This window comes from Astatotilapia calliptera, chromosome 10, assembly GCF_964374335.1.
Source record: "Astatotilapia calliptera chromosome 10, fAstCal68.1, whole genome shotgun sequence".
In the NCBI taxonomy this organism is placed as follows: Eukaryota; Metazoa; Chordata; class Actinopteri; order Cichliformes; family Cichlidae; genus Astatotilapia; species Astatotilapia calliptera.
In genome coordinates, this window is record NC_137431.1 from 30,139,328 (window position 1) to 30,211,416 (window position 72,089).

At 40.9% G+C, this 72,089-nt stretch overlaps 3 protein-coding genes and 1 non-coding gene across 8 annotated transcripts in view; 3 read left to right on the plus strand and 1 right to left on the minus strand.

Annotated features, from left to right (window-relative positions):
* The window catches only part of klf8 (Kruppel like factor 8), an 88,749-nt gene extending 75,055 nt beyond the window's left edge, over window positions 1–13,694 (plus strand). For 4 of the 5 annotated variants that reach the window (XM_026182704.2, XM_026182703.2, XM_026182705.2 and 1 more), the window contains 3 exons: window positions 5,225–5,336; window positions 7,543–7,682; window positions 8,247–13,694. In XM_026182704.2, coding sequence (XP_026038489.1) covers window positions 5,225–5,336; window positions 7,543–7,682; window positions 8,247–8,428 — 434 coding nt within the window. In that variant the 3' untranslated portion in view covers window positions 8,429–13,694. The remainder of the gene's footprint in view (window positions 1–5,224; window positions 5,337–7,542; window positions 7,683–8,246) is intronic. The other variant, XR_013911783.1, reaches the window with a different exon arrangement.
* Window positions 13,695–18,464: 4,770 nt separating this feature from the next.
* On the plus strand, window positions 18,465–22,160 carry LOC145431471 (uncharacterized). Its single transcript, XM_080307328.1, has 3 exons — window positions 18,465–18,732; window positions 18,877–19,159; window positions 19,287–22,160. Exons 1-3 carry the CDS (start codon window positions 18,641–18,643, stop codon window positions 19,956–19,958), a joined length of 1,047 nt encoding a protein of 348 aa, XP_080163454.1. The 5' UTR covers window positions 18,465–18,640; the 3' UTR covers window positions 19,959–22,160.
* A 3,977-nt stretch (window positions 22,161–26,137) lies between these two features.
* On the plus strand, window positions 26,138–26,210 carry trnav-uac (transfer RNA valine (anticodon UAC)). The gene has a single exon. It is a non-coding gene; the product is annotated as a tRNA-Val (tRNA).
* A 3,158-nt stretch (window positions 26,211–29,368) lies between these two features.
* klf5l (Kruppel like factor 5 like) lies at window positions 29,369–54,928 on the minus strand. The gene is made up of 4 exons (XM_026182518.2): window positions 54,394–54,928; window positions 42,202–43,135; window positions 41,213–41,272; window positions 29,369–32,864 (listed from the first exon to the last, which is right to left on the minus strand). Exons 1-4 carry the CDS (start codon window positions 54,532–54,534, stop codon window positions 32,686–32,688), a joined length of 1,314 nt encoding a protein of 437 aa, XP_026038303.1. The 5' UTR covers window positions 54,535–54,928; the 3' UTR covers window positions 29,369–32,685.
* Between the last annotated feature and the right edge of the window lie 17,161 nt (window positions 54,929–72,089).

Below are 72,089 nucleotides of genomic sequence, written 5' to 3' on the forward strand. Positions count from 1 at the left end.
AGCAAACTTCAGAAACTCAGGATGTATCTATATTTGAAATTCCAGCCTGAGGGCTGTCATGTGTATGCTTACTGCTATTGAAGGTAACCGTTATAGTTGTTTTGGTTCTGATACTGACTCTCTCTACATCTGCCTTTATTCCTATTTTGAGCTAAATTCATTTGCCAAGAAGAGACAAGACGCACCTTACTGATAACATTTTTCTTTTTTTCTTTTTTTTTGGTTGGCTGTTTTTTTTCCAAAGAGTCTTTGTTTAAACTTCTTTTAAACGGGTACAGAAATTCTAATATTGTGACAGCCCCTCCAAAAATTAGATATAGGGTTAGCCTAAGGGGTTTGGGGTTGGAGAAGTATTATTTCAGTCCACCCCTGCTCCTTTATTACCTTTCTATTAGATCAAGTAGAACAGAATTCAGTGAAGTAATAACAAGCCCTTTTGTAATTTTTGCTGCCATTGTAACAAAGCTGCTGGTTTGGTGACAGCACAATATCTGATATCCTTTTTCTTTGATTTGTTGTCCTTTAAAAACTGCGATAACTGGGCACGTAAATCCTAACCTCTTGGAAAATGATGTAAATTCAGTGCACATGCCGCGTGCCAGTAGGTCAAACTAATTAGTCATCATGAAGGCCCTCTTTCTCTCCAAATAAACTGCCCACCTCTCCATAACTCATTGCCTATCTGTTTACAATTGGTATTCCTGTCAGTGAGTAATGTGCTGACATAACATCATGTTTCATGTTGACTTGCAGTCTTTCTGTATTGAAGATTAACTTTAGATCAGGCTTGTTTCTGCAGTGCTGCCCTGGTTGCCACACCTAACAGTGATGCTGCGGTGAAATTACTTAACCTGGTGATCTATATGTCTGTCTGGGGTCAGAGTTTTATTTTGTGATTTGATTGTACTTTTCATTTGACTTCAGTAAAGGAGCAAAAGCACTTTAACGACAGGTTAAGATGCAAGATACTGAGGCAACACTAAGGACTGTGTAATCCACACAATATGATGTACTTAAAACTAGAAATGATCGCAAATGTTGGTAGTATGAAATGTAGGGCGACCGTGGCTCAGGCAAGCGCATCTGTAACCGGAAGGTCGCCGGTTCGATCCCCAGGCTATCTGTCCTGGTTGTTGTGTCCTTGGGCAAGACACTTTACCCTACCGCCTACTGGTGTTGGTCAGAGGGGCCGATGGCGCGATATGGCAGCCTCGCTTCTGTCAGTCTGCCCCAGGGCAGCTGTGGCTACAACCGTAGCTGCCTCCACCAGTGTGTGAATGTGAGAGTGAATGAATAGAGATTGACAGACCACGTGACTTTCGCGCATTGCATGCCGGGAACTCGTGGCAAAACAATCCAAGTACCGCATCAAATGCAAGCATTTGCAGCACCGCAAAACGTTCATTCTTCGGTTCCAATAAATTCTTGCTTTTTCTTTGCCCCCCAAAAAAGGAATGTACAAAACGAAGGAGAACAATGCCGGTCCGTACAAAGACAGACTTGATGAAAAGTCAAAGAAAAGATACGAGGAAAAAAATCAAAGGAGTGAAAGGGTCAGACCCTTACGAGCACACAGAGTGGACAAAATACGTTGGCGTGCTGCCCAACTTTCACCACGCTCATGTTTATAATTATGCGGTTCTTGGAGTGAGCGCATACACTCATGAAGTTTAGTAACTTCAGGTCACTGCAACAAGCCCAGGTACAGTTTACCGACGGATGGGTACAGGACCTTGAAATGCACAGAGTAGAACGAAAGACCATCGTACGTATCATAAGTTTACCAGTCTCACAAATCGTCGTCATAAATACACATTCGTTAACCGTTTATTAATAGGACCTTTGAGCTCAACGATAATTAATTAGTAGTGGAAATAATTTCTGGTTCGCATTACAGAAATGTAGCAGTGACAATAATACTGTATGCTGTAATCGTACTGGGCAATTAGTGATACAAAACAACTGTTTTACCCTGTGAATAAAAGTATATGTTTTTGTCAATGTACCATAATAACAGAAGCGAAACGCAATGTTGTGTCAGGACAATCCATTATTTATGCACAATAAACAAAGGAGCATAGCGCGACAATTTCTGTTCAGCACCAGACTTGCTTGTAACCTATATCACCAATTATGTTATGAAAAATGACGTATTAACTACAACAGCAGACTGACCTTTGTGTAAATGCTTGGAGCAGACTAACCTGTGAGCTGGAGTGTTCTGGGATGTTATATTTGGTCTTTGAATGGCTGCAATCCAGGCCATCCGTCGGCTCTTTGTTACTTCGGAAACACGGCTCGAACAATTTCTCTCCAACGACGTAATCCGATAACAACCGATCTCTTTACCCGTCGGCTTCCCGTGGCTGTCATGCGACCGGCTATTGCAGTTAATAATACAACAGCTTCTTGCCATTTTTTTGTGTTTCTTTTTATCGCTGTGTGACTGATTTCAATTGAAAGCCTGCGTGCGCTAGTACCTCTTGCCACAAGTTCCCAGAATTCTTTGCGGTTTTACCCCTGAATGACGTCACATTTTCAATCTCTATAGTGGAATTGTAAAGTGCTTTGGGTGCCATGAAAAGCGCTATATAAATGCAATCCATTATTATTATTATTAGAGATATTTGTGGTTGGTCTGTTAATTCTTTGGTGTAACAATGCTTCTTGACAATAAATCTTGTCAAGAATTCATATCTGTTTTAATGGTGTCACATTCAAAATGGGTTGAGCAGCAAAGTTGAGTATGTGAGTTACGCTCATACATCCTTTTCTTCAACTAGCATTGCCACAAGTCAGCCAGTGTGGTTGTGTTGGCAGCAGAATAAGACGATTGGCAAGGGCAGAGAAGATTTGGCTAGTTTTTCATGGATGCAGCGCACATACTCTCAACTCTGCTGCTCAACCCACAAATACATGTTCTTTAGAAATAAACAAGCTTTTCAATGGTATAAGATTCATTGCCAAAAAACATTGTTACAGCAAGGTAAAGACCCTACAATAATACAGAGAAAAGCCAACAATCACATGACCCCCCTATGAGCAAGCATAGTGCTTGTACAAATGCAGAGTGGTGTATAAACAGATGGTGAGTGAAAAAGGTTAGTGGAGAAGGAACACTCAATGCCTTCTATGCCTATTGCAGTGTAACTAACGCAGGATTCGGCGTTACCTGATCCAGCCCTAACTACAACAGCCGTAACAGAGGAGGGGCCTGGAAGTTGAAGGCTCTGCCTCCCATTATACTTTTCCTAGGAACTACAAGTAAACCTGCAGTCTGAGAACAAAGTGCTCTATTAGGGCGATATGGTCCTATGGGGTCTTTCAGACAAGCCTGATTATTCAGGACCTTATATGTGAGTAGAAGGAGATATGTGTAAATTGGACTCTGGATTAAACAGGGAGCTGATGAAAAGAAGCCAATATGGGGCAAAAAAAGCTCTCTCTCTCATTCTAATCCCTGCTTTGATGGTGTTGATGGAGCAGTTTCCAGTTAACAGTTTGTTCACTGCTCAAAACATCCTCTAAACAATCTAAAGTCATCAATCAAGTGAGCGAGTGAGTGGATAACTGAAGTCGTAGTTATCCTGTAAACCTGTTTTCTGTGTACGTTTCACATCCCTGCGCTGAGAGGAAACAAAGAGCGTAGTTGTGAGCACGACGAGGGGAGCGAGCAGACAACACGGAAACTTGGATTTCTTTTTTTTTCTTCTTCCATGCGAAGCGAACGAGCAGCAGACAGCTGACATTGGCAGCTCACGCGCCGAGTCGTCGAGTGGGAGGAAAAGGAGAAGGAGGCTAGATAGGTGGGCGCACAGCGAAGGCAGCGAGGTGAGGCGGAGAGGTGGTGGTAGCGGGGAGGGGGGGCGGTCGGGTGAGGAAGCACGAGGAGGGTCAAAAGGAGAGGAGATGGGTCGTTCTGCCTTTGAAAGAGGAAGGCAGCAGAGGAGGGTGGGGGTGGCTTTATTGTCTCCAGAGACAAAGAGCACCACTTTTTTTTTTTTCCTTTTTTGGTGCATGACCCTCCCCACACCACCACTGCCCCACACACACACACACACACACACACACATTCATACAGATATATATACACACTCCACCCAAATTCCTTGCGTCACCCTTCCAACCACCCCACCCCTTCTTGCTCTCTCCGGGCTGGGTGGACTTTGAACAGTGTGGCTGCCACATTCCTGCACAAAGAGGAGGAGGAGGAGGAGGAGAAGGGGGGGGGCACTTTGAGATCTAACAATTAATCGACCCAGCCTGATTTCATTGAAGGTGCATTAAAAATCAAAATCATACATATATAAAGTTCTCTGTGTCCAGTCTGGTGGCGTTTAGGTAGCATCTGGTCTCTTGTAAAGCTTTGTTTTTCTTTTTAGGCCATGAAACTAACACATCAGATAACAAGAAACTGCAATAATCTCCTTTTATACAATGACTTTTCTGATGTGGCGGTGTGACGAGGCCATCCTCCCTTTACATATTAGCTGATGAGGACATGAATTTACACTTCCAGAGCCAAACGAGCAGCTGGAAATGTCTTGAGAGTGGTTAACTCTCCGTAATCAAGAATTCAAAAGCAGGACCTTCGGTTTAAAATCTAAACGTCTTCCTTCCTTTTGTGAGAATTTCGAACAGCTTGCCAATCCTCGAGGACGCGCGCCGAAGCTTTCCGATAGCTCTGGGAAATTTGTCTTTCACTTAATTGCTAATTAGCATTGTCTGTGAGTTCAGCTTTTTTTTCTTCCCATTAACAGCTGTTCACATCATCTTCCTCCTGCTGTGACATTGTAAAAGGTTGTTGAAACTGAAAGTAAAAGACAACCACTGGAAGATGCTTCTTTTAATAGAAACTGGAGGCTAAAACAGGCATTTTGAGAAAGATGGAGAAAACAAGCAGACATGCAGAGGAATCCAGCGTGGGGTTTGGCCTCAGATTTGATCCATTTTGCAGCCATGCAGACCACACCTAATCCTACACACACACTTGGAGCAAGCCTTTGTCTTGCTAAGTTGCTGGAAACCAGACATTGCTGTTAAGAAGTTATTAACCCCCTGCTGTTCTATTCTCTCCGTTTCCACCCCCTACCCCCAACTTCTTTTTTTTCCTCCTCCCTCTCAATTCCATGGCCCCACAATTTTCCTTCATCTGTTTCTACCACTCTATGTCCTTCTATTCACTCTTTACACCCATCTTCCTTTCATCCTTTCCTCCCCGCAGTTCGGATCAAGCCAGGTTCAACATCTCCAGTGGAATATCAAAGTGAAAGCGATGCAGAGAGCGGTACAGAGTCTGGATCGGCTTCCATCAGCGCCCAGAGCCTTGATGCGGGGTGAGTCTTCGATGCAGATGGACGCATCAAGCACAATGTATTTAGCCACACCTGTAAAATCTTACGTGCAATCAATAAATATAAAAAAAATGAAAGATGCATTCATGAAATGTTGAATGCAGGTCTTCAGACACAGTCACCCTGGTGCCCCATTATTTGGAAATGCTCAGAGCCCAGTATGAACGATTATATTTTCTAGATCTAAGGTTTCAAAAGCTGATAACCACAACAATGAACAATTAAGGATACAAAACTAGATATCAGCAGCAATTAAAATGTGATGCATTGACAGGAAAGTGGAGATAGCTCAGGGATCCTGACAGTACGCTTAAGAGTGCAGCCAACATTTTGTCTTTAACAATAAGCCAGTCAAAGCCCTGAGTTCTCCTCTAGCGAGTGGAGAGCTTGTACTTGAGAAAGGAAGTAGAGCATATTGAAACGTTATTGAATGGCCATAGTCTCAGTTCAGAACAGGAAATGGTTATCTCGCATGTTAAAGTCCAGTGGGTTTCTTTTTTTGACCCCTCCGTCCACCCCAACCTCCTTCCTGCACGGTCTCTTCGCCTCTTCATCACGTTGCTTGTGCAAGTTATAAGTTGCATAATAAATAAGGTTTATTGTGGTTTCACACCTTTATCAAGTGACAGAAAACCTGGTATGCAGACTGTTGCAGACCCAGTTCTTTATTGTGAAGTGCCACTAGGGGGCAGTGTCAGATGTTTGGTACAAGGATAAGTATTTTAGATTTGTGCTCTCGATGGTTCTTTTCTGTAGCCTGACGCTGCGATGAAAGTAGAAGTCATAACAGACAAAGAAGTTCTTTGTAGTGAATTGTGAAGCTAGATTGTTGGCTCCGTGCAGGTGACTCTCCATAGCCTCTCTTTGCATAGACATAGGGTTCCTCAAATGGGCAGCAACATAGATCTTTAAAACCTGCATAAGTCTTGATCTCCTGGTGGCAAGTTGAAGTACTGCAGCAGAAAAAAATTGTGACAGAAAAGCACTTTTTGGAGACGCCAACTGTAAATCAGATGTCTGCAAAACTGTCGGAAAGGCATAAATCCATGTGTAATGACTGCTGATAATAGGACTCGGCAGGGTCAGCAAGAGGGACTCTAATGCACAGCAGGGTTTATGGGAAATTCTTTCTCTGTGTGGGGGTCACCTCCCTCGCCTGCAGGCTCCTGACTAATTACATTACTGCAGCACTGCCATGACTGGATGCTTATATAACCTTATATAACCCTCTGTACAGCAGAACACACTGGAGACGCCCAGACTGTAACACAGGAAGACAAGTGGGCGCATGTGTGCGTCGCGAGCGCTCTATAGACATAAATTAGGACATTTAGCCCTCCAGAGGAAAGCGCGGACATGTGAAAGATTGTTTTATATCGCAGGGTAAAGGGTGGTGTGCCGCTGGAGACTGTGTTTATTAGAGAATCAGGACGTAGCTCCGGCCACACCCAGTGGGCGAGGCTGCCTGACTAACTGAAATTCAGGGTGTGGGCGTTGACAGTTTGCTCAGCGCCCTTATCTAGTGTGTGTGTGTGTGTGTGTGTGTGTGTGAGAGAGTGTGTGTGGGTGTGAGAGAGAGAAAGTGTGTTTCAGAGTACAAAAGTAAGTCTTTTGTGGATTTTGTGTCTTTTAAAGTGGTTTAAGGAAGATTATTTGTGATTTTCTGTGTGTGTGTGTGTGTGTGTGTGTGTGTGTGTGTGTTGCAGGGCAGGGCTGTCCCAGAGCAGGGGCATAAACAAGCTTATGTAATGCAGTTCACCGTCACACCTCCTTGTAAAGAGGGACATCAGCGGTGTTATTTTTTTAGTCTTTTTGTTTCCAATCAAATGTATTTAAAGTTTGACTGCCTGTAAATATGAATATGATAATTCACACAGCTGATTCTTGGAAAACTGAAGCATCATTTAAGAGGAAGAAGTCAAAGGTAGAAAAAGGGCGACAAAGAGGAGTGCTGATGGGTTAATTTTGAGTTTATCTCATGTGTTTAAGGAAAGAAGGGAGTAAAAAATAAGTTTAAAGGTGAAACGATTCAAGACAAATAGAGGGAAGGGGAGGAATATCGAAATGGAGCTGTGTGACTTTCTGATGCCCCCTGGTGGCTAAATTGGTGTTAAGTTCTCCTGAACATGATGAGAGAAGAAGAAGCGTTTCTCAACAGAATCGTCCTTTTCCTCTTTCGGTGTCTCAGGTCGGTTATGGACTTGGAGCCCGTCGATCCAGATTCGCCAGACATCAAGAGGCGACGGATCCACATGTGCGACTACGAAGGCTGCAAAAAAGTTTACACCAAGAGCTCCCACCTCAAAGCCCACAGGAGGATACACACAGGTGAGCTCGGCCCTAGAAACGCATCACAACAACGCCACAAATAAATCAGTGCAGTCCAGGTGTTCTTTGAAAGGAGCAGTTCATCTCCAGGTGAAGACCAGAATCATTATTTACAGATTACTGCAGGGTGATCTTTAAGGATTAAAATGGCCCCTTTACAGAATTTAATGTAACCTCCGGTGGCTCAACATTTGTCAGTGCACAGTTCACGTCTTATCTGCTCTCAGCAGACAGTAGTTTTTCCCTAATCTGAAGGAGATTAGGGAAAAAGTGCCCAATGGTATTTTTTTTCAGACAGGTTTCCTGAGGTAAGACACTGTTAAGGTGTGTGTAGGAATGGTAAGCAGGATTTGGCTGTTTGAAGCTCCTGTGTTGAATATTATCTTAATTTTATTCTACAATCATACAGTGATTGACATGATTAGGTAGAGTAATTGTAGTAAATAACCTGTAGTAAATAAATTGTTTGCTCAATTTCGTCCACCATCGTCCTGACCCTCCTCTTCCTTCTTTAACCTCCTTCCCTGCCTCCTTCCTGCTAACTCCTCTCCTCGTCTCTTCCAGGAGAGAAGCCCTACCACTGTACCTGGGAAGGCTGCACCTGGCGCTTCGCCCGCTCCGACGAGCTGACCCGACACTTTCGCAAGCACACCGGAATCAAACCCTTCCGCTGCACCGAATGCGACCGCTCCTTCTCCCGGTCTGACCACCTCTCCCTGCACCGCCGCCGCCACGTGATGATGTGAACTCTGACTTCCTTCCTTCCTCCCCCCTGATGCCCCCAGCTCCCTATCAAACTGACCTCTGACCCTTTGATTTCTCAAAAACAGCACATCTTGTACCAGTGCCCCCACACCTCACACTATACTTCCTGTTTCCTCTCTGCTCTCCTGCGGGATTTTAAACCCACCTTGCAAATAGAAAAAAAAAGGACTTTACCTTCTCCTCCTCTTCCTCCTCATCTTCATCTCACAGTCATAGGACAATTGTGTCTGTGTGTTTGTTCGGTGGTGGCAGCAGGATGTTTTTTGCTGCGTGTGTGTGTGTCTGTCATCATTACCGTCCAGCCCAAAGCAGTCCTCTCTACCATCCTCCGACTCAGTCACACAAGATGTTGCCTCCTCAGAAAGAGAAAGGATGGACTGAAGGACATCCAGCAGCAGGGACTTTCATGCTTCCATCCATCCATTACATGCATCAGTCCATCCAAAAGGCAAAGAGGAAGAGGAGGGCTCACACAGATGTCACTTCAGCTGCTCTTTTCTTGATTTACAGTTTTTATTTTGTTCATATCCTGAGTTTGGAATCTACGTGACTCCAAAATTTATTTTCTTGGAAGCTAAAGAGACTTCCGAGGACGCCGCTTCCCGCCACTGCTTTTCCAGGAAAAGTTGTTTTTGAGAACTTTGAGTTTCGTTCCACCCCAGTTATATTTGCCTGAGGCAAATGTGATCTTACTGAATGACCTTTTGATCAAATAACAGGTACATAAATATAAAATACAGCATTACGCAAAAATGCTCCAGGTATCATTATAGCTCCTTAAATATTAAGTAGCTGCGACTTGGATGACAGTAAACTGCTTACAATTGCTGAATATTTGGACTGTCTTCGGATTTCAAAGTGGAGCGTAGAGAAGTGCAGTTCCTGGAGTTCTTTAGTTCCTGGTTCTGTTTGTAAAAGTAAAAGAACCAAAACTCATTTATCATAAATTCAGATGAGGTATTTACTTAACTGTGCATATCGGTGTGTGTGTGTGTGTGTGTGTGTGTGTGTGTGTGTGTGTGTGTGTGTGCGCTTATTTCATTGACAGCAGCTGAAGTGACGTCAGATGCATCAGCATGTCTGAGGCTAAAACACTGCGCCCCACCCTCCCATCGCCATTCGCCTCCTTCTGCCCTAAACCCCCGCCACCTCCCCCGGTACAGGGAGCTACAAGACTGTGAATTTAATAAAACTTCATTTGTTTTCATTGTATCGATCTATCGATCACGTGGTTGTTATCGCCCCGCCCCCTCCCCCGCCGCACACACCTTTCCGATTCCTCTTGAATAACAGTATTTGCTTTGTTTGCGCCGTAGTCGCTGTTGTTTTATCAGAAAAACACAAAAAAAGGCCTTTAGTCCTGTCTACATTTTTTCTTTTCTTTTTTGGTGTTCTAAACAAAATGTTGTTCTTTTGTTTTTTATTTAAAAAGAAAAAAAACTTTCAGATCTTTTTTTTTTGTCGTTGTTTTCTGAGGCTGTGAAAAAGACAGAGGAAAGGACACAAATAGATTGAGAATACAAGTAAAACTCTCATGCAGGGAATAGGGGAGCTTTTCTGAGTGTGCGTGTGTGCGTGTCCGTGAGTTAGTGTGCATGTTTTGAGACAAACACATAATCAAGAATTTAAGATTTTTATGAGTGCGTTGTTCCGGGCACTTGTTGTTCTTTTACCTCTTGCCCGTCGAGCCTTAATAACCGAAGTCAATCTGTAAGGGCAAAACTAGAACCGCCGACAGACGACGACTGGCCACAGCGTTCGCTTTAGTTCAGTTGTTTAGTTTTTGAAGTTTAAAAACAGGAAATTAAAGGTGTTATGTGTGGAATTTGTTTCCGTATTTGGTGAGAAAAGTTTTTTTGGCTGAAAAAAACATGCTTGCTGATTTTCAAGCCTTTTAAAATAGAAATTTTAACATTTATTTTAACAGTGTCACCAAAGTGAGTTGAACCTAAAGCATTTCAAAGTCTTAACAAATCAGATGGTTTGAGAATTTCCAGCTTTTGCTCATCAGACTCTTTCGAGACTGTTCTTTTTTAATATAATTAAATGGTTTTGTAACCTTGCATCGTTATGAGAGCAAGAAGACTGATAACGGAGTGGTGAAGGTCGTCTATCGGTGGTTCTGGGAGAAATCGGGCGTCTCGTAGGGCTGTCGGGGTCCAGGCGCCTGGGGTTTAAACCACGGGGAAACTTAAGCGCTCTCCTCACTAGCATTTCTACCAGGGTGGGGGTCAATTCACTCCGGTTTGTTTTTAATGGCAATAGAATCTCAGTTAAAAGCCTCGAGTAGATACTAACAGATGAATCGTGTCTCGAATTGGGTTCTTTTGGAGCAGAATCGACCCCCGCCTCACCCTGGTTCCTTACCCACAGTGTCCATGTCTTAAGTGGGCTGGTTTTCAGCTCCCGATCCGGGCTGAACTTGATTATGCAACATAACGCAGACGCAGCTCCAAGCGCTGTTCTGATCTCAGTCCTAGAGCACTAGCTGGTAGTTGGGTTCCTGATAAGCAGCTCACGTAGGGTTGTTGCAGGAACCTTAAGAGGAAGGTCAGGTTTGTGTAGAGGCCTGCGCTGTTGATCACTACTCTGTGTTGGTATATAAGACTTAAGGTGTGGAAACACATCCATAATTTCAAACAGACTTGGTAATGAGCGAGTGGGGAGCTGGGGTTGTGATGGACGGAGCAGGCTTTTCTCATCCTGGCTCGTCTCTTTTCAAGCAACAACCCCCCCCAATAAAAAACGGCTACACACATTTTGCTTTGAATTCGTTCTCGCCATTTACAGTCGTCTTTGTCATCATTTCAGAAGCTAGTAAGTGAGAGCAAAATGTTTTACATCTTGACTTTTCACATTGCGATAAATGAGATGGACATGCAGGCTTGCTGTGAGCTGAGCGCATGCCGTGAAGAGGGCAGATTTGTTGCGTGGTCTCCGCGCTGCGAAACCGAAGAGAATCCGTCTTAGCCGAGTCACTGAATATGTTTTAAAAATGAGGGAATCTGTTCCTGTCTTTCCATTTCCCATCAGGGGAAGCATTACTTAGAATTCAGTCACTCGCTTGGAAGGATTTTAGTGGTTTATTTGTTATGTTTTTGCAGCGCAGAGCAATGCAATGTTCCCATTTCTCTTAACATCCCCTGCTTCAAGTAAAAAAACAAAAAAAGAAGTTACTAAGCACATCTTTCTAGGAGAGTATATGCATTTGATTGCAATTTTCTTTCTTTTGTAAACTGTTGATAAAGACATTAAGGACAATGACAAATAATTAAGAGAAATCCGTGTACATAAATGTATATAATCAAAGTGCAGAGTAAATGTAACGGGTGAATTTCTATTTTTAACACTGACTAGATAATGTGAAAAATCTTTTTTTTTCTCTCTTCTTCCTCTGTTGGTTTGATGAAATGTGTTTTTCATCACGTGTATTTTTTTTTCCAATCTAATACATTTGTTTCGTAGTTTCTTAAAAAAAGAACAATTATATGGTCCCACTTGTGTTGTGCACATTTGTGTTGCATGGAGAGTAGCCTTCTTGTTTTCTTATAGTGACGTTGGTGAGCATGTCAAGTGCGTGTGAGACCGTTGAGATGCCCCAGCAGGGGTGGGGGTGGGAAACGACCCCCTACTCAACTAACTAGGGATTCATTATAACAACCGAGCTTAATGTCCCAGTACTGGACCTGGTTTTAAATGTCAAGTTAAATGTGAGATTCAGTTGGTTTGGGTCAGACCCATTTTTTCCTCCTTCAGCTTCAGGTGTGTTCTGCTCAGATAAGTTAACAGGAAGTAAGAGGAAGTCCCCAGATTTACAGTAGCCAGTTTAAATGTGTTGATATGTTTCTCCTTTTTAAAATCGATGTTGAAATCCAAGCAGCAAAAACATTATTCATGTTAGATCAGTCAAGTGCTGCACTAACTAAAAGGTTCTTTTAAAGATACCTAATTGAAGTACAAAAACAAAACACAGAGCCACTGATTCACTTGTTATCGGACCAGATGTCGTATACCTTATCTGTTTCTGGGGCTTCCTGGCTCCACGTCGTTACAGTTGAGGTGCGTGGACGTTTCTTTGTGGTGCTAACAGGAAATGGGGTTCTGGTTTTTCCAGCACATTCAGTTTTATCTCTCCATCGGCCTCGTGTCTGTTTCGGAGATTGCTTTCGATTTTTTTGTTGTATGTGAATGGAATCGTTGATCTTTCCTCGACCACACACACTAACTGCTCGGCACTGACCTCGTTTATCGTTTAAATGTCATCTTTATGACTAATTAGTGGACGAGGTCAGGAATGAATGAACGTTTAGCAGAAATCCAGCGAAATCTCAAGACCTCCAAATACAGCTTCTTGTCTCCTTTTAGCACCACGAATGAAACCTTCCCTCTCACATATCTCAAATATATCGTAACAGAGGCAGAAGTCCCAAAGATTAATGCATTAAAAAGTACCCCTGAATGCTAAGCCCCTTTATTTCTGGGAATGTTAACCCCACAGAGCACATGTGCTCTGTGTCATTTAGTATCTGCTATTGGCCCTTTTGCTTTACAAGCACACTGATCAGCTCAGTTGGTATATTTGCACACCGAGACAAACTCACACACGCACTGAAACCTCTGGAGACACACCGACGATGGTCGGTTAAACATCCGAGCCTGTTGACGACACCCTGGGCAGGATATTTTCGCTGGTGTCGGAGCTTTGGCAGGGAGACTGATGCATGTGTACATTTATCTCCTGCTTCTTGTTGGTTTGTGCAAGCTTGTTTTTCCTCAGTATTCCTCTTTTTTCACGTTTCCTCCCCTTTTTGTTCTTGTATAAAAGCAGGATTGTGAAAAAAAGAACCATAAAGACAGAGTTTTATCCCTGCTGAAACCGTAACGGGATCGAGTTCGTGTCTGAGGGTGACGTCACGTCTGTGCGCGAGTGCCTCAACTCACCACGAATCACATCTTCTGCAAATCTGGAACTTTTAGGTATTTTCTATTGAATGCAGTAACTTATGGGCCAGTACTATATTTACTCAGTGCAATGCAGTTATCATTATAATAATACAATTATTAATAATATTTTTCTTTTTGTATTTGTACAGAACAAATGTGTAAAGATCAGTGAGGAAAACGTGAGCTTTTTGATACTGTGACTCATGGTGTTTAAAAGTCAGTTTCTCCCTGTACAGTTGTGATTATTTTCCCCTCCCTTTCTTCTTCTTTTATAGAATAAAACATGTTTTTGGTGCAATTTAATACCCTGTGTCTGTGTTGTTTCTTATACTTTGGTTCTTAAGTGTCATTTGCTATTAAATCGAAATGTAAGCAGTGTGTTTGTAAATTGCTGTGGCAATGAAATCAGAAAAATGGCAGAAAAGGTCGTATTTGTAACTGGCATTTTCAGAAAAAAGATTTCCCACATTTATATTCCAGACCTGCTGCTTTTACCAATATCTATAGTATATGTACGTCAGACACTTTCTTAAGTACACCTTGCTAGGGTTGCTCTGTCTTTTGCCTCGAGAAGTTCTCTGTGGCACAGATTCAATGATGCCCTGGAAACTGTCCTCTGGGATTTTGGTCCATATTGCACATCCATAATGTGAATCTTCCATTCCACTACATCATGGATGTGCTCTATTTGATTAAGATCTTGAGACTGTGGAGGCCTTTGAGTAGAGTGAACTTATTATGTCCAAGAGGATAACACACTTTGGTCATAAAGGGATGGACATGGTGAGCAACAACACTCAGGTAGATTCCGGTTATTAAATGATGCTCAATTGGTACTAAAGGGCCTACAGTGTGCCAGTAATATATCCCCCACATATTTACATCACCAGCTGTAGCTCAAACCATTGGTACAAGGCTGGATGGATCTATACTTACATGTTTATGCCAAATTATAAAACCACCATGTAAAAGTCTAAGGAGAAATCCAGAATGTTCAGACCAGGCAATTTTCTGTTGTCCAGTTTTGGTGAAGTTGTGTGAATTTTAGCCTCTAACACTAGTGGGATGAAAATTTTGAACAATTTCAGGCAAGTCACAAAGTCAAGCTCAGCCATTATCTGCAGATTCATATCAGCTACAAATCTCGTATAGCGAGCTCTATCCAAGGGGTCTTTAGATTGAGGGGAGAAAAAGCTTGCATGGGTGTTACATGTGCAAAAGTGTAACTCGATTTTTGTTTTGCAATATGTGACTATCTGAAACACGCCAGACATAATAGAAGGAAATGATAAGCTTGCATACGATTCCAAATCGGCAATGTAGATCTGATTCTCAGTCTTCATCCGAGCTGTGCTCCTAATAACAGTGATAACAATGGCACAGAATTCTTCATAAACCCATATAAAGTCTGCCATATTATATTTTGTGATTTTTATTTTACAGTCAGTCTCTCTTGAGATATTACATTTTAGGTAATGAAGCATCTTTTCTGTCCATGAGTGAAAACAGTGTGAACCCCGGTGATGTTGCAGGCTATCACACAGATGATCATTGACCGTCTCATCACACCTAGAGCCAATTTAGAACCACCAATCATCATCACCCTCAGCTGGATATGTGGTTAAGAGTGTTTGAGAGAGAAAAAAATAGCATGCAAACTTTTTATTGAATGCAAATTAGATAACGACACTAAATGCTGGCAGCTCATGACGATACGTCCACCTGACAGGTGGAACAGAGCACCAGCTCGAACACGTCTCCACAGCCTGCACGTTTTCTTCCAGTTTTAACTGATTAATTTGTATGCAGTGCATAGATCCACACCCACTCACACACTAATTAAGGACATTTCAACCAGCATTTGAATAGAGAGTTAAACATGAGATGTGAGGATGCACCAGTGGGACCTAGAGCTCACGGTTGTTCCAAAACTGGTTCCACTGGGAATTCTGTGTGTAAAGAAAATGTGATAACGGCTACATTATAGAAACACAGGTAATGCTTTGCTTTACATAAACTGGACAGTGACAGTGAAAATACGGTGAGGTTAATGCTACCGCTTACAAAGACATGATACACTCACTGAGAAGGAAGATTAATCTCAGCTGATACACTTGCAAATTGATGTGTGCACCACAAGGGGGCGTAGTGAAACAGCGAATAAACTCAGGCGCACCTAGTGTCTCAATTACATCTGCACTTGTAAATGTTAGCCGACCTCATCTCAAACCAAGTTATCAACTTGGAATAACAGACCAGAGAACGACACTGAGCTAGAACTAGGTTAATAAGTAAAAACTTCCCAGCATGAAGTGCATGTACTAAGTCATAAAAACCTCCTTGTGTGTGTGTGTGTGCGTTGTGAATAAAACTTTTGCGTCTTTGCCGTATGGTCTAAATGGGTTTATGGGCCTCATGCAGTCATGATCAGGCCAATCATTAACACACACCATGTCAGTCGTTGGATTCATACAGGTGGAGAGTGAGACTGACACACACCATATAAGAGCAATAAAAGAACAAAAACCTTGCTGCTTAGAGGTTTATCCGCATGCATACCGTTGTCAGATCCGCATTATGAATCATTCCACTTCCACGCTTTCATCATAACTGCCTGCATCTCTTCGGTCACCAAACCAGTCGGGATAGTTTAGAGGTGAAAGGTTTTCGCCTCCCATACAGAAGATTACTGGTTTTCAATTTGGTCTTTGTGTACAGTTTAATAGCACATTTGACATGATTCCAAGACCCAGTTCATTGCTTGTGGGTACACAGTCACCGAACAGAAGACGCTGCTGTTTCTGCTATAATTGCACTTATGCAATCCCGAACGACAACTCAGAACAAGCCACAAGCCCTGCATGTGTGTATGTGACTCAGTCTACTTTCAGAAATTAGTGCCCTATAGTGCCTCAGACTACATTTAAATCACCTCTGGATTAAGTTATGAAACCGTTTCGCCCAAAACTGAGCGATCACGTTTAGAGAAATAAGCCTGCTGTCAGATGTTGAGCTATTCAGTCCACATTTATTTACCTTTTGGTATATTTAACCAATGAAAAATCGTTACCAAGTCAGCTACATTATATTTCCAAAAGGATCAGGATATTTCCATCAGACGCAGTGATGTAAAGCACGCTGCCACTGGGCTACACAGCAGTGGAGATGTTTGGGGATGGCCCCTTCCTGTTCCAACATGACTGAGATGAGCGAGATTGGTGTGGAAGAACTTGAATGGGATATCTGGGATGGAAGAGTGGGATGCCACTCAAGTTCACATGTGTGTGAAGGTAAACGAGCGAATACTTTTAGGTATAGTGTATAAGCTATACCTAAAAAATGCATATAAAACCTATTAGACATTTTCTTATTTCTGATAGGGTTGTTGAACAACCATGCACAAAATATCACCAGTAGTGCGATGGATCCAGCATTAGTGTTATGCACACACTGCTTTAGGTACAAATCTGCACATAAGCAGTAACGGTGTGGCTGAAATGCAGACGCAAATGATGTGTTGTTTTTCAGGGTTTAAAACGAGTAAAATATTGTCACATGTTTGGGTTGGCTAAATGGCATCTCCCAGCATGCCCTGGGACACTGTGTGTTTGTTTAATTGAGCTTAAGAGAACTGTCCAGTTTTGCTACATATCTTTTTTTCAGTGTATTGCTGGCTTAGTGTTACTTTTAATAGTTACAGTATTAAAACAGGCACAAAGTTACATGCAAAGTTACTAACCCTCTTGGAAGCTCAGTGTTTAGCGCTGTAAATCAGCACCGGTCTGCGGCTGAGTGGAGTTTATAACTCAGGTGTGGCAGTGAGGTGTTATATTGTTTGTTCAGTTTCTGTTGTTACTGTATTAAAACTCTTACTTATACTAAATAAATACTCGGTTTAAAGGTACTTTGTTACTATGCTCTTCTGGTCTTACTGACCACTGACAGCACTGTTAACACTCTTCCCCAGGTCCTGAATCTTGTCCAAAGACACTCTGACATACCACGTGGACAGTAGCGTCCTCAGCTGCAGGCTGTTGTGCCTGGTGAGCTTGTTAAGTTAAAGGTTTATGGTTTCTTTGTATGAACTATAAAGGTCTAGTTTTGGGGACTGAACCCAAGACCTTCTGTATGCAAAATAAATGCAGTAAACCCTACATAATGAAGCCACACAGGTGCCACCTTCCTCTACCTTGTTTTTATTTTCCTGCAAGGCAGATAACTACAGACCAGGAGCAGCAAAAAAATGTTTGATGAAAGGTTGTTGTGTTTTTGTAGAAACGAACATTTCAACAGTCTGAAGTGATATGCATCTGCCCTGTCGGAGATCTGTTTTCAGGTGACATGTTTTCCTTACACTTCTCAGAACAGAAATATGTGTGAATGTTGAGGGCCAAGCGGCCACCACAGACTAAAGTCTCTTGCCTGACTCCCTCGCACAGCAGGAAAAATGGACATGCACAAGGATTTGAGGGAGTTTGGGCCAAAATGATGGTAGATAAATGGGTCAGAGTGTTCATGCAGTATTCAGTATCTATCGAAAGCAGTCCAATGAACCAGTGGAGGTCGTGCCTCGTTGTGGTCATAATATTATATTACAGTTTTTCTCGATTGCTTAAACACTATAACCAGGCCTCTAAACTAAAATTTCAAAACCGTAACGCTATTGTTCAAAAAGCTCACCCATTTCCCTGAACTATAAACACTATTCCCTGCTTTGACACATGACTCAAATTTGGTGAACTGTTACTGCAAAACTCTACACACAAATCCCTACATTTTACAGTGCTTACACCATGTAGTCATTTAGAAAGTACTAGCATGCAATAATGTTAACTTAAGTCAGCATAGCTTGAGCTCAATTATCACACAATTAACCAGGTGGAAACACTAGGAGTCAAAATTTAGCACACACCAATCAGAACCTGCGATGGATAGATAAAAGGGCCAAAGTCAGCTCATTCAGGTTTGAAACAATGGATCCAAAGAGATGCAAAGGAAGAGGACGTGGTGGAGAAAGAGGACGTGGTGAAGGAGGAGGACGTGGTGGAGGAAGAGGAGGAGGTGGTCTAGGACAACAGGAAGGTGGTGGAGGAGGAGGGAGAGGTGGAGGAGGAGGAGGACGTGGTGAAGGAGGTGGAGGTGGAGGTGGAGAACGACGGCGACAAGGAAGGAGAAGAGCAAGGGCAAGAAGACAGTCAGTCTCGGATGAAATTCGAGCCACTTTAGTTGACCATGTCCTTGTCCATGGGATGACTATGAGGGAGGCTGGGCAACGAGTACAACCAAATTTGAGTCGCTTCACTGTTGCCTCCATCATCAGAACCTTCAGGGAGGAAAACAGGTAGGTGTACTTGCAGTAAGACTGCTTTGTACAGTAATGTTTAAGTTACTGAACTTATGTGTCTTGAGTTTCAGTATGTTTCCATTATTTGCCTGTAAAATGAATGTGTGACAGTTACAGTAATGAGTGCTTCTATTTTTGTAGGACACAGAGACGACCACCTGGTGGAGGCAGGTTAAGGCTTTTGTCGGAGGAGCAAGAGAGGGAACTTGTAAACATGGTAATTGCAAATAATGTAATCCGCCTGCAAGAGATTCAAAGGAGAGTGATTGAGGATGATCATCTTTTTCGAGGCATAAATGCCATCAGCCTCTCCACAATTGACCGCATCCTCCGAAAGAATCAATTCCGGATGAAACAGGCATACCGAGTCCCTTTCGAACGAAACTCTGACAGAGTGAAAAACCAACGTGTGGAATATGTTCAGGTATGAGTTTTGATACTGTATAAAGTATTGTGTACCATCACAGCATGGCAGTTTATGCTGCCATTTCAGCACTCTTGAACTGTGGTTCAGGGTACCGATTGACTCTACTGTGTTATGTGTTTTGCAGAGAATCTTTGAGATTGAAGGACGGCCTCTTCCCCATGAAATAATCTTTGTGGATGAGGCAGGTTTTAACCTGACCAAAAGAAGGAAAAGGGGGAGGAACATAATTGGCCATCGGGCTATTGTAAATGTCCCTGGTCAGCGTGGGGGGAATGTCACTATGTGCGCAGCCATCAGCCAACGAGGGGTACTCCACCGCCATGCCGTACTAGGACCCTATAACACTATGCTTCTCCTTGCTTTTCTTGATGGTTTAAGACAACATATGTTCCAGCTGGACTACAGGGAACCAGCACAGCCAGAGCAGCCTCACTACGTTGTTGTGTGGGATAACGTCAGCTTCCATCGCGCTGCTCTGGTTCGTGACTGGTTTACCAATAACCCAAGGTTTTCTAATATCTTTCTGCCTGCATACTCTCCCTTTCTAAACCCGATAGAGGAGTTATTTTCGGCATGGCGGTGGAAAGTGTATGACCGAGAACCTTATGTCCGTGTTCACCTCCTTCAGGCCATGGAAGAGGCCTGCCTAGACATATCAGTAGATGCATGCCAGGGGTGGATCAGGCATGCAAGAGGATTTTACCCCCGCTGCCTGGCTGGGGCCAATATAGCCTGTGATGTGGATGAGATTCTCTGGCCTGACCCAGACCAAAGACAAGATGCTGAGGTGGGATAATGTTTCTGGTGTGTGTTGTACTGTATAGTACATGAATGACAATGTGCCACTGTACATACATTGGTTGCGTCTTTTGTGTTTATCATGTGACAAGGGTTTTGAAGGGGAGAACCATAAGCAACCTATTTGTTTTGGAACTATTGTTTTGAATTAATTGTACCAGTGTGCAAAACTCTGTTGTAGTGTGTGTGTTTTTGAGGGCTTGTGTTTGATGTCTGTGGGCAAAGTTTGGTTTTTCAGCAGGAGTGAATAGTTTTGGGTGTAGAGCTTCATTTTGACCTGGAAATAGGATGTTTGGGAAATTGAGTGAGATGTTATGGATTTGTGTTTACTGTTGTGAGGATATGAGGCGTAGTTTCAAGAAATGTGTTTTAGCAATCGAGAAAAACTGTAATCATTATATATGTGAAACACAGGCTCCTTTTTGTATCTGCAGACAACTTTGAGCAGTTTGTCTATCAATGCTTCAGTGTCCAGGTTATTGTGGTTCCACTTTGGATTGAACCCAGAACCCTTTGTGTTTAAGGCAGGTATGCTGGCCGCTACGCCATGCAACAATATGGTATATCTCCAGACAGATTTCCAGAGGTAGATAAACTTAAGAAAAATGCATTTGCAGATGAACAACACGATGCAGAGGTTGGCTTAACAGTTTTCCCTCTGGCTGATGCAGTTAATGGGGAATCCTCTTAGGAGGGTTCACAGTTCTACCCGAAGAACAGGAACTACATCCTGTAATTTTTCAGTCACAAATTTGTTTTGCTGCACCGTTTCTGCACAATCGCTCTTGCAACACAGACATAGTGTAACAGGGTGACCACCCATTTAAATTATAATTAGGTTGTGTTTCACTGTCCCAGATTGTGGATTCGGGTGTGTCTTGTCCCAGAAAATTAACCCTAAAGTCAAAAAAGTTATAAAAAGAAAAGACAAGAAAAAAAAAGCCTCAGGTAACATGTTAGCTGTTAAAATTTCATGTTGTTTTTTGGAAGGGTTTCTGGGAGAAAGCCTCTTCCTGGCTCAGCATGGCTTAGGTTTGCAAAGCTACATCTTAACAAACCACTTCTGGAACAATGTCCTTGGGATATGTGAGACTAAAGTGGAGATGTTTGGCCATAAAACACAGCAACACATTTGGTGAAAACCTCCACAGCGGTGGAGGGGTGATGATTCGGGTTGTTTGGAGCAACAGAAACCGGACACCTTGAAGTCATTAAGCCAACCACGTGTTTCTCTGACTCTGTATACCATATACAGAGTCAGATGTCAAATGGCCCAAATTGGGTCACAGCAGCAAATCTACAGCAGAATAGCTGAGAAAGCCAAAAGCTTGGACACAAGTGAGGGCACGGATGTTTCTCATTATCTGGGACAATTTTAATAAAATAAAATAAAATGAAATATGATGCACATGTTACGTTCTAGGTCTAGGCGTGTCCTGAACGCAACAAAAACATTGGCCCACCACACTGGCTGCTGCAGTGAACAATATATACAAGGTTGAAAAAATACTCAATTGCTACTTTACAAATCTATTTACAGCTATTTACAAAACTAAGATACCAACACCACAGTGATCACAACCCATGACAAACCGAAACACAGGGCTTAAATACATAGAGGGAGCAATCAGGGAATGGACAACAGGAGGGAAACACGGCTGGGGCAAATCAGAACTGACGAGACAAGGAAGCGTAACCTGAACACACTGAGATAAGACAGACCTTCAAAGTAAAACAGGAAACACATAACAGTCACGCCTAACACAAAACACTGACAACATTGGATCGTAACACACATGTGTGCAAAATGAAGAGTGAGCACAAAGTTAATGTGCTACATCCCTATAAATATAAAGTAATTTAGAAGAAATTCATTACAGGACAAATCAGATTCATAGCACAACACCAGCCATGTTTGGTAGTGAGAAATTTCAAAGAGAATGACGTCTTTAAAGTTGCATTTATGATTTAGGTTTCCACTCACTGGCCTGTTAATGTAAGCTCGGGCCGAAACACATATTTGATAGACGGCACAATTTCCCGATTCAGCTCAGCTTACTGTAGATCGCTCATGTTGTTTTGTTGCTGTGATTATCGTTTTCATACAATCTGATAAGTACACCTCTGTGATCACATGTTTCCAAATTTTGTATTGTGCTTTCCTACATCTCAGTCATGGGTGCATAAGAAAAAATAAAGGAGAGTGACCAGAAAAGGGTTATTTTGTCTAAAGGTAAAACTCAAAATAACAACTAGTGCAACAAGTAATCACGTGAGCCTTTGTCTGACTCGCCCGTCGTGACTGTGCAGTTAAACTGCAGCCAGGGTCGGTAAGGACTGCCATAAATATCTCACTGTGCGGCCACAGGGACAAGTTGTTTTTACACCATAATCCAAAATATACTTGTGGGTATGAGAGAGCTTGTCAAAGCAGGTCCTCACCAAACCATGGAAGCCAGGTGAACAATACAGCTGATCCCTGCATATCTAAGTGACAACTCACAGTCTGCGGGCATTGTGGGTTGTTTTGACAGATCCGCTGGCTCGTTTTCCTTTTCCATCCTCTCACATGTTATCTGGGCATGGCACAGTGTGCTGCTTTTGTCTGCAGCACTGCAATAAATGCATGCGGTTATAGTAACGCCTATACGCGACAGCTGCCTGACAGATGATGCTGAAGCGGGTCACGTGGCCTTTCAAAAGGCTCTTCAAAAGATTATGAAGAGGATTCTGTGCATGTTCCAAGTAAAGACGGCCTTGCATATGGCTGACGTTCCAAGAAATGTCAAGTGACTTTTTTCCTGGCTTTTGTTGAAACAAGTCAGTCATTGCCGTACAACAGCCTCACCTTACTTTAATAGTTCCAAGAGGTGCACATTTTGCAGCGCAGAGATCTTTAATGACTGCTGATGAAAAGATACCAGACGACTTATCACTTAAAGATACATCTTGTTTGTTTTAAGATCGGACATGAAGTTATGCTGTTTTTGCAACCACAACCAAAACATTCCAGACCACAAATATATTTTTCACAAAACACACAGCTGGAGAAATCTCAGAACTTCAGCTTCACAACAAAGTTTTTTTTAGAGGTTTATGATTATGTAATTTTCATACAGTAAATCCACTACAAGCATCCCTACAAAATTAGTTACTGATGAAACAATATGAATTAATTGAGAGGAACCAATATTTAAATAAGAGTTATTTTATTGATTTGTATAGAAAGACGCAGCAAAGGAGTGGACCAGGGACAGCGATCTTCCTAAGAGGCAGTCTTAGATAACTGTTTAATGTGTGCGCTGAAGGACATATCGTGGTCAAAAATGACTTCGAGATTCCTCACAGTGGTGCTGGAGGCTGATGGCATCCAGACTATCTTCCTGGTTAGACAATATCTTTTCTTGGAAGAACACTTTAACAGAGCTGAAAATATTCCCACATGTTAAAACATGAACAAACACAATAAAATAAAAGGCAAAAGGAGATGACTGACCAAGACAAGACCATATATAATGCTCCAGTCAGACCAGCCGGCTCAGGCTCAGGGTCTGGATGGCAAGGAAGCTTCCCCACAGAGGGTTGACCTGGGCACGTTTTGGTGAAACACGCGAGGCGGGAAGTTATCTCTGTCTAGCCAGCCTGTCCTTATCTATCACCAGAGGTTACTCATCCAGCTGCTTGATTCATAAGTCAAAAAATGTGCACACCCACACAGAAGCTTTCAGTTAATGGTGATTAAAATCTGCTAAGTTACTTAAGGTCACCTCTCTCACTGCATTAATGAAGACAAGGGAAGTTCTTGAACAGGTGCAACGTCTGCGTTACACAGTGGGAAAGATGTTTATCATACACGAGCAAGTACAGCGGCACAGGCAGATGTGCAACATACAGCACTGTGTTGCAAGTAGTTTGAGGCATCAACTAAAATAGTAAAGAACAAAAAGTAGACTGACAAGAATAAATTGGACTGCAAATATTCAAACAGGTCCACCACTTTGGCCTGTGCTGAGCTACCACCAACTTGACCACTGGCATAAAAGACAATCAGAAACTGAATGCAGTAGGTTGGAAATCTTGTAAACCCAAATTTTATTCAGAACAAAACACAGGAAATACATCAAATGAAACTGAAATATTTTACTGTTTGGTGAGAATATTAGTTCATTAGCTTTCTAAGATGCTCTTTTTATACCCAGTCAAATTACTGACACGTTGCCAGCCAACCTAATTAGTTGCAGACTGTTCCTCCAGCTGTTTTTTTCAGTACTACGGATATTTCCAGCATTTTGTTGTCCCAACTTTTTGGAGAAGTGCCACTGCCTTCAACTTCAAAATAAGCTAATGATGTAGCTCATATATCATAGCTCAGTGTTTCCGAACCACTGTGCCGCGGCACATAGGTGTGTCGTGAGAAATGCTCAGGTATTCCAGATTATCTGTTTTCACTTGATTGGTGCTCCAAAGCGACTGGCGTGAGTAACGGCAGAACAATTACACCCTCTTCCACTAGAGGGCAGTGCAACTGCTTGCTCTAATTAAATGGGTTGCCAACAGCGAGTAAAACAGAAAAAGACGAAGAAGAAATTACATAGGCATGCTGTGAGTGAGACAACGCAGCGCATTACAATAGATAAATATTTGAAAAGAAAAAGTAGTAAAAAAAGTAAAAAAGGTATACTAGGGACAAACCGAGCTAATTCCGCTATACTTGGTGTGCAGGGAAAAATGATCAATCTGCTATTTGTGACATTTTTGTTTGGTGGTGTGCCGTGTGATTTTTCTAATGTGAAATATGTGCTGTGGCTCCAAAAGGTTGGGAAACACTGATATAGCTAATATCATTAGCGCAAAACGAGCCAATGATATCGCTCATATAGCTAATATCATTATCTCAAAATGAGCTAATGATGCAGCTTAATGCTGAAAAATAATCGGCATGCTGGCCAGAGGGGTATGAAGGAAGCTCAACCTCGCTAGGATTTCTTGGTTCAACAAAACCTAAACCCGCAGACAGAGATAACGGGTATCGTTAGCTCAAACACGTCTATATAGCTTATTTACGAATCTAATACCTCTCACATAAACAGCGTATTAATATCTACCAGTACTGTCAACGCATATGTAAAAGTATTGATTTTCCTGCAGCGAAGAACTGAATTAGGATGAGCTTACAAAAAGCAGCTTGCTGAGACAAATACTACATCGAGTGTTCAGTATAATCATTAGAAGAAATAGCTCAGGATGCAGGAAGAAATATTTTCAAATGTATTCACAATCCTCAGAGGTCTTCTATCTATCTCTACAGCTGTTCGTCTTAGAGCTGTTTTAACTCCTCAGAGAGAGGACTGCAGGCAGCATTGCAGAATCAGATCGACAAGTTTTGACAGGAGTTTTACTGCAGCAACTGTGGAATGAGCTGCGAGTCAAACAGCCAGCTTCACCAGGCCCCCGGGTGAATGCTCGGCAGGTCGAAGCCAAAGAAAATGTACCTGAGCATCAAATGGAAAAGGAACTGATTGTAGATAAACAGGTGAGTCATCTGGGTACCTGCAGGGAACAACCTGTAGCTGACTTTGTCCTTGTTAACATCTGGCAACTCTCAGTGAGGGAGATATTTAAAAGAATTCTTTTGACGCTTTTCTTTTAAGCGGCACACCGTGCACTCCTGTCATGTTTACATGCCACTATTGCATGTCATAGACTTTGTGCATTCTCCAGCCGTTAGTCTGTGCTTTGTCACGTATCCTTGACTTTTAGACATCCTGATACTGCAGGATTTAACGGGAGTTCTTTCTCCCAAGTGAGATTGTTGAGATTCACTCTTTAATATGGCATGAATCTTACCCTGCAATATAGTGAACCTTGGGATAACTGCTGTTGTGAACTGTCACTTAAAAATCAATTGACCTAAACAAGCAAAAAGTAATAAAAACTTTGTAAAAGTCCTGTGGTTAGTTAATTGTCTTTACAACTACTGTGAGGATTATAGGTTTGGGTGAACAGCTGTTATAGGCGTTCATCAGATAGTTACTGCACTGAGACAGACAACCATTCACGCCTATGACAGTTAACCCAACCAGTGCATGTCTTTGAACATGTGCAGTGGGCAGAACATGGAAACATGAAACTAACCAACACATGTGCTGTCAGTCAGCTCATCTTCCTCTGCATTGTGGTTCCATAGTGTAGTGGTTAGCATGTCTGCATTACACGCAGAAAGTCCTGAGTTCGATCCCCAGTGGAACCAGAAAATACTTATCAAATCATAGTGAGAAGTGTTTGAATAATAGAAACCTACTACCTCCATTTTTCTGTATTTAACACAAAAGCTAAACAGCACAGTCTACTAAGACAATGTGCTTAAACCAGTATATGTGATAATGTTGCACCCCTGAATCTGACATCTCAGTCAGAACTACAAAAGTAAACCTGCAGTGATTGGTCATTATCTGTCACTCACATTTAAAGTAAAACACCCCAAAACACAAGGTTTTCAGCAGTTATGGTCCCAAACTTAACTCTAACCTTAACTATGTTCTCAGGAAATCAGAATATGTCATTTTGCATGACTTAACCAGCGAGGCTGTGGCTCAGGAGGAGGTGGAGCAGGTTGTCTGCGGGTCAACCTTTTGATTAGTAGACAAGGCCGAGTGCTTAGGCATGGAAAAAAGTGCTTGTGTGAATAAGGCTTATGGAAAGAAAGTGGTCAATGGGAGAACTACTACTACTACTAATAATGATAATACATTTTTCTGTCACACATAAAAAACTATTTACATTCCCCCCCCCCCAAAAAAGTTTGTTTTGCTTGTCGCTACAGTGTGTAATGTTAAGATTATCACCCATGATGACATCACGCTCTGCCCAAAAAAGTTACATAACATAACTTCCAGTATTTGGAATATTGAGAATCCGTTTGAAATGGAAATCCTGAGTGGAGTCACAGTCAGGACTGAGAAAAAACTTGGCAGTGGAGATAAATTGCTTGTGGGGTTAAAGAGCTTTAGTAATTTGGGGGAAGACAGAAAGAGCTAAAATCATAGGCTGAGGTGCAGTCAGTGCCACTAAGAACTAAATTTTAACTGAGTCAGTGCACATTCACATGCAATCCCTACCAGCACACAATTCTTACTCATTCGTACTGTGCATAAGGAGGCTAACACCCTTGCATACACACCGTGCATTAAGGGCGTTGTCCCCAGATGATGAAGCAAATCTCTGAGGCTCCTGAATGAAAGCGTCTTGGCGCAAACATAATGATTACTTCTCCTGCCAGCGAACTCAGCGGTGACTCCACCCTTTCTGTCATTATACCCTTATTCTTCTTGCTTAATTGTTGACTTTCTTCTGTCAAAATATCAGGTTCTTTGTGTCACGCAGCCTCAGCAGAGCTGCTCGACAGCAGCGTTATCCTCCACCTGTCACATCACGCAATGACAAACAGGTATCGCCGACCTGCAAAGCCACAATAAAGTGGATGAGTTGATACAGGGCAATGAGTGACTGTGATTCCTCACTGTTTTTGTGAAGAGCTGGCAAATCTATTATCTCCTCATAGGTAGGATTCTTTTGTGGAAGTGAGATTTTTCCATGACGTCAACAACCTTGTATCTTTGCAATTCAGATATTTAAGGTTATCGCCAATTAATTTCATAACCATGCCCATCTATCTATCCTCATGCATAAATTGCACATATAGAAGCTACTTATCACTTATTTATTCCATATTATATATATTCCATAATTTATTCCAGCATCTTTGCAGACTCCACTATTGTATGAGAAATACGTTATGTACACTGAGAGCAAAGACAGAGCCATAGGCCAGTACACATACGTGGTCGCTACAGCCGATTCTGATTGGTTACTGGTCAAAGATCTATGCTGTGCGTCTTAGTAAGAGTTTTGCTTATGGGCAAATTAATAGTTATAATATTCTTATTGTAGCTATCAGATCAGTTCGGTTAGAAAAGCTACACAGTGAACAGCTAGAACAGTTAAATCAACTTTAGCAATGACCTGTGCAGGGTCAGCTATGACAGCCCAACAGCAGTTGCATCCAACACTGAATTGGACAAGCAGAAGAAAATGGATGGAAATAGTAATTAGGCGTGGGTTTTGATAATCGATTTATCGATTAAAATCGATTCTGGCTTGGATAACGTGATATCGATTCATTAAAATCCTGAATCGATTTTTAAATATAAATTTATTTTGCACGAAACGCCAGAATCTCAGGTTAAACCTCACAAAATTTCAACAACCACCAAACAGCTAAAACAGTAAATGAGAGCAGGAACACGGATTCTGCACAAAGATGTAAACACAAAGCGCGAACCCACCGACGCATCAGAATCAGCGAGATGTGACTTTATCACCCGACGGCACGGACACGGTCGGGGCTGAAAGCCGACAGCTCACTGATTCTGATGTTTCGGCGGGTCCGCGCTTTGTGTTTACGCCCTTTTTGCGCAGATTTGGAAGCTGCAGGTTTTTATCTCTCACCAAACAATATTGACCGAACCAGCAGCAAAAGAAGCAGCAAACTACGCTTCACATAAACATCGTCATGAATTCCCTCTTACTTTTCCCGTTTTGCTTCCACCACGATAAAAATCACACTTCATGCACAGCTCTCTCTCTCTCATCTAAAAATCTGTTTTCTGCATTATTCGCTTGCTAGTTACGCACAAGTCTACCGTTGTTTACAGCGCTGTCGGACGTTTTTTTCCTTTTACTTACTTCCGAAAAGAAAGCGTAATTTCTGATGTTCAATACTGAACAAATGTAAACTTTAAATTATGCAAAATTGCAAAACGCTTAGCTGTGTCTCTAATCAAACCTCTGTAGCTTTGCTTTGCTTCATGTCAGCAGCATCAGGTAATGTTCATATGTTGATTAATGGTTTTCTTTCGTTTTTGATGTACTGCAGAATATTTTTATAAAATCCCAGGCCAGGAAAATCACCTTCATGTTTTTCTGTTTTATCTTCAGCTACTTTGACACAAAGGCATCTGCTGTGATGCTTACACCTTTGATAAAGTCTGGCAAGGGTCAGTTTTCTTTTTTTATTGATATAAAAATATGGAAATGTACTGATGAATGATCTGAATTATAATATTTCTGACTGTCTGAGACAAAATTTCCCTGATTTGAATCGAATGGAATTGAATCATGAATCGAATCGATTCTAGAAATCAGTGACGACCCAGCCCTATTTCTGACCACTTGATGAATGTGGTATTTACTGGTTGCTGTGTGGCACTGAAGTGTTTGTCAGAGTGATTCTTCATTATAACAACTGTTTTTACAGCAGCGACACAAATAATCTAAAACGTGTCCACCAATTATTTCCTATATAAGAGTTTGGAAAGCTGGAAAAAATGTAAGAAACACCAGATAATCTATTATTTTATGAACATTTTTATTATTTTGTTGCAGCATCATTACTGCACAAACAAAAAGCAAAATAAACCATTGTTCTTATTAATTGGAACATAAACAATTTGATAATTTTCTTACACACATTAAGTATCAAAACAAAATTAAACAAACTCACATACGGCTGATCTAAAATCCCATTATTTTAAAAAAAGGAAAAAATATCAATATTATAATAGGAAGTAAAACAAATATTTACAAAATCTTTCGATGAAGCTAAAACTACAGTATGTACACAGTGGGTGGTCAGAGCTCCCTTCTTTAGAGAGACAGGAGAACTTGTTCCTTGGGATGAAAAATAAAATAAAACAATCAGATTTGAAATAACAGGATGCGTTTCCCCTGCAGGGATCTGGGCCGAACCTTCAGCCTCTCGATACAAACAGGGCCAAGCTAAAATGACAATAAGGACGATGCGACTGTTTAAATGTTCTGGCATCACGCACCCGTTACAGATAAGAAAACACCAGTACGGCTGAGTATTTGCTCACAAAGTTTGTTGTTTTAAAAGAACAAAGAGGCACAGTGCTAATGGTACGAGACACCTGGGAAAGCAACAGCAGCAGTAGGGATTACAACAGATGTTTTCCTTTTCAGCTGCTTCACTTTGAATGCTGCACGTTTCCACTGCAGACAGAGTCTTGCACTCTCTGGCTCCACTTTGACAGCAGTTGTATTTGTTTTATATTTTAACCCTCCTGTTTTTTTGTTTTTTTAAGGGCTCACGACAAGACCAAACAAAAAAAAAAAACATAGACAGCTCTTAATCATTTTCAGCTTTGACATGTCTGCAGACGGCAGTTGTTCTTATTACAGGATCCAAATTCTGGACCTCTGAAATGCTGCCACTGTTACGTTCTTGGATTATTTGTTTAAAGAGAGTGGGTGTGCACGCACCGTTCACTTAGAAAAACCTCTTTGGTTGCAAGATTGTCGTCTTCTGTTGTAATAATCAGTGTAGATTTTGTACTGTTTTTATATTAGAGTACAATTTGTCTTTAATGTGCACATTATACCAAAACTATGCTCACCAAGTATCAATCAATTCATTAATATCATTAATAACAGTCCCTCAAGGCGCTTTATATTGTAAGGCAAAGACCCTAAAATAATAATCTGAGAATGTAGTGGCCTCGCTTTAAATACGTTTAGATAAAAGGCTCAAGGAGAATCACAAAAGCCCACGAATTTCTTTACAGTTTACCCCAGTTGAAAGAAATCTGACAGGTAATGTAAACATACTATACAGTAGATTTTAGAAATCTCCATCTCACCTATGTCATATAAAAAGACCCAACAGACCCCAAGTCAATATCTTTAAGGGTGTGTCTCTGTGATGAAGTTGTGCTGAAACTCTGTGGGTGGTGGATCTGGTCTGTGGAGAAGCAGCATGCTTGAAAAAAAGTGATAAAAACAGCCTGTAGTGAACTCTGCAAAATAAGGTAGGTAAACGTAGTGGGTGTATGCCTGCTGGTTTATAACTGAGGCATGAAAAAGTTCACTGCCACTGCAGATCAAACATTTCACTGCCTCTGAATGGTGAAAAACAAAACAAACAAAAAACAGTATGAACTCCAGCAGCACTCCTGTTATTGATCAGCGTGCAAGATTTACTGGAAGACGTTTAAGTCTGTTCTGAAGAGAAGCCACACGAGGACACGACACAGCTGCTAATCCTTTTACCCTGAGAAGGTTTAGATCTCCACGAGGATCGTGTTTTCAGGAAGATGACTTTTAGTGCTGTTCACTTTACAGCATCCACTACTTGATAACATTTTTCCACGAATAGTGAAGGTTTCCCTTCTTTAGTGCTCAAGCATGTTGGAAGAGCACTGCTCAAAAACAGTGTGGGGGCGAAAAGCCTTCTATGCTTTCCAAATAAAAGTCAAAAAGATGCAACAGCCCCATCGATTAAATGCTAAGCATTCATGTGAATGTGCACTTCCTGTTCTTTCAGTTAATAGGGCCGCCTGTGAGAGCGTAATGTACCAGGCGCACGGCGTATTAACAAACCTGATTACATAATAGAGCTATCCACCCATCTCTATCTTTCTTGGGTTGAAGTGTTGAATAAATACAGGACAATTAAGCAAAAAGAGAGAAAAAAAAAAGAGGGTGAAAAACAGCGCTGAATGGAAAAGGCAAGCAAACACCAAACTGTTGTCATAGGAGCTCCGTTGCCACGGCAACAGGTAATGTCATGGATACAAACATTGGCAAATTGCGCTGCTCCGTGAGCTCAACAGGTATTACCTGTATAGAAAAACATGCAGAACTAGGAGATGATTAACTTTTCCGTGCAGTTTTCTGATTCCGACTGATCTTTTTTTCTCTTTTCTTTCTTTTTGTTTTTTAAAAGACCCTTGACCCTTCTACCACAAGGAAGTTTTGAAGTGGGATAAGACATTCGATAAGAAAAAAAAAAAAGTTGTCAAGTATAAATTTCAATACATTCGTCATATTATTAAACACACATACGCACACTTACAAACAAGTATGTACAGAGGACAGGCAAGTGTTTCCACCTCTTACTTACAGTTCATACCTCAATCGATAAAAGGCGGTGACAGAGGTGAAGATGATGATGATGTTGGCAGCAGATTTGTTTGAAACGTTCATGTTGTTGTTGCTGGTGGTTTTCTTTTTTTTCTTTACTCTTTTTAAAAATGCAGCAGAAGAAAGTTTTCCAGGATTTGATCAGAGTCCCAAGTCCTGATTGCAAAGTCTGCAGGGAGGGATTCGAATCGAGATTCACGAGCTGCTCGTGAGAGAGCATGTGATTTAGGACAAACTCCAAAATCACCACAGTGGTCGAATTTTTTTGCTAAACCGTCGGCTCTGGTGTGAGAGTTCAGCAAACTCTGCAGCGACTGACTGCAGACAGATTTCTATCTAACATGGAGCAGCTCCAAAAGTCTTGTTCTGTTATCATCTGCCTGGATCCCCTTTGCTGTTTGAACAACAAATGAAACTAACCGGGTGAGAGAGCAGCTAGTAACTGTAAGGCCTGTTCACCCGACATGTTGACAACAGATATGCAGGTCTGTTATTTATTTAAAAACTTGTTGGTGTAGCACCTACGCTGGAGTTTATCCACGGGTAAACTTCACGTGCGGTGCAACTTTTAATTTGATTTTTGGACAACTCATGAAATTAAACACCAGAGCACTTGGGGGTGGGGTGATTTTGGTTTTCTTTCTGACTCTTATAAAGCTGATTGGTTCAGGCGGCTGTCTCTTTATGCAACATGGAGTGTGTCTGTATATGCAGGTATATTTGGTTTAGTTCTGGTGACGCTTCATGTGCAGAGCCAAATGGTCCGAGCGTGAGAAGCAGCGGCTGCAGGCGATGCACTTGAAGGGTTTGGCCCCGGTGTGTTTCCGGTAGTGTCTGGTGAGCTCGTCGGATCGAGCGAAGCGCCAGTCGCAGTTGTCCCATGTGCATCGGTATGGCTTCTCGCCTGCAAAAAGAGAAGAGGAGAGCGCAGAGGCGTCAGCTACATACTTTAGGTTTTTTCTTAAATTTCTTAAAGCAAAGACAAGTTCGAGTACACATCAGTCAAAGGACCAACTTTACTTGAACACACCACAGAAAGCGATTCCACTTTCCCACACTCAGTCATTCAACATAAGTGCTAAAGAAAATTCCTTTAACATACCAGATCGTGTTTTCTATCAGATATAATTTTAGCTCATATATTTCTGAGTGTTTTGATGTTTGGCGGTTTGTTTCCTGCTGTTTGAAATATTACAGTGATGTCAGCACTCTAAAAATAACATCCCTTCACAATAAGACTTGTGTGCCTGTATGACGTCTGTGTGTAGTTGTATTTCTAAATGTGGGGGGGATTGTTTGAATGGCAGTTAGCATGCACTTTTGGTGTTTACTGCTTCCTTCTGTAAAAACTCCTGTCTGACTTCAGCGAAACTAAACCGAGATAAAAATCTCATGAAACAGTGTTTCAGACAATGGGTTCAACCATTGTGACGGTGGTGTGCATAAAAACAAGTGTCAAATTGTGAAAGGAAAGATTTGAGTTGGAAAAGTAAAAAAAACTTGTTTTCACATGAATTAACAGAAGAAAAATGAAAAAAGACACAAAGAATCAAAGAAATTTTGCAAGGACCTTGCAGCAGTGTGTGCGTGCGTGTCATCCCAGCTCACTTTATGGACATTTTCAGCTACAGTTTCAATTATCAGACTTGGTGCATACGAGGGAGAAAGTTAAGAAGGTTGCTTTTCCTTTTTTTTTTGTAAATATAACAGCAGCAAATCAAGTTTTTCTGCAGTAAAACTTGATGACTTCAAAGCATTAAAGATTAACGACCAATTTTCTGTGTGCTTGCATCATTCCTTTACTTCTGAATCCTAAAGAAACTCCACACAAACATCGCACCGAAACCATTGTCAGCACTGCAGTCTGTCTCCTCTCTGATAATATTTAACTGATGAGCGCCTGAATTGGATAACCAGAAGAAAATGGATGGATGGAGCTCGTTTTATTCTATCAGCTCAACTTTATGTCATTCTGTCAACTTTCTAATGTGATTATCATCAAAGTATTTTGCCTTCACAAGAATTAGACTTGTTTTAATATCCCATCACAAGCGAGTGAACATCAATAAGACAGTTTATCTGTAACCACTGAAAGCGGCCTTTGTGTCAGGAGTCTCGGAGCACAGCACGAGTCGTTGTTACAGGTGTGGCAGTGTTTGATTGTCACACTGCACATTAAGAAATGTAATTGTGAGATTGTACTTTTCCATTTTTTTGTTTTCGGAGGGGAGGTTATGGCTTTGTGCCATTTGCTGGAGACTGAAAACAAAATTGTTCAGAGGTGTGGATGTAAAAACGAGATTAGTGTTGTGTAACCCTATAGGCTCACAGCCTGCTTTGTTTTCATGTCATCAGTTGCTTTTTTTTTTTTTTTAAATCCATGTTTTAGAGAAAATTAAAAGGATTATTGGAGAAAGTACAACTTGAACTCTTGCAAAAGCACAATGTCCCTGAATTGTTGATTGTCTGGGACATAAATCATATTATGCTCCTGTAATTATAAGGTAACAGTAGTGGGTAGTAATGGGTAAGGAGGTATAATGACAGAGAACCTGTAGAATGGGAATTCAAAACACTGTGGAATAACGAGTTAAGTAAATCTAGCACGACAGTTATCTTACCCCACCCAAACATGGACATTTCTCTGCTGTGCCGCAACGTGCTCTTGCCAAACAGTGAGCTAATCATCAACAAAGAGAAAAAAAGGCGCAGTTGAAAGGGTTGGTATGCACATGACAAGAGAGAAAGAGGGGGAAAAAAGTCATCTTTCATAGCCAAGGTGGAAATTAATGTTCAGGAATCAATGCGAGGCCTGAGCACAAACATAAGTGAAAAGGAGATAAGCAAACAATAAAGGTCTGCTCAGGCCAGATTCCTTCAACTTTGAGTCGGTGCTTTCCAAAAGAAGAAAAAAAAAAAGTTCATGCCCTGATTAAAAGTTTAAATATGGCGTTTTCCTAAATCAAATGCCCCAGTTCCAGGAAAGTATCCAGACTAGATTTATTATTGGTTCCAATGCAGAATAAAAGTGATAGCTTTATACCTTGTACTGTTTGCTCACTGTCAATAGACTGTAGTGTTGTTGACATTCCAAATAAGCAATCCGGTAGATATTCAATGCCATAAAGTATAATTTCTAAGACTCTAAGTTCTGTCTGATAGGCTGAGGTAACCTATCAGGCAGTGTCGAGGGAGTGTGCCTCTCCTCGGCTGTGTGGGCCATCAAGTGCTCATTATTAGCATGGGCCCTGTTTGTGCTGATTAGATAGCTTCTGTTATTGACCATCAATCACCAGTGACAGCCATTAATGGAGTGAGTGGGTCCAAAGAGCAAAGGGCGGGCGGAGAATTTAGGTGACAGGAAGGAAGTATTTGTATGTATTATTAGTAATACAACATTTTGTGCGTCTTATCCTAAAAAAAAGTGTATTTGCAATTCACATTTCCAAATATTTTGTCCTCAGTTAGTCCAGCCACTCTTCTGGGCAGGTACAAGCTAAAAATAACAGGACCGCAAGTGTGCTAGCTCAGTGGATCATTGGGTTTCTCTACTATTTTCAAGCATCTTTACCTTAAAGTGCCTTGAGATTACTCATGTTCTTAACCGGCTCTAAATAAATAAAAATTAAATGATCATGAACACGTTAATGAATTTTAAACAATCCAACCAGCCCCGAAACCCCACATTACAGGCACTCCAGCCTCCTTTGAGGGCAATATCCTGTTTCTAGAGGTAACCGCACTTGATGTGTGTGAAGAGGTGGAGTGCAAATGTCTCCATATAAAAGGTTTAGGTTCTCAACCCACAGGTGTGTTTGGTTTTCCTCTATAGCTGCGCTGATGAGGTGAAAAGCACAGACGCCTCTCTCAGACTATTATCCCTGAAAGCTACAGCAAACATGACGGTGAAATACGACACACACACACACGCAGAACAAACAGACTTGACTGGTGCATATATAGACGGTGGATAAAAAGAAGAAAAAAAAAACTTGCATAGGATCCCTTCCTTTAGTCAAAGGGGGGAAAATGGGTTTGTGGGAGATTTACTACACATGCATGAGAAGGTAAAAACTGACACATCCATCATGTATTGGAACCTCATGCACTAGAAAAACTGAGCTTTGACAATACTGAGACATTTCACAAAGAATTTAACTTTTTTCTGGCTGTCAGCGCTGTTCAAGTGGAAACTGGAAATTTGCATGACTTCGCTGTCTATTTTTAAATCGCTTAACAGGGACGCTTCTTAAAAGGTACCAGTACTCAAAAGACTTCACAGGCATTTGTGTAGCTGTTTGATCAGGTGGCCGATTACAAACGGCAACGCCATTATCTCTCTCTTTCTCTAGAATGCACACATGGGATGCTGTAGCTCAGGTGGCAGAGCAGGTCAGCCACTAATCAGAAGGTCGGTGGTTCGATCCCAGGCTGCCTCCTGGCTGCATGCCAAATATCCTTGGGCATGTTGCCTACTGGTGGTGGTCAGAGGGCCCGGCAGCCTCGCCTCTGTCAGTGTGCCCCAGGGCAGCTGTGGCTACAATGTAGCTTGCTATCGCGAATGTGTGAATGACCGAATGTAGTGTAAAGCGCTTTGGGGTCCTTAGTGACTGAGTAAAGCGCTATACAGATGCAGGCCATTTACCATATATTAATGAATGCATGAAACACACACATTCAGAATCATGACGATCTGGGTCTTAACTTGTGCACAAAACTGATTTTTCCAAGTTGTTTTTGTCCATAAAAAAAACAACAGATTTTCTAACCTAATGCATTTCTATACCTTCTGCTTAATGTCATGGCAATGCACACTCAAGTAGAATATACCAGAAGTGTAATAATAACATTTTATAACCACCTCTACCTGGCTTTACTGAGTCAAAGAGCAAACATTTTCAGGCTCTTCAGGACGCCAATAAACTCTTTGTGGACCTCTTGGCTTTATCAGCTCACTCTGTGTTTGTAAAGAGGGCTGGAGGGTTCCCTAATCAAACTGATAGTATTTTACTCTTTAGACACACACATGTAAACACACACACACACACACAACTGCAAAAGCCAATGTGAAGAGCTGGAGTGGCTGCTGAGGCCACGGTCAAGGTTACGCCCACGAACCAGTGGGAGGTGCAGACTGTTATCACAGACGTGCCGATGAGCACAGATAGCGATGCACTTAAACAATATTCACATCAGATGCTCCCTCAGGGGGTTCATGCCGATTGCCTCCACAGAGGGCACCTGGGCTACGGCCGCTTAGCTGCTCTTCCTCTTCCTCATTCAAATGGGCGACCTGTATGTGCTCCATCTTGTTAAATGTTGATCACAGTAGTGGATTACATAGCCCGACCCTTCCTCTGTATAAAATTAAAAATGACACACTAAATGCACTTTAGAGGAAATATTTTGCTTATTTTCCATAAGGTGTAATCTATGAAAAGATTGTAATAACAATATATTTTAGGGCTTCCTCTTGGGATATGTAACAGTCACGTGTCCTGTGGGATTGACTCTAATATATTGTGACAGCATCAATATATCATGGCAGTGTCATATCTTAAGCTATTATACAATTTCCAAGTCTAATCTTCAACATAAGTAAGCCTAACGTTACATTAGTCATTACACTTTACTCCTAAATATTATTACTTCATGTCCTGGTTTAGTACATCAGCACTTTATACCTCAAGATTTACTAACTTCCATTATTTGAATAATTATATCACCAAAGCAGCTACTACATATCTGACTAATCAGTGGTTATGAATTTGGGTTTCTTTGTCCTTTTGGTAACACTTTCTTTTAAGATCTTTATATAAGTATGAGATTATAGGGAATAAGAAGCTTATACACACTTATAGCACAATATTATGGTATATATTGTTTAGCAGTCTTGTAGCTGCAAAAGAAAAAAGTTAACTATTAATTACACATTATTATATAACCTTAAGCAACTTTATGATGTAGAGGTTAATGCCTGTAAACTCACCAGGATTGAGACGTAATGGCTATTAGGAATAAGGAAGGAAGGAACAAAAGAAATAACATATAACGAACCAAAAATGTATATCTATGATTGAATTATAACCTCATTCGATGATGTTAATGGCCTTTATTATTTCCTATTATGCAAATGTGTTATTATTAGTCTTCAGTTTAGTTGTCTTATTATCTTTTTTGTAGTGGGTAACAAAGTAACTCTAAGTAACTATAGCTTATTAAAGTACCTTAAAGTTTTGTTGCAGAGGGATTGAAAAGTAACCAAAGATTTGGTCACATGTAAAAGTAAACTGGAGCCAAAAGGTCTGTGTACGAACATTAGACCATACTAGACAGACTAATACAGCAATTTCAAGTTTCCATTTCACTTAACATGCAAATCTTTAATCTGTGGGTGGGAATCTGAACATAAAGATCTTTACTTAAAGAGGATTTCAAGCTCAATGAGCCACCAGATTGTTGGACCCTATGTGTATATAGATTTAAACCCAAGCCCAGACCGGGGACCTGCAGTCTACAGCAAATGATTTGTTAGCAGTAAGTTGCAAAAGCACAAGTCTGTTAGCCTGGGAAAACATGACTAATGCTTTGTGAAAGACTTATAGAATATTGTATTGTACGTACACACACACACACACACACACACACACACACACACACACACCCAAAGGACTTCCTGATACTATTGCCTTAAGAAAAACAACTCCTGTCTCTCTGGCAGTGAACTGAAACAGACATAAATGAGGGATGATGTTTCACCACATTAAAGGTTCTGTGCCGGCAGACTGTTGATGCAACGTATGTGTTAATACCTCACAGGAAACCCTGTACGCACAGACTGACACCAGTCATGCAGGCGTACATTACTATGTAGTTGTTAATGAGCCATCCCAATTAAACACTTTTGGGTTAATCGGGATCAATAACAGCCAGTTTATCACCATTGAACACCGTGAGTAGCTGCTGGTTCGGTGGTATAAAACGGTGGGAGACACGACTCTCGGTAAATGTCTCACTTTTGATTTTGTGACTGGTTCATAGTTACACACCGAGTAAACAAACACTGCAATCCTATCAGTCCTATCTATCTATCGATCTACAGAATGTAAACATGGGTTTAAACTTGGCAGGTCCTGTTAAGATACTATGTGTAGATTAATAATAAAATAACGATAATCTCTCTAGAAAATAGATTATTTTCAATTTCTTTGATAAGAAAACTACATACAGCATTCTTTATGAGTTAAAGGTGTGGACTGCTTCAACTCAGGCAAACAGAACCAATTATAGAAAGGTTAATGCTGTAATGTAACTTTAAAAAGGTCAGTGTGAAGTCAGTGGCAACTTTATAGTGTTTGGTTTATATTTAAGGTCCAATATTATGCACCGATTCATGTGTGTGACTAAGTTCAGCAACCCAAATAAATCTGAGAATAAAAGGGGGGCCTAGAACGCAGCTGTGAGGCACTCCACAAGCACAGTATGCAGATGCCTAATCAATAGATAAGCCAAGCTATTTTTAAGGCCGATGTAAAACGACTATCCATCCAGCAAATCACATTTGTTACGGAAATACACATAAAATAACTAAACCTTGTGTCACATATACTGTATTGTGTCATGATATGCCTCAAATACTTGCATTAGCTTTGTAAATTTCTTTTGATTTGCCTTAAACATTTCCTGGAGTTCAGAACAGTCGGTGCAATGTTTCTTTTACATGCTCAACTTATGAGTCATCAACTGAATGCAAAACAAGACCAAACAAGCCTGGTTTGGCCAGACAGCAAGCGAAGCCTTGCGGTGGGAACCGTGGACTGACCAAAACAAGTAAACCAGGAATCCTTGGTCAGTGACATGTCTGCTGCTGTGGGATCTGCTAACCGTGACGCACTCTTTGAAATGAATGCCCATGACTCCATCACGCACTCAGCCTACGTCCAGTTGCGGTTTGCTAGTAAGACGCATTTAGTAGCCGCATCGACTTGCCAGATGATTATAAGGATGGGACGTGCACTGCGAGGTGTGTGTGGGCATGTGAACGTCTTTGTTCTGCTTTGTAAAGGTATCTGCACGTGCCAACTCATAAATTCACTGCAAGTCACACCTCATGACACAGATCTAACGCACGTGGGCAGAATATGAAATTCGACATTGTAGGTCATAATAAAAGTGTCCGAATTTTGTCTACATTTGGTCATGATATCGTAACAAACTGCAGGTTTGGAGCCACAACCAAAAATACTGCTTAGCCAGTGATACAGTAAATACTGTAAAGGTTACTTTGTTTTCTTTTCACAAACAACAGGCGCTGAAACATGCGGCTGAAGCCACTGAGGTCCACACTTGTCAGCGTACTCTTTAATTGCTCTTGTTTTGTTTACCATTCTCACTGCATGTTTCGAAGCCTGTTTGTCTTTTGTGCTGCTGCATCCTGCTGCTTCAACAGCCCAACTTCCCCACTGGGATCCATAAAATTTCATCTTATCTATTTATGACCGCAGAGAGATCTGTTTCTATTTGTCTGTTCATTCACGTGTTCACGCTTCGCTCTGTCAATATTTTCACACTGGAGGAGCTCTGCAGCTTTAATCGCATGAGTAAATCTTCAAAATCCAGGTCTGGGGCCTCTGGGAATTCACAGGTTTCATCTTACAGAAGGGAAATACATTGAAACCAGCCCCTCCGCCCCCCTGCTCCGTTCTCCGAACCCCCTACCTTCCTCCTCCTCCATCCTTCCTTTCAGGAACTGAAAAGCAGGAGTAACTGGTTTGGCCTTTATTTAACTGCGTGTCTTTCCTCTTTTTTTTTTTTTTTTTAACCCTTCTTTTCTTCGTCCTACCCTCCTCCCTCGGCCCTTTGTTCTCTTTCACTGGGGACGCTACGTAGACAGGTATGAACATGTATAAACACGGCGCAGAAAAAACAAAAACTCAAATATGTTGCTTCTGTGCCTTTTCTTTTCATTGCGTTTACCTTCTTCATCAACATCATCTCTATTATTGTTGCTGGGTGTATCGAAACTGGCGCCGACATAAAGCACAAATAAATAAGCTTAAAGCAACTGAACTTAGAGGATGACAAAGATGCATGACTGCAGCATGCTGCTGCTTCACCACCTACAGTGTAAAGTTAAAAAACTAACTTCCAACCTTTGAATGTTTGGTGAATCAATCCTAAATTAAAATTGGTATAAATTTGTAAATAACAGCAAAGACTGTATTTCAGCCCTCGGGGAGATTATTTTCTTACCTGTGTGTGTTCTTTGGTGTGCCTTCAGATGGGAGCTCTTTGTGTAAACTTTGGTGCAGCCTGTGAGGAAATAACAGAGGATCATAAGCCAGGAGGACAGCTGACAGGAGGACACAGCACAAAATCTGTCTTCAACATGAATCATTAGGTGTTTACTTACTCATAACATATTAAAAGTACACTGTTTGGATAACATAATGCAACATCTTGCTTCTAATTTAACTGCAAATTTAGTTGAATAGCAACAGGTTGTAGTCTTTACTGCAATGAACAGTTAAAGGAACAACGATAATATGTATTATTTATAAAACGAAGAGTAAAGTAACTGATGCAAAGTTTGCTTTCAGCCTGGTTTTTGCACATTTTCTCTCACAGTATTAATGACTGTGAGGATTTCGTTTGCAGGTCAGAGCCGTGCATTGCCGAAAGATTTGCATGTGTGTTGCTTTGGGTATAGAGTTTATTTACATTCAGTGACACTGGGAATTGGACTAGTTCATGTGTGCAGATATGGGATTGACTGAACCATGCTTTGTGTGTCCCATTGGTAATTTAGAAAAGATTGTAAGTGAAGCACCGACTGCCCTGAGCCGGCAAAGTGTACCACTTTTCGCGCTTTCAGGTGATGTCACCAGTAAGATCCCAGTACAGCGAGACAAAAGCTGCCCCTGACTGGGCTTTGGGGGCATGCGGTGAGGCACAAAAATCAATGTGTTGCGTACATCCTGGTAAGCTGCAAGGTTTGACTTGTTCATGTTGATTTTGGAAACTGTTTTGCCTTGAGCATCACAATGGTACATACCGGTCCAGACAATAGGACATGCAAATGAAAGTGAAGTCAGATAACGTAGTTTCATTTCACATCGGCTCATATTTTTATTTTCATTTCAGAGAATCGTTGTTAAAACCAGCTACGTGGGTTTACTTTCTAATGGAGAAACTTCAGTTGTAAACCATAGTTTATAGTGATATAAAAACAGACCACCCACCTGGGTAGTCGCAGAAGTGAATCCTCCTCTTCTCCAGCTCTGGGTTGTTTCGCCTATTGTATTTTGGACCTGTTAAGACACCCTGGCCGTGTGTCATCAGCATGGCATGATGAGACATCCCCGCTAGCTTTATTCCTCCCATACGCTGCTGGTAAGGGGGTGGACCCTGGGGTGCTAGGCTCAGCAGCTCTGCCTGGCCGTCTGGGCTTCCGGGCTGGGAATTTGGTGGCGAAGGCGGTAGGCTGTGTGGCGCTGTGTGCTGGGATGAGTTGTTTGGAGAGTGCTGGTAGTAGCTGGGATGATGATGTGGCAGTTGGTGCTCTGCCATCATGTAGTTGCCGTTGGTCGTCGGCAATGTGGCGTTGCTGAGGTTCAGCATGGTCCTGCCGCTGCTGGAGCTGTGCGGTGAGGGACTGTTGTGCGATAGGGTCATGGTGAGGTCGCCACTGCTCGCGATGGGCATGTGGTAGACCTGCGGCTGTGGAGGTGGAGGTCCGATGTGAAGCTCTGTGACCAAGTTTGGCTGCTGCTGCTGCTGAGATCCTGTGGTCACGTTCACCATTCCTCCAGCGCTCATGTCCGGTTTTATGAAAACGTTGTTGACTACAGGCGGCACGCTGAACACCGAGGTGAAGTCTGGAAGGGCCTGGCTGGTTGGGATGGAGCAGGGCACCTCCATCCCGGGTTCCGTCTTGATCTGCTGTGGTGTGAGGGTCTTGGTGTTGGGCCTGTAGAGGCCTGTGCGGAGGTGAGTGGTGCTGGGAAGGATGACGTTGATGTTGAGGCTGTATGGGGTGGCAGGTTTGTCCTCTGCGAAGTACTCGTCCACCACGGAGGCGCTCTCTCGTCTGTACTTCTTGTCGGTAGTGTCATTCGGGGTACTCAGTAGAGGACTGCTGTGCTGGGGAAGGTATTTGTCTAATTCGAGTTGAATCTGAAAAAGAAAAGAGACGCAAAGTTAACAGAAATACTTCAAATGTGTACTGAAACTAGGGGAAAAAACATTCACACAGTTATTTCACAAACATCCTACCACACCCTTTAAATAACAATACATCATAACCTGAGATTTGCACATGACTGTTGCTGTTAAAACTCACAGATCCCATCCATCTACGACAGACTTCCATGTTCACAGTTTTGGACTCTTTTCATGTGCTTTTGAGTCCTAATCTGATCAGCGCTTTAAGAGATTATTTGGTGAACGTGGATGCAGAAAGTTACACCCATTCCATGAAAAAGGAAACACAGCATGGTTGGAGGATGCTGTTTCTCCCAGCATCCTCCTTGCGTCATAGCTCACATTCCTGTTTCCTACTGAAGCTCAATGTCCTGACAAGCAGCCACAATTGACAGTTGGGGCAGATAGCTAAAAAGGGAATTCACCTACAAGTAAACCTTATAATACTGTAGCCTCCAGGCCTTTAGAGTGCATCACACCTGCTATGTGCTTGAATGATCATTCACTGACAATTATGCAGCTGCAGCAATAATCCTGGACACTGTCATATAAACATGCATACACTCTTACAGGTGATACACATTTAAAAACAAATGCTTCCCTGCTGAAAGCTGAAAGCCTTGCCCCTTTGCTTTCACTGCGCAGCAGGCTTTTGCCAGTAAAAATCCATTGGGACAAAGGAAGGGACGTGTTTTACATTTTCATTCCATTGGGATAAAGAGAAGAAGATGCAAACAGCCAACAGCGAGAGCAACGCAGGTAGAATTCCATAAAAAAATTGTAAGGAAAAAAAAAATGCAAATAGATTCAAACCTTCAGTTAAGTTTCATTTACACAGTGGCAGACCAAGCACATAAGTAATCTAGGGTCACTTTACATAGTCTGTTCAAGTCTTGTCATCTTAAAGAAGCAAATCTGACAACTTCCCCGTGACCGAGCACTAGACAGAGAAACGTCCAATAGAATCACATTTAGAGAGGGCGACCATCTGCTGCAACCGGTTGGGAGAGAGGGAAAAGCAAAAAAAAAAAATTATTGAGAAACAACAAACAATACCAACAATGGACAGGCTGGCGGGGCCTGTAATCGTAGACCTGATGTACAGAATGAAAGAAGACAGAGATGAAAAAGCCCAGGCTACTGAAAGAGAAGACAAAACTAATGACGTGCAACAGTGCCAGGCAAATACCTGGAAATTAAAAGGAAACAGAAGAGATGCACTGCATCATGGGAGGTCCCGATGGACGTATAGCAGCATAAATAAAGAGAAGGTTCCAGGCCATATAATCTAGTTCTAACTATAGGAGTAAAGAACTCTACTGGATCAAAAATGGTAAGATGAGAAGGCAGATCATTAATGGCTTTGCATGTAAGGAAGGTTTTATATTTGATAATTAGTTTGTTAATAACTCCCTATTATATAACTAGTAGCTAATTAGCTCTGTGTAAATAAGATGTGATTATCTGGTTCCGTGTAGTGACGGGATCCCCAGCTGCGCAGCGTTCTTGTTCCTAACAAGTTTCTTTTTCAAGGAACTTGTGATTTCTCAGATATCTCACAGTGATGCATATAGAAGGCATCCCACTTTAGCAATTCACTCACTAAAAGTTGCACAAGGAAGGTTATAAAACCCATTTTTCACCTTATACCTCATTAATTTTGATCCACAGTACTTACATCTCTATGACTGTATTTTTTATTTGTACTCCTCTCGCTAATTTAAAGATGGTGAGGTCTACATTAAAAAAAAAGGCTTGAAAGTTGGAGGAGGCCAAGAAAATTGTAAAAGTGAGACACTGTATGGGTGTCTGCTACACAGGTTTTCAATGCAACAGGTAGCATTTATCATTACAACTACCAGAATGTCTGCTGGAGCACAAAAGAACCATTTTCAGGTGACAGGATGAAACAGACAGAGTGAAGAAGAAAATAAACTGCAGATATTTTCTTCTGATTAAGTGGAAAACATTTGATTTTCATCCAAAGTGCACCTTGGCACCGTTTCTCATTTAAAGTCTACATGTGGACTATTGCTCCTTCAGAGGTGCACAAGCTGTCAAACAAAAAAAGGATCTAGACTGCAGAAGCCACACACTGTGTCTACGATCATAAATGCACAAAGCCGTTTAATGCAGGCTATTTATATGCTGTACATATGCATGCAGAATTTCATACTGTTCATGCACACCAACTTACTGACAAATTAAAGTTCACACGAGCATGCTAACACACACAAACAGGTAGAGAGTTGGCTCCATGGGTGTGGCCGACAGTCTGATGCACGAAGAAGAGGAGGAGGGAGAAAAAAAAAAGGGGAGAAAGCACTCACAGCTAAACCAAAACAAAGGCTGAAGGCATGAGAAAGGTGCAGTGAAACCTAAACACTGTCAGGTAAAAATAGACCTGCCAGACAAATCTGATCCGCACAGTGACGACAGATATACACCCAGGATGATGGGAGGGAGGAGCGACCAGGTTAAAAAGAGAGGTGGGGGTGGGGGGAATCAGGAAGAACAAAGGTCCGGAGAAGAGACGGAGAGAAAGCCACCTGAGCGGTAAAAGTGATGATTAATTCTGAAAGTGATAGTTATGTCTGAATGAGTGCAGCTAATCTAACGGGGACATCTGATTAGATTCAAAGAGATTGTTTGTAAAGATTTCCAAACTCCAGAATAAACTCACAAACTCAAACCAAATACTGCGCTCTGCCAGTCACTGAAACATAATGTTCACTGACCAAAAACGTGTTATTTCAGCACCAGTTATAGTGCTTTTTGGGGTGATTCGAGATTGGAAGACAAGAATTATTTTAACTGATCTCGACCCGATCGGTGGGAGAGTGAATTCCATGAACTACGCCCCTTCCGTGGGAGATCACAAATCCACAGCTCGCAGTAAAATCCCGCTCTGAAACGAGCCATTTGGGACAAATGACCTAATGAGGTGCTGATGCGTTGGAGGTCGTGTCCTGCAACCGAACAAAAGAGCAGAGCGGGCTTGTTTCAATGCGCTTATTCTGCAGCGCTGCTTCCAGTGCCAGCCCCATCATCACACCAACACACACACACTCTGCTAATAAGCTGTTGATGTATTTGCACACACAAACCTTGGGTGGTTATTGGTCTGTGTGCACTTGAACTTGAGGAATGTGTGTATGCTGCATGAAAATTTCTACTACGTGCAATTCAATTTACTTAAAAGGCGCATCCCTGTTTTTACTGATGGTGGGTAACAATTAACAACAGAAACAATAGGCAAATGCATGAATTAAAGAGGCACAATTAAGAAGGGAAAACTAAATCTATGATGAATTCAAAATGAGCAAAACTGATTTTACAGTGAAAACGAGTTTTGGCCAAATGCACCAGTCGCTGAAGTGACTATCAGCGACTGGTGAAATGCCTATCATGCATTCCAAACAGCCTCGATGCAGTGATTAGTACTATAAACATGACAAGAACATAAACCTGAGGGCGGGGAATAAATGGGAGTATTATTTGTGTCGTGTACGTGGGTTCTGATTTTCTGTTGGCTTATTCTTAACTTATTATTCATTGTGATTCTTTTCTAATCCTCGCCAAACAAACTCAAAAAAGTCATTGTATAACGAATAAGCATACTCCTTGTGTTTGAGAGGACGAAACAAAGTACTAAAGACTGGCGTGAGCGGCGTTCCGTGCCTTTTTTGCATATTGCTATATGCACATGTCTCTGTGTGTACATTTGTATGTGCGTATTACTGTTAGAGCGTGTTTCCTGCAGGGCTAGGATAGATGGCCGCCATTCATCGCCGGTAAACTGCCCTGTCATCAGTGGAATCTGAGCACCTGGTGAAACGAAAGTCTTGGGTATTTACTGAGGGGGAGAAAAAAAAGTGAAAACAAAAACAGACTCTCTGTTTCCTTCTGACTGAGAGCTCCTTTCACGATGGGACACAAACAGGTTCTGTAGTGCCGGGGTGCTGGCAGCTGTCACCTTTGGGTGCCCTTGGTCATGTCCCCTTACTGGACTGATGTTGATCTGTCTTCCTGTCAGCATCTGTACGCTGATACAAACACAAGCAAACTCTCCATATGCTCTTTTCATGAAGGCATGAAGAGAAAGGTTAGGGCTCTCATCAAAGAACATTTACAGAGAATACCAGCTACTTGGAAATGCACAGAATGTACATATTTTTAAGTTGACCAACTTTGAAAGAGCTTTAAAAATGCAATCGACTTAAAACGAGTCCCTGCCAAAAGCAAGAACTCTCCTGTCTCGACTCTCACCAGACTTCAGGAAAGGTTTAACGTTATCACTTCAGCCCCATAAACAGGGCTAAGGTTAAAACCCTCTCCTTTGCATAAGAGGACGTATTTCCTTCATTTGCCCTACAACTATTCTGGGTTTCTCTTTTGCCTTTAATTCATTAACAAGAGAAGCACGGTGATCTCAAAGGAGTCCAGTGGTTTACAGTTCAGAAAGTCTTTTGTTTTATGTGGTAAATGAGGAGAATATCTCTCGGCAAAGACTGAGTTGGTTAATAATTGGAGAACATGTATAACTGTTCTGCTATGAATCCTTCTGCCTGATAACAACAATCTCTTATCAGCTGTGTTCAGGTTTATGGGGCAGAGTGGGAGTTTCCACACTTCTGGCCAATTTCACGTCCATTCTTAAAGGCCCACTGTATCCTTTAAGGCCGACTAATACAATGAGCAAAAACTTTACACTACTCATCAGTAATAATGTTCACACATAGCAGCATATACTTGTCTTTGGACTTGTTGGTATTTTTCCCTTCACAGTCACTGCAACCTCAAGTTTCCATTCATTATGAAAATTAGCCTTCAGAATCAAGCTTGCGTGAGGCTCTAATACACTGAACATATCTGCAGTCATACTCAAGCTGGTATGATTTCAAAACATCCACATTCTTTGCTTCTTAGCTGTAAGGCATACCTCAATATAAATATTGTTATTCATCTCTAAAATATCTGTGAGATCCACCACACGCATGCCAGCATCATCGAGAATAGTGTCGTTTTCCGCCTGCACAGAGTAGCCGTGTGAATCCTGATTCAAACCCTGAAAACCTCCAAGCTGCAGGGTCAATCCCCCTCCTCCTGCTAATTGCAAAACAAATGGCTTCGTCTGCACGCCAGTTTTCTTTTATGGCTTTCAGGAATGCAATGGTCGTTCGCCTTTGGATCTCCATAAAAAACAGAGCTCTGCGTCAGGGCTCCCTGGCTGGGAATCAACAGAGCAGAAATCATGACAAGGTCATCAGGGCAACAACAAGACCTTTCATACCACGGTGATGTTTTATTGGCACGGATGATCACAGAGAAATAGAAGCGTGTTTGACTTCCCAAGAAAGTGACGAGCTTTCCAGGGTAAAAGTGGCAAAGTGAAACAAGCCAGCAGAATTTGCTTTGTTTTAAAAATGTACTGCCTCACTGCTTTAGTAACATCTGAAGATGAGTGAAGAGGGTGAGAAATCTTTCAATATTCACCCAAGTGCCTTCTTTAGTGTCTGATTTCCTTACCTGGATGTTTAAGCATGCGTTAACTATTGCATAGTTTTGTTACAACTACATAATCTGGAAAATTTGGGGGTATTTTATATGCCACTGATGATGTGGCATAGCTAATAAACTGTATATACAGACACACTACTATACTGTATATGCTACTGCACTGACACATAAAATTGCAAACAGTAATTTTGAATAAGGACTGTTTTTCTTGGTTTACAGTTCTGAGGTAAAAGAGGGCAAAACCGATGTTTAGGCAGAATCCTCAGGAACCCTTCTGTGGTCATTGTTATTTTATTTACATATCTTAATTTTAGCTCTGCTTCTAGCAATGACCTGCAGCATGAACTAGCACTTATAAGTCTCTGTCTTTGCTGTTAATCATTGTGTAAACCTACGCCGTTCTGAGGCAAAGTCTTTGGAAAGGAAATAACACTTTCCTTATATTCCTGTTACCACTTTGCCCAAACGGTGACCTTTTTCACACGTTATCCTATTTCTGTCTCTTATTTCTTATCGGTCTTTGTTCCCTGTTCTTCCAGAAAATGGTCTCTCAAGATTAGCCGGCAGTTGGGTTGAAGAAATTGAGGAAGTTCAGTATCTCACTGCGTGTTTAGAGATAACAGAGATTTTTTTTTGTCTCACCACAAAATGATTTCAGCTTTTGTTTTTCCCTCACAAAAGCAGTTTTGACTGTTTTTCCAGACGAGCGAGAGGGTAAACAGTGGTGGTCATTAAAGAGATTTTGCAGCTTCGGTAGATGAGTTTGCAGACAATAAGCATTAGGAAATGGCAGAATATGACTGTCTGCGGGCAGCATGTGTTGTCTGGTATGGTAACACAGCCGGGCATGATGGGGAGAGCTGACATCAGCAGACCAAACAAAGTGAACAGAGCAAAGCATGAGTCATGCTAGGAATTGTTCCTAGGTTTCTTGTTGCTCTCAGATGCAGTGTGATCAGACTGATTTATGGGTGTGAATACAATAAGGTTTATTAAAAAGAGACTTTTGAACCTACAATGTATTTTCCCATATGAATCAAAGGCGTTTGTCTTTAGACAACCTGTTTATTGATATGTGGCTACAAAACACACAATGGCAATCAACAGCAGTGACGGTTGAGTAAACAAAAAAAAACAAGACAAAACTGGCAGTTAGGTGAGCACAATAACACGCATGTTATAGATGAAAAAAAAAAAATCAATAAATATACGAGTAGAAGAAGAGTTCCTGGAGCTAGATAAATTTTAAGTTCACTTTAGATAGAGACAAAAGAAAATCGTCCTAGATTTCTCAATAACGCAAATAAAAGTGTTTCCCCACAGCAAACTTCCTTTCACCGATCACTGTAGGGATCCCTGCAAGTCGAAACTCGTAGTCAGCAGACACTTGCCCAGATGCAAATTCAGCTGCATGTGTTGTCCTGGAAGTCAAATCATTAGTCAAACCAAAACCATCTCAGACCTCAGCTGCATGTCAGCCGCGAGGGCCATATAAAGGAAGGGTTGTGCGACTATAAACTAATGGGGGAGACCGGGGTTCACAAAAGAAGGCAAGTCTGGTCAAAACCATGGCACAGGAAGGATACACCCAAACACACCACGCGTATCCCAGGAGGTACAACTAAAATATTTATAAAGCCGTATCTGAATATTGATCTTCAGGAAGCATTCAGCGTGACTGGCGACATGCTCTTGATCTATGCTCCATTAAGTTATTCTGTAACCTACCCTGTCGTCTGCGCGCAGTCATACAGGAAACCCACAGGTGATATAATGACAAAAGAATCTGGAAACAAGTTTCATATCGGTTACTTATTCCGGTATTAATACTTAAGAACATGAACAGATTTGTTCAAGTTTTTAAAAAAATGCAGTGTGTCAGAAGACTGACAAAGACACAAATGATGCCTCAACAATACCGTAATGAACAGTCAAACCTTAGCTGAAATGTTGATGCCTGTAAGGACTGGTTCTTTTCTAATAGTGACACATCATTTACAAGAGAAAAATGCACAGCTTTTCACCCTTCAAGCTTTTCAGATTTGTGGTTTTGCAACATAAATGAAGAATTCCTTTCAAACTCATCAAGCAGATTTATGTGCAGGCTGAATAAATGCCCGTGTAATCACAAGGAATGTATGGCTTTTAAAGAACTAGTCTCAATATGCTTAAAGTAAATAGAAGGAGAGGATACAGCACGATGACAACAGTAACAAAGGGATAATGTTAAACTATTAGTGTTTATTTGTAACACCAAACTCAAGAGTCCTGTGCTCACATGATAAGTTTCTGTATATAAAAAAAAAGTGTGCAATACATGAAATGGTGTCCAAAATATACGGGCACAAAAGAGGTGGGTGTTAATAGCCGAGACTAGTAAAGTTGTGGGCCATTTTCGAGGTAGTACGCAACTGTGCATGAAAGTGCACAATGACAGGGAGTTAAGTTCCGGAAATCAGCCATAAAGTGTCTACATAGGCCCACGTTAATGTTATGACGGCATTTCGCTGCAGAGTCGAGAGTCCAGAGAATAAAGTCCAGTTATCAGTTATGAGTCAGGCCAGAGAAAAAGAGCACGGATCTGCAAAGGAGTACGAGTATCCATGAATTATCCAGAGAGCTGGACTTTAAGGTTACAACGTGGCATTTACAGTGGTGGTCCTTAAAGTTATTAAACTGGTAGTTTTTAAATATAGAATTCTTTCACCAGCCTTGTCAAGCAACTACAGTTTAAGCAGAAAGCATGTGGTTAACCAATGATCTCGAATCCAAACCTCAAGTTAGCCACTAACTTCTGAAAACAAGTCAAGTTTTTGCTTTAGTTTACCAAAACCGAGCTAAAAAGATCAGCTGGACCCAGACTAGCTTTAATGAATTTTCTGTGACTTATTAAAGAAGACCAAGCTGCTGGATCTGCTTTGAAACATTTTCCAAACAGCACGTCTCAAGATCAGTGAGTTCATTCGCTAATTTTGTTTTATGGCTACAGAAAAGCAACACTATAAACAACAAAGGGGAGAATATTCCAGCCATTCAAAGTCCTGGAGTTCGACCATTCCCACTGAGTTTTCATTGCCACCGTGACTTTCTCACGAGGTCGACCTTTATCATCCTCTCTTTTGCCTCTGGGCGGCCTGTGGACATGCGAGCCCTGCTCAGACAGGTCGGGCAACGTACGTTTGTCACGACATCACTGGAGTTAAGCTCTCGTATAATTCCACAAAGACCACTGCATGTTACAGCAATGAGCACCAAACAAAACAGCAGCTGAATTCTGGCTGCACGAGCCAAACATTGACGCAACTGCCGAAACTGACACAAGTCACACTGTTGGAGAAAACAGTGGCAAAGTTGATATTAACAACTATACTTCTATGCTAACCTTCATAGTTGATCATATCTGGAACCTAACAAACAAGTCTCGCTTTTTTGTCTTGTGATCATCTCAGTGACTGACAGTTTAAAATCTACGCTTCTTTTTCTGGGTTCACGCTTTCAGACATTTTACATTTCAGTTCATGGAATTCTACAAGAACACAAACCAGTTTAGGTTGTAAAATACTTTAGTTTATGGCAGCCATTGTGCTCTAAATACATCTGCAGGAAGATAGGCAGACAAGGTAGACCGTGTTTTCCAAGTCGTACAGAAAACTGGATGAAAATCTAAAAAGATTACTAAAAATCAATCACCCACACTACCCACAGTTGCCTTATCCAGTACCTGAGCATGATGGCTTAACTCAGAATACCAATGTTCGTCCCAGCATCTCAAAACTTCTCTGCTCGTTCCTCCGCTCCCTTTCATGGACACACAATTGAAATGAGCCATCGCGGAGCACGACAGGGTTCATCATTTTAAGCTTTTTGCGGCTACACACAGTGCTCTCACATGTCTTAGAGGTTGATTACTTCACACAGTGATTTTCATTGAGACAGCTGTAATAGAGGAAACGCTGGTGTCCTGTGCTTCCTTGCCCAGTATTCTCCCTCTCAATTAAGTTCATGAAAATCTAGCTTTTCAGTTTTAGGGTAATCCTGTCTAAAAATATCTGCTTTAGCACTGCCTTGTTTCTGGAATAACTAACTACTAAGCAGGCGTAATAGGCGATGGTCATTGTTATATAGAATAAAGGTTTTTTTATGTATAGTTTTTGATCAGAATATATAAAATAGTTCCGTATAGAAGAGCCACAAAATATAAAGCATCACCACTGAAAGTTCAGTGATGGTGCTGGTCAGGCAAAAACTGAAGCAGCATAACCTGAAACAAATGATCTGCCATTAGAAAATATAATACAAATATTTTCCTCCATACCACAGCAGCACAATGAACTTCATTCAAGTTGTACAAACATGCAGATATCTAAATGGTTGATGGCTGTGGACAGATGTTTGCACCCGTCTAGTAGCAAAGCCCACTGAGCCTTTTCAAAAAAGCTTTTAATGTATGCTTTACTCCCATGTTTGCCGAAAGGCACAGCCTGAATCCAGCCCACTCTGCTAATGATGTTTCAGGCTGAACCTATTGCGTGCAGACACAGCCTGTGAGAAACGTGTATCATATCCGCATATATGAACCTATGGAATAAAAGCCAGGAACAGACCGCAAACATCTTTAACCTGTCAAATCCACTTTGGCTATGCTTTGTTGGTCACGTGCAGCTGGCAGAGTGGCTTTAGCCTTAGGTCTGTGGATCAGCTACTTGTTTACCAAATATGTGGCAGGAGACCAAACTCAGCACCATACAAAGGCGTTCGGTTTCTGTTTGTGCTCTGCTGCGATCACGCAGGAACAACACGTGCTTCACAGCCATTTAACTTTAATGCCGTCGTCATGTCTCTGCTGTGAATAGTGTACTGTTTTTGCATTTATGATTTTCTGAAAACAATTAGGCACCCCATGTATCTCGTGTATATATCTACATAAACCATGAGATGCTTGCTGGGAATTTCAGGAAGTATCCCCAGAAAGCCTTGCACAGTGAGCTCTCCAAAGCACTGCAGTGATTAATATAGAAGAAGCTGTTTTGCAGAGTTCTCTAAATTTCAACCTGATGCTATATCACGTGACCAAAACCCCAAGATAAAAAAATATACAGGTAGGGATGGTGAATAAAATTTGAGGAAACAAGGTGTAATGTGCACATGTACTCAGCTTCACTTGTTAATGTGAAAGATTATAAAAATAAACATAGCAAACATGTATGTAGCTTTTCATTTAACAGCATATAGAGAGCAAAAACAACTGCCAACAAGGGCAGGCTAGAACACCTGGTATTGCGTCCCCAAAAGTATATTAGCAGGAATGTGCATGGCTTTCCCCGCTGTATCCACATAAAACCTTATAGTATATGATGAAAAAACCGCATAGCGCATCAAGTTGCCACAAGTTTCTCCAAGCTGCAATTGTTTTTAACCCATCAGCTGCGCCTCTATGCAGGACTTCTACCTGTTGCCTGCCCGCCTTTACAGGTGAGCTGCTACATGTCACATGAAAAAGCAGCCTGATAAACACGACACACATTAGCCCCTCAGCCAGTTACATGACTATTACTGTTTGCTTATGCCAGAAACAACTACGTGTTGCCTAAAGCGGCACGTGGTTCCCATCCTCTGCGAAAAGCAGCGAACACCTTCAAACTCTCAGGTAGGCCGGATCTCCGGCTCTCCTGAAGCCCGGCCGCGCTCAGCGGGTTGGGGGAGATTCTTACCGCGGGCTTGACGTCCTCGAACACGGACGTGTCCTCGGCGCCCTCCGCTCCCGACATCCTCACCGGCTTCAGCTGCGTGAAAACTGCCCTTTCTTCAGTCGCGTGGGGCGGATTCATGGCCAATCCTACACTCGTTGCCATTAAAGTTTCTGCTTAAACAAGTTTATCTTTTTTTCAGAATTTGTTTTTTAAGTGCATATACAGTTACTAACGTTAATAACGCCCTACTGGAGCTGAATGCTATGGTGTAATCCACAGCCCTCCCTTTTCTTGTAGCTCGCAGGTAGACTTTACCTGAGCTCAACTAGACACAGCCAATCAGAGCAGACTTCCAGCCCACTCAAGGAGGCGGGACTCACCTGCAGGAAAACAACAGAGCATCAGGTGAAATGTTGCCCCTGCATAATAGGCCAAGCATATGAAATACACACATTTTAACCAAGGTTTCTTTCTATTTTTCTCTTTGCTTTGAATAAAAAAAAAAAAGCTGTTTAAATGATATTTTGTCACACGTGACTGAACCGCAGCGTCAAACACCCAGGGATAAGAATGTGTCATATACAGGGTGAAGTCATCCACATGTATCATCCACTCATCACAATGTGTGCAAAAAGTTAAATTTTATCAGTATCAGTTTTATCCAATAAGATCAAATTATGTTACTTCTGTTATTTTATTTATTTATTTTTTGCTGCAAAATGAGACTGTCAAGCATACCAACACACAAATGTTACCATAAGACAGTCAGCATGCTGTCGCTCTGAGATTGAATGGGGTCAAGTTTGGAAATTACATGCAATCTGTTTCTGACAATACATTAATTAACTGTGATAAATCATCGAAAATCACTTGATATGTAGCAGAAATTTACATTCACACATTAACATTTGTGCTCAGCAGCCGCCTTCTACAGGATTATAACCAGAGTACAAGCAGCTGGCAGCCAGTTGAGTCGAATCCCCTCAAGTTGAGATCATTGGCAAAGACACATTCAGACTGATGGCAACATGTCTGCATTTATAAATTATACAGCAATTATTTGCAAACCTTCATCAGTTTCTCAGAGAGTGATTGCCCTAACAAGCCTACCTGAATATATGTAGCCTAAAACTAGCCCTGGAAATTTCTCCAAAGCCACACCAAGAGAACAGATTTTCATATTTGAACACGTTTTCCACAAAAAGTATGAAATGCAATAGCTCAGTTTCCTAATTTGAGCTTAAGAAGCTGACTGGATGTGTGACCAGGGCGAAGCTAGTGTAGAATAAGTCTGGTGCGAGTGACTTTTTCCACACTGAGTAGTTAAAATGTGGGTAATGAGTCAGTGAAGCTCATTGCTTAAACCTTGTGTTTTCTTAGAGTAGAGCAATAAGATTTGCTCACCCTTTGAATGCGCTCTGTTTATTTAGCTTCACCCAAACATTAATCTTAATTTTCACTGTCTTTGCCACAAGATTTAAATTGTTTGTATATCATATTAATTGATAATTAAAAATGCTGTGTAACTTAAAATTCATATTGTTTTCAGCCACAAAACGTGCATGTAGACAAGGCACTTTCAATCCTGGCAGCTTAAAACACCAGCACACGTATCATTGTTAATTGTGATGAAATTTGACTCCACTGTGTTTATAGCAAGTAGTTATGGATTGTTAAACAGGCAACTCTGTTGGCATGTTTAAGCAGGCTCAACAATATTTTGTTGAGGGTGGTTTTCTTCAATATAACCAGCAGGCACAAACCGTTGTGACTTAGAGCAGTATCATGAAACAAGCACTAATGAACACAGTGCGGGGTATTAATAGTTATTAATACCCCGCACTCGTGGCTCAAGAGTTGGGAGTTCGCCTTGTAATCGGAAGGTTGCCAGTTCGAGCCCCGGCTTGGACAGTCTCGGTCGTTGTGTCCTTGGGCAAGACACTTCACCCGTTGCCTACTGGTGGTGGTCAGAGGGCCCGGTGTCCGGCAGCCTCGCCTCTGTCAGTGCGCCCCAGGGTGGCTGTGGCTACAATGTAGCTGCCATCACCAGTGTGTGAATGGGTGGATGACTGGATATGTAAAGCGCTTTGGGGTCCTTAGGGACTAGTAGAGCGCTATATAAATACAGGCCATTTACCATTTTACCACTTATCAACTATCTTGTGTCATATATAAAATCTCAAATGTTTCATTCAAATCTAAAGAGACAAAAATCTGTTTAGTGTATCTATATATAATTTATTAGCTGATTGAACACAGTTGTTGCTGAAAGCAAACTAAACAAAAAGTGGAAGTAAAACCAAATGGCAAACACTCAACACTACTATAAAATAAAAAAAAGGAAATACCTAACCAGAGTTGTCACAATTAACACCAAAGAACATGTGCGTGTCTTATCAGTGCTGTATCTGACAATATTTCACACCGCAGAACTAAACCTTTCCCCTCTTGTAGCAGCAGTTTTTCCAGTGCATTTGCAGTCAGACACGAAAACTACTAGGGTGTCCAATACAGCTTTGACCATATGATGTCTGCATAACAACGAAGGTTGGGTTGATGTAAATCACACGACTGTTAACTTAGAGACTGTGCTTCACGTATCATTTGGCAATTGTCTTTTTTCATGAAGTGTGACTGAGTTTATTTATGCACATAACTAGCGAGAACATGGTTGAGCTGTTCGTGATGCACGTGTCAAAAGATGTCAGAAAAGAGTAACAACGTATCATTAGGCTTTTATTGTCCAATTGCGTCAGTTTGCTGATGTCAGACTTAAGGTCTGAATGTGCTGAGAATCTGTGGGAAAATTCACAAATGGTATGCTTTTCTCTGTATACTTAATATGACAATAGGAACTCCCGCCACACTGGTTGGCCTGCATATTTAGAGTCTATAATTATAGCAAAGGGGAACATAACATTCTGAATACTTTTAGATAACAGAAAATGAAGGAGGCCATAGCTGACTAATTTACAACCCATCCCCTATTGCCTCCAGGGACAAGATCATTCCTACAGTTTCTAGAGTTTCTGGGGGTAACATGCAGTGGCTAAAGTGGGATCTGGTAGTTGGGATAACCCAAAAATGTGGTGTAGCGGTGCAGTATGAGGAAATGAATCAGTTAGTAATTAGTCACATGTTAGTTTCACAAGATTTGTTTTCTTTTTGTGCGAGATATGATTAGCTGGCTGCTGCTGGCTCTGATATCCATCGCTCTAAATTTCATCATTTCAACCCTGCAGAACAGAAACCCAGCAGTTAGAGGATTTAGGACAGACCCACCAAGAGTCTAGTTGCTGGTGGTGTTGAAGATGTAGACTGACACTTGGATGGAGCTCTGAGTGACCTGGGTGAGTTGGAGGGAGGAGGTGGGTTGCACGAATGAGAGTCTGAAAGGTAGAATGGCAAAGGGCATGACGCAGAGTGGAGGCTGAGTGGCTCAATGTAGGTGGGCGAGAAGATGATTGGACTAGAGCAATGATGACACCACTGACACTGACAGTGTGGGAAAGTGGAGTGGTGTAAAGAACAGACTACTGGCTGAACACCCAGGAAAGCAGGCAGATGAGTGATTACAGATCTTCCTTATTGAACTTACGCATAAGCTTCTTTCTTTAAATCAATCATTAACATTAAGAAAAGAACCATGTTGAATATTACTTATCTAAAGGTGCATTTCACCAGTCTGATAGCATCAGCAGACTTGGATCTGTTTATTTTCCCCACAGAAACCCATTTATACAACTTATTTTCATTACATATTTTTCTCAAGTTGTCCACTGCCCACTAGTGGGACCCACCCCACAGTTTGCAGCTCTGTTCAGGAGAACTTTTAACTAGCAACCTGCTTTTGACTGCTAACGTGTGCACATGCTGATGCATAAATTATATATATATTATATATGATACAGTCTTGATGACCTTATGATTTTATGTTGTTGGCAGAAAGCTAAAATCTGGCACAGAAAATTACATTTGAGGCTGATGGGAATGCTGTGAGTGCCCATGATGAACCAAAATGACAATTAAAAAATTAAAGTAATCAAGTTATTCTAGTGACTAAACTGACCAATTTGGGTCATTAATGACTAATTTAATGTGTCTATGTCTTTATATTTGACATACACTCTTAAGTCCCTTTGATTGTGTAATCTGAGTTGTTTCATTGTCACTTTGGACATTAAATGTTTGCCCTGTGACTTCTGTATTTTGAGTGCTCAGTAAAACTATGAACGTGCTATATAAAGCCAAAAATTCTCAGAATTATATCCACACAACATTCAACTTTTGTTGCCACATAAACGGATCAATTACCGCAAAAAGCTGACAGAAAAACTCATTACACAGAATAAATGAGCCCACTTGGTCACTTGAACGTTGACCTGATTGTGGAACTTGATGGAGGATCACCATTTTTATTATTTAGTCCTAAGAGTGACGTTGCCCTCCAAAATTTAAATTAAAAATCTCCAAAAACAACGTAGTGGTGGCATCAGAGCAAGAATTAAAGATCACCAAAGCAGTTCTATAGTCAAAGTACTGTGAAACCTGCCGATTGCACTGATCAGCAATCCATCAAACACATGATTTATGTGTTTGTATTTCATGTTGTTTCTAAGAGGAAAGACAAACTGGAGCCACAAAACCAGATTTGTGAGCTAAAATATAGATGATTAACTGTTAATTACACCCCTCAAAGGTGGCCTATGTCACTTTTGTTAAACTATTATTGTGCAAACACAGTCATACCATGGAGAATTTAAAAAATGACACCCCACCCATTGTTTAGTAACATGCATTTTTTTCTTCGTTGCCTAAAAGGCGTTTGGAAGACGTTTGGGCTTGGTCAGTTATTAAAATGCTCAAACTGCATGAGAAGGATGACTAATTTCTCTGCTGTAATCCTACATGCTCAGTACATACCCGAACTACAGTCTGCTCTGCCTGGTTGTTGTTATTAATGTTTTTAAAATATGAATAAAGATATTGTTGAATGAAAAAAAACTTAAGTGTCTGTCCCCATGTACCCGCCTCCGTTTTGTTCTTGTTGTGCACTCTACGTTTACCGTATAAATCCTTTAATTGCAAAGATGGAAAGAGATGCCATAGACAGAAATAGTAACATTAACCCTGAGTCTAAATTTTTGGGAGAAATATTTAACATAGATAGTGGTAGAAGTTTAAGTTCCACTTACAAATAAACGTTTTAATACCCTTATTGGGACAACAATGATGGTAATTCTATTGCACGGCACTGATAATGCTTCAAAATAACTGCCTGCGTTTCAAGACACTGTAGTAAAACTTGCTTACTGACAGTCTCAGACTTGGCATAAATCAATTCAGCAGTGAAGCATGACCAAAATTAACTTAAATTCAATCTCATACAGGCAGAGTGAACACTGTATACTGCAGGAAGAGGGTGGCACAACATGCTATTACACAGCCAGAAGCACTCACATTCACACTTATGGTGGGCCTACTCACCATGCTTTTGGACTGTAGGGGGAAACTGGAGCATTCATAAAGGAAAATGTACACGGAAAGGCCTTAAGTGTTAAAACACACCTCTAAGGCAAAATGCTAACCACGGTTTCGCCAGAATTTCAGTAAAGCACACATGCTTGAACTCTGATTAAGGTTTTATCCACTTTGTCATGAGGTTTTTATTACTGTTTACTCTTCTGATTCATTTTATTGAGCGTGCTGGGATTCACGCATACCAAAGGGCACACACTGGACCTCGTTTTTACTTTGGGTTTAAATATTGACTTTATTCATTCTGAGGACACTTTGAATTTCTGACCATCTGTATCCCATCCGTATTCTTTTTTGCTAATAAAGTTTCTGCTAATTTCAATGTATTTTTATCCCCCCAGGATGAAACTTGATCTCGTAATTAATCTTTTTAATTTTAATGATCATTGTCTTTTCATTTCATGTCATTCTGACCTGTTAAAATTAGATTATCTCCTCTTTGAAACATTTCCCTTTGAATAAATCCATTTACAAAATATCCAAAGGTGGCGATCAACTCATTTAAAAGTTCATCTCCTTCTTTTCAGTTTATTTAAACACTTCAGTAGGAGACGTGACAGCTGCCTATTTTCCATTCCTGGTTTCTAAGACCAGAGGTAATCCTCAGATCTTATTTGACACTCTTAGTCATATTGTTTTTCACCTGCTTTCCCAAGTTTTTCAAATTAAGATTGTCCTACTCAGAGCTCATGCTGTTATTTTTAAAAGCTTTTTATCTGTTTGGGTAAAGACCCAAGCTAATCAAATTAGTTGACTCAATAAATACGTCCTGCTTCCCTCTTGATGTTTTACCTGCATCTCTATTCAAAAATGTCTTGGGCTGGAGGCTTTCCCAGCTACCATAGGGCGAGTGGCAGGGTACACTCTGGACAGTATGTCACAGGGATAACACAGAGAGATGGATAACCATTCACACTCACATTCAGACAACTTAGAATAACCAATTAACCCAACCCCACTAACTGCATGTCTTTGGACTGTGGGAGGAAGCTGGAGTACCTGGAAAGAGCACACACAAACATGGGGAGAACATGCAGACTCCACAGGTCAGACTCAGGACTCTCTTGCTTTGAGGCTGTTAACCACCTCGCCACCATGTAGCCCAGAATCCTGTCATCTCAGCAGTTTTAGAGCAATCTAAAAATGATCTTTTGTCATTAAGATTAGAGGCTGAGCAGCTAACAGCTGTTTTAGACAAATTAAGCATTTTGCATAAAATCAATCTGTCATTCACAGGCCTCATTTAATCAAAGCAGCTTTTCTTAGAGTCTCTAATGCCACGTTAATGCGTAATGACATGTTAGTGTATGTTCTGTTTTGCTGATGATGGACTCGTTTTCTCGGTTGGATGCTGTTAACCATGAAATACCGGGTGGGTCCACCTGGGTTTTATTCGTCCACTTCTCTAGTCCACAGTGAGCACACAGCTCTGTTCTGGGGCCTTTATTCTATCTGTTAGATCTGCGCTGTCTTCTGCACATTTTGAATACTGTTAAGGACATTTTTTTATCACTGCTATGCAGATGACAGTCAGTTGTATATCTCTTTAAACCCTCAGATGACTCTGAGTTGCAGATTTTGCACAGTTACTTCGACTCAATCAAAAGGTGAATGGCAGACAATTTTTTCCAATGTAATGAAGAGAATGCGGGAGTCTGTTTTTATAATATAAACTCTCAATTCTCTTGCCAGTTTTTATGAATCTTCTATCAATAATCTAGGGGTAACTTTGGGCTCCAACCACTTTTTAGATGCTAGTGTTGGATCACTGGTTGACTCTTTCTTTTACTGTATTTTATTGTTTTATACATTACTCATTAAAATATTGCGTGTCATGCTTTGAATTGGAAAGTGTTATTAAAGACTTTATTACATCACTGGATTATTGTAATCCATTGTTCATTTGCCATAACAAAGCTTCCTTGGAACATCTGCATCTTGTTAAAAATGCTGCTGCTGCTCTTCTCACTAGGTCTTCTGACCACTCACGTGTTACGTGGTAATTCAGTTAGACTGGCTCCCAGTTGACGTAAGTCTTCTTTAAGAGTCTGGTTTAGATTTTTAGAGATCTTCATAGACATGTACAGGTGTACATCTGTGAACTTTTCTATCTCCAGCAGATAGCTGAGCTCATGTAATCAGAGCCTGCTGGCTATACAGAATGCAAGGCTAAGAACTGAAGGACCCTGGAAGTCTCCCTCTGATCCTAAGATCTGTGATCTCTTACAAAAAGCAGCTAAAAACTCATGATTTTAAACTTCTTTTGGGTAACATTTTGTTTTTGCGCTTTTGGTATTTTGTTGTGAAGCACCATATGATATTTATCTTGAAAAGTAAGACATAAATAAAGTGTACCTTTAATTTACTGTATTCAAAGGTAGCAATCTTTAATGAAGGCACTACAGTAAGTGTGTTATTTCATGAAAACCTCTGTTAGTATCTATTCCTTTTTAGACATTGCTGATGTGAAGATCAACAGGTACAAGTGCCGGCAAATCTTTATTTTCATTGATACAGCCATACAAACTTGTGGGTTAAAGCTAAATATTGTAGAAAATAACTGCCAGAAAGTGCAGCAAGGATTTAAAACAAGGTATTTCAGAGGAAAATGCTATTTATTATGATTGTACATGCACAGAACCTTTTAAACTTTTTAATGTTTTATGTTGAAGATTGATTACCTGCAAACCTGTCATGACAAAACCTGTGTGCAAAGACCTCCAGGCGTGTCATCTTCTGTCAGTTTCAGGTACCTTCCCACTGTTCTCTTGCATCATGTTTATGATGCATTTCTAATATGCAAATCAAACATAGTCAAAACAGTCACTAATGCATAAAACGTTGTCACTGTAACCCTAACAAGAGCTGAATTAAATTGGTTTACTGCAGAGATCACCTGTCACTGAAATTCTTTAGACGCACAGGGAAATACGCATGCAAGTCAAGGCTGGATGCCTTAAAAAGGATGATCATTATAATCATGCTTTCATAACACCTTTATTATGTAACCCAGAAGACAAAATAAAGACTAAATGAATATGAAGAAGTATCATGACCAGAGATCTTCGCACAGGTTGGCCTGCAATGACTTTGCCAAATTCTTCACTGAAAAAATCCAAAAAATTAGACAAGCAATTGGTACATCAACAGCAGATCCAGGATATGTACTGTGTCCACCAAAAAACTGTTTAAACACCATGAAACAGTTTCAACCTATTAACAGCAAAGACCTGGAGGACATCTTAGGTCAACTGAACTCCTCCTCCTGCTGTTTAGATGTCCTGCCAACAAGTTTTTTCAAAAAGGTCTCAAAGACTTTAGAGTCAGACCTGTTACAGATCGTCAACTTTTCTTTATTATCAGGTGTGTTTCCAGAATCACTAAAAACTGCTGTAATCAAACCTATACTGAAAAAGGACAATCTTGACAAGACACAAATGAACAACTACAGGCCGATCTCAAATCTCCCGTTTTTAAGTAAGATCATTGAAAAAGCAGTTTCTCAACAGCTCAGTTACTTCTTAAAACAGAATAATTGCTACGATGCCTTCCAGTCAGGTTTTAGACAGAACCACAGCACTGAAACCGCTCTGACCAAAGTGTTTAATGACATATGTCTGAATACAGACAGTGGAAAAATGTCAGTCCTAGTTTTACTGGATCTCAGTGCAGCATTTGATACAGTTGACCACAACATATTACTCAAACGACTGGAGAACTGGACAGGTCTTTCAGGAACTGTACTAAACTGGTTCAAAACATACTTAGAAAACAGGAAATACTTTGTATCAATAGGTAACTTCACATCTGAGCAGACAAGTATCACATGTGGAGTTCCCCAAGGTTCCATCTTGGGACCCCTTCTGTTTAACATCTACATGCTCCCACTGGCACAGATTATAAACAACAACAAAATAAACTATCACAGCTATGCAGATGACACACAAATATATATCACAATGTCACCAGGAGACCGAGGCCCTGTACAGGCTCTTGGTAAATGCATTGAGGAAATCAGTGACTGGTTGTGCAGCAAATTTTCTTCAGCAAAAACAAAACTGAAGTAATAGTCTTTGGCGCCAAAGAAAAACGATTACAGGTCACCAGAGAACTTCAATCTATACATCTAAAAACCACAAACCAGGCGAGAAATTTGGGTGTAGTGATGGATGCAGACCTAAACTTAGAAAAACACATTAAGACAATAACAAAGTCAGCTTACTATCACCTCAAGAATATATCAAGGATAAAAGATTTGATGTCTCAACAGGACCTGGAAAAACTAGTCCATGCATTCATCTTTAGTAGGCTTGATTACTGTAACAGCATCTTTACAGGTCTACCTAAAAAATCAGTCAGACAACTACAGCTCATTCAGAACTCTGCTGCTCGAGTCCTCACTAAGACCAAAAAAGTGGACCACATCAGTCCAGCTCTGAGGTCTTTACACTGGCTGCCTGTCCGTCAGAGGATAGACTTTAAAGTTCTGATGCTGGCCTATAAAGCTCTGAATGGTTTAGGACCAAAATACATCAATGACCTCCTGACCCAGTATGAACCATCCAGATCCCTCAGGTCATCTGGATCCGGTCTTTTATCAGTTCCCAGAGTCAGAACCAGACACGGAGAAGCTGCATTCAGCTTTTATGCTCCTTATATCTGGAACAAACTCCCAGAAAGCCTCAGATCAGCTGAAACACTCAGTTTATTTAAATCCAGGTTGAAGACTCACCTGTTCTCAGCTGCATTTGAATAAAGCACCAAATCCACACTTTAAGCTTAAATTCCAAAACTTACATTTAACTACTGATTTTATCTACTGTTCTGATTTTATCTGTTTTGATTTTATATACTGTTGTTTGTTTGTTTGTTTGTTTGTTAATTAGTTAGTTTATTTGCTTGTTTTATTCAATTTTAAATCATGCTTTTTATTTGTTCTTGTTTCTAATGTCTCTGTAAAGCACTTTGAATCACCTTGTTGTTGAATTGTGCTATACAAATAAACTTGCCTTGCCTTGCCTTGCCTAATGTTAAAACCTGTGTGAGAACTTTGTCGGTTTAAATTTTTCGGTGCATTTGTATCTTTGTGTGGCGGGTGGCATAAACAAACAAAAAAAGAAAGAGAAAGAGACGACATAAGAAATGTTTTCTTTAAAGCTTAATCGCCTATTAGAGCGAAGCCAACATGTGAGGTTAAGAAACTGGGTGCACAACATTCCTTTGTTTCGCTCTCTTTCTAGTGGCAGTATGTTGTAATTAGCCAGAGGACAGATGAGGACAGCGTTCCCACAAGCTGGTAAACACCTGCTGGAGCTGTGCGAATAACTTGGCCGGTGGCTTTTAAGTATTTAATTGCAAATTATAGGTACTTTTTAAGTTCTTTTATGGTCTCTCTGCATAGAATCACATGGCTCTGTGATGTTCATGTTATAACCAATACCAAAATGCTTCAGAAGTGGATATACACCTTATATTATATTTAGCACGGGGTCCCTTCTTGCTTTCAGAACTGCTTTACCCCTCGTGGCAAAGGTTGGCAAGGTGCTAGAAACATTCCTCTGAGATTTTGGCCCATATTGACCTGATAATATCAAAGTTTCTGCTGATTGCTACACATCTTATGACGTGATTTTGCTGTTTGCCACATCCCAAAGGTGCTCTGTTGGCCATTTGAGTACAGTTAATTCATTGTCAACAAAAACACCCACCCTGCTGGAATCAGCCGTCAGATGATGGGTACACTCTGGTCATAAAGTGATGGATATGGTCAACAACAATCTCCAGGCAGGCTGTGGCATTTAAATGATGATCAGCCATTATTAAGAGGTTCAACGTTTTTCCGGTCTGTTGTTCAATTTGATGAGCCCATGTAAACTACAGCCTCACTTTCCTGTTCTTATCTGACAGGAGTGGCACTACATGTGGGCTTCTGCCACTGTAGCCCATCTGCTTCAAGAAATGACGTGCTGCTCTGCATACCTTGGTTGTAAGAAGTTTTTATTTTAATGACCTCTATAATCAACAGCCCAGTGAACTGCTGCTCACTGGATATTTTTTCGGACCAAACTCTCGAGATGGTTGTATGGGATCAGCCTTTCTGGAACCAATAACCAAGGCACGTTCAAAGTCAGTTAAAACATCTTCCTTCCCCAATCTGATGCTCAGTCTGGACTTCACAAGATCATCTTGACAGTGTCTACATGCCTAAATGCAGTGAGATGGTGCTACACGATACGCTGATATTTCCATTAACTGGCAGCTGAACAAGAGCACATAACGCAGTGGGTGGTGAGTGTGTGTAATCTATTGCCCATACCCCCTTGTTGTGTTTCAGCCGGGTTGCAGTATATAGGACTTATCTCAGAGACCACAGTAATGTGCTGATACGGTAGCTCAATCAATCAAGCAAGCAATTGAAAGAGGAAGTTCCACCTAGTGAGAAAAACATCAAAAATGTTATTGCAACATTACTCTTCATGTCTTCTCAAGCCACCCACATTATGATGTTCTGACTGTGCGTGAGCACCAAATACCAGATCAAACCAGTTAATAATTTAAAATGACGTAAAGTATTTTCTTAAATGAAAAAAAGAGAAATGCTTTAATACAAATGTGTTTTTTTTCTGGTTTCCATACATTTGAGAACAGTGTTGATCAAGTTACTTGAAAAAAGTCATTAGTTACTAATTACCGATTACTTGTCCAAGAAAGTAATCCTGTTCCTTTAATGATTAATTATTTTCAAAAGTAATTAGTTACTTTATTACTTAGCTACTTTTAAAAAACATGAAACACAACCTGAATATAATATAAAGCAATAGACCTTTCTGCATAATCCATCATATAAAACTGAATCAAATGAAAAAGTCTCTTCTTAAAATTTGTTTTATTAGCTTTAATCTTTTGATTTTATTCACATTGCATCAAGCAAAAATTAAATTATATGTAACAGTTTTTGACTTAAAGAAATTTATTTAATTATTTATTTTATTTTCTAATTTCTGCTACCTAACTTTGCACTTTTGCTGTAACGAAACAAATTTCCCAGCTGTGGGACTAATAAAGGTCATCTTATCTTATCTTATCTTATCATTTAAACCTATTTTCTACATTTTCCAGCATATAAAATAAAATAAGTTTTTGTTTTTAGACTCACTCTTTCAAATAGATGAAGTAAAACACAGCGAAAATAAATAAAATCAAAGATTCAGCAGCACTAAGTCCTGTCGGAGTGGTGGTTTGCCTGGCGACGCAGCGGTCATGTCAGTGGGAGGATCCGGGGGTTTCTCTGGGAATTTCACATTCCAGTGGCGGCGTGGTCGGTGCTTGCTCAGATCTGAAGTTTAATTTTTGACTGTAGAAAGAAGTTTTCTTCCACTTAATAAAAGTTAACATGAGGGCTCCTGATGGTTAGGGACAAATGCAATCGCATGGCAGGATGCTGTAAACGGACCAAACTTCAGTCAGGAGAACAACTGAGATAATCCATCCACAATACGAGGTTAGTCATTAATATACTGCAACAACATGGGAATAGAGCAGCTGTGAGAGAATTCAACATTAATGAATCAATGGTACGGAAGTAGAGGAAGCAAGAAGAATGAGTAGAGTAAAGTTTGACTTATCTGTTTTGTTTCGCTTAATGCCCCTTATAATCCAGTGCCACTTATGGTCCGAAAAATACAGCAGGTGGGTTAGAAGGTTATTAAAACCTTTTACTTTGAGGTTTGTTATATTAACAAAAAGAGTCCAATGAAAATAAACTGCAAGATTATTAACTAATTCTACATTACAGACACCTGTAATGCGTACCCGAATACGGTATTCAGAAAGGCACAAATAACGTGTTTGTTGTACTTATTTCGAACAAATACAAAATACTAATATTTGTATTAGGGAACAAGGAAAACTTTATATCAAAAAGCTGAGTTTCCTCATGAGACCGCTGTGCATCACCGGATGAGTGAGTGAGTGTCGTGTGAAAGAAGTGACTGACACGGGCTGCTCCACACAGCAACAGAGAAGGCTCGGCTGAGCGAAAAAAGGCTGAACTGCATCACTATTTTTGTTGAATACGTTTTTTTGTACCTTACCTGGGTTCGGTAGGCAGTTTATAACTTTCGCGAAGATCAGGAGATTATTCCATTGCGCTGCATTAATCACGTCTGCATTCGGGTGCTCTCATGTTTGCTCTGTTTACGTAGCTCTGTTAGCTCGGTAAATTAGACAATAGGCTTTTGACAGAGAAACGTTAACGTTCGGTTTAAAAGGTTAAAACAATGCTTGTGTAGTTGAGTTGAATTGTATGCACTTGTGGGAATTATATGGTACTTTTAAGTTTAAGACAGCAAGATGTAGACTATAGGCTAGTTAACCTTAGCATAGCTTCCTGTCATCATTAACTTAGCTGAAACTCCCCACATGGATTTAGGCAACCACATAGAAAAGAGTGTGGCTGCTGCTGAGCCACCTCTTGGTCCTCCACCAGCCAAAAAACTTGCTCAAGTTCTTTGTGCAAGCATTTTACAGTTCTGCAGATGAAACCAAAGTGATATGTAATGTGTGCAAAAGTCAGAGGCAGAGATATCAAACATCTGTCGACATCTGCTATGCATAATCACATGCACTTCAAGCTTCCTCTCCTGGTACTGTCTGCCAACTCCCCCCACCAGCACCAATTCATCATCACAACCATGTTCTGCCCCTGCAAGTCAGTTCCGCTGTCTGTTCAGCATCCTCCAAGAAGGTAGGGTGGTGGTGGAGTTCATAATGTTCACAATGGTATTTTATCAGTTGTTGGTTTAACCATGGATGAGGCAATGGCTGTTATGTTATTTTCTTTTCAATGACGTTCTTTGTTACATGTTCATTGCTGGATTTATGGAACAACATCAACTAATACTGAATAGCCATAATTACTATAATGGATATAATGAAAGAATACTTACACTATAACATTAATTAGAAGTGTCAGACAAAAAAAAATGGAAAATTTTTTGAATTTTACTTGAATACAAATACAAATGCTTTCCCCCCCTCAACAAATACAAATACAGATACAAATACCAGCTACTTTGCACATCTCTAGTTTCCATCTACCACAGTATCTCTCTGCCTCATTACACGAAAGACTCACTGCTTCCTGTTTAGGCATTACATCTGATACACACAAGGGTAATGGGCTGACTTAGCTGAAAGTATATTTGTAGTGAGTAAAGTTTGTGTAGTTTGTTTGTTTTTTCATGGGTGGAAAGATATTTACTGCGTAGTAATAGTGAAAGAAAGAGAAGTGTAATGAATCATAACGAGAATAATGAGATGACTGTAATCAAATGAATGTTTCTTTCCATTTTAGCCGTGTGATACATACAGTGAATGGTAGGTAAATAAAACAAAGACTCAGATTGGCTGTTTGGACACACAGGCCTCTTGTTGACCAAGGGTGGAATCTGAACAGCCTCTGATTGTTCCTGGGAATGAATCATCCAAAAGAAGCATATTTATCTTTCTTCAGGTTAAGAGCTTAAAAATTAATCTGAGCAAACTCAGAGCTGCTACGCTGTATTACGTCAGTTATCAGTAGTACGTACAGAGGTGAGACTTTGTCAACTTCGAGGTGTTGAGAGACTAAATGAGGCAACATGGAAAGCTGGTAAAAAAAAGGAGGCAGACTTTTTCTAGTAACAACTGAACAAAGTTTAAAGTGTGATTAGAAAATAGTGTCTTGAATAATAAATATAGCATTAATAACTCAATAGTAATGACAAATCTCTGGCTGTCTTCTACAGTGTTTTTGTCACCTCCAACCAGTCATAGCAGATGGTAATCCCTCCACGAACCTGGTTCCATCGGAGATTCTTCCTGTTAAAAGGGAGTTTTCCTTCCTACTAGCCACCTCATTCATCAAACACATACAGAGTATCAGAGGTGGGACCAAGTCATTGTTTTGCAAGTCTCAAGTAAGTCTCAAGTCTTTATCCTCAAGTCTCAAGTCAAGTCTCAAGTAATGTCAGGCAAGTCAGAGTCGAGTCTCAAGTCACTGGTGTAAAAGTCCGAGTCAAGTCACAAGTCTGAAACTTTGAATTTCAAGTCCTTTCGAGTCTTTAAAAAAAAACGAAAAAATAATGTTGCAGTTATGCTAAATGTAAATATTAGACCATGTAATTTTAAAATCTGTGTTTTTCTCAACACATGACAAAATAGTGAACTTAGAAAATATACACAAATTGTGAAATTGCATCTCTTTAAAATGCAGCTCAATTAAACCTAGCTCCAAGAATAATTTTCACCGACAGTTCTGAGATAAGCTGCATGTTATTCTTGGATGCGGTTGTAGGACCAGCTTTAAAATCGCATGACAAAAATATCATACACATTAAAAAAAACTGTATCACCAACATAGCCTGGACAACATTTGCTAGTTAGATGAAGTCAGCTATCTCATCCTAGCATATTTATATGCATATTTATAATTATACGGTTCTTGGAGTGAGTGCATACACTCATGAAGTTTAGTAACTTCCGGTCACTGCAACAAGCCCAGGTACAGTTTACCGACAGATGGGTACAGGACCTTGAAACGCACCGTGTCGAACGAAAGACCATCGTACGTATCATAAGTTTACCAGTCTCACAAATCGTCGTCATAAATATACATTCCTTAACCGTTTATTAATAGGACCTTTGAGCTCAACGGTAATTAATTAGTAGTGGAAATAATTTCTGGTAGCATCACAGAAATGTAGCAGTGACAATAATACTGTATGCTGTAATCGTACTGGGCAATTAGTGATACAAAACAACTGTTTTATCCTGTGAATAAAAGTATATGTTTTTGTTAATGTACCATAATAACAGAAGCGAAACACAATATTGTGTCAGGACAATTCACTATTTATGCACAATAAATAAAGGAGCATAGCGCGACAATTTCTGTTCAGCGCCAGACTTGCTTGTAACCTATATCACCAGTTATGTTATGAAAATGACGTATTAACTACTAAAAAACACTGACCTTCGTGTAAATGCTTGGAGCAGACTAACCTGTGAGCTGGAGAGTTCTGGGACGTTATATTTGATCTTTGAATGGCTGAAATCCAGGCCATCCGTCGCGTCTTTGTTACTTCGGAAACATGGCTTGAACAATTTCTCTTCAACGACGTAATCCGATAACAACCGATCTCTTTACCCGTCGGCTTCCCGTGGCTGTCATGCGACCGGCTATTGCAGTTAATAATACAACGGCTTCTTGACATTTTTGTGTTTCTTTTTATCGCTGTATAACTGATTTTAATTGAAAGCCTGCGTGCGCTAGTACCGCTTGCCACGAGTTCCCAGAATCCTTTGCGGTTCTACCCGTGAATGACGTCACATTTTCAATCTCTATATAATATGCATGTTAAATTTTATATTTGGGGTAAAATATCAAGTCTTTTCAAGTAAACCGGTTCAAGTCCAATTCAAGTCCCAAGTCATTGGTGTAAAAGTCCAAGTCAAGTCACAAGTCTTAGAACATTTTTTCAAGTCAAGTCTAAAGTCATAAAATTAATGACTCGAGTCTGACTCGAGTCCAAGTCATGTGACTCGAGTCCACACCTCTGCAGAGTATATGCATATATTTCAAACGTTTTTTGAGGACTTATACTCTAAATTGAGCCAAATACTGAATCTTCAAAAACAGCAGTTGGAATAGGGATTCAACATAGCCATAATTTATCCAGGTTAAAGTCTCATCGAGATTAAAATCTCTTTTTCAAGAGAGGCCTGGATGAGAGGCCAGCAGACATTAAAACAAACACAATACATAATAATATAACAAATCAGTACAAACAAGTGAAGACAAATGTGGAAATCGTGTGCAAAAACAGATCATTACAAGAGCAACATTTAAAACGGACTTGAAGTCCCTATCCTAACCAGTTCTGACAGTTTCATCTCCTTCTGTCGACTATTCCAGGAAACGGAGGCGTATTTAAAAGCCTTTTTTCCTAATTCAGTTCTGGTGCTGGGGACAAACATTTGTATGATACTTACATAGGCTATACTGGCTATGGTTTACACATACACAGACACACAGATAGAAATGGACCAGCCCTTAGAGAGATTTATAGATAAAAAAATAACCGTTGGGACCCCGAGGGGTCTGTGGATAAGTGGTGATGGCCACTTAACAACAGCAT

Excerpts from the sequence above, each read along its gene's own strand:
- LOC145431471 (XM_080307328.1), top strand. The coding sequence starts at position 18,641 with ATGACTATGAGGGAGGCTGGGCAACGAGTACAACCAAATTTGAGTCGC. Across the intron at positions 18,733-18,876 it reads ACCTTCAGGGAGGAAAACAG|GACACAGAGACGACCACCTG; the intron begins GTAGGTGTACTT and ends CTATTTTTGTAG. Across the intron at positions 19,160-19,286 it reads AACGTGTGGAATATGTTCAG|AGAATCTTTGAGATTGAAGG; the intron begins GTATGAGTTTTG and ends TGTGTTTTGCAG.
- klf5l (XM_026182518.2), bottom strand. The coding sequence starts at position 54,534 with ATGGCAACGAGTGTAGGATTGGCCATGAATCCGCCCCACGCGACTGAA. Across the intron at positions 43,136-54,393 it reads TCGAGGACGTCAAGCCCGCG|ATTCAACTCGAATTAGACAA; the intron begins GTAAGAATCTCC and ends TTTCTTTTTCAG. Across the intron at positions 32,865-41,212 it reads ACACCAAAGAACACACACAG|GCGAGAAGCCATACCGATGC; the intron begins GTAAGAAAATAA and ends CTCTTTTTGCAG.